This window comes from Taudactylus pleione, unplaced genomic scaffold (assembly GCF_031769625.1).
Source record: "Taudactylus pleione unplaced genomic scaffold, aTauple2 ptg002435l, whole genome shotgun sequence".
Lineage (NCBI taxonomy): Eukaryota > Metazoa > Chordata > Amphibia > Anura > Myobatrachidae > Taudactylus > Taudactylus pleione.
This window is the reverse complement of record NW_028286820.1, coordinates 72,518-133,465: the sequence shown is the minus strand read 5'-3', so window position 1 is coordinate 133,465 and position 60,948 is coordinate 72,518. Positions and strand designations below refer to the sequence as shown.

Here is a 60,948-nt window from a genome sequence, read left to right as displayed (position 1 = left end):
GTCCCAGGAAGGTTTGCACACGAGGTAAGGGATGTGCTAGACACTCCCCAAAGGTTAATGCTGCACACCATAACATCAGACAAGGGTTCAGCTCAGGTAGATGAAATGTTAGAACAAATACCTAGTTTCCTTTGGACTAAGGATGGACAGGACACTGGGTTAATGGCAAATGTAGCTCCCGTCATGGTAAACCTGAAAAACGGTAGACACGCTCCTAAAATTCCCCAATACCCATTAAAGCCAGACGTGGAGTTAGGGGTTCACCCCATAATTGAGCGTTTACTACAACAGGGAATTTTAGTCCGTACAGCCAGTGTAGCCAACAGTCCCATCTTCCCTGTGAAAAAGAGTGGTGGGAGGGGGTACAGGCTGGTACAGGACCTTAGAGGGGATAATAAGGTGGTAGAAAGTCAATTTCCCGTAGTGCCTAACCCAGCTGTCATCCTTATGCAAATCCCATCAACCGCAACCCATTTCACGGTAATAGATTTATGCTCCGCTTTCTTCTCCGTCCCCCTTCATCCTGATTGCCAATACCTATTTGCCTTCACATACAAAGACGTACAGTACACATGGACACGACTACCCCAGGGCTTCATTGACAGCCCCAGTATCTTCTCCCAGGCCTTACATGATTGTTTAGTCTTTTCAACCTGCCAATGGATCGGTACTAATCCAATATGTAGACGATTTGTTGTTATGCTCTGATTCGTTTATGTCATGTTTAAATGATACTAAACTTTTGTTGCTTCACCTCTCGCACACAGGGCATAATGTTGCTAAGGACAAGTTACAGCCGTGCCAGACCAGGGTTAAATACTTGGGACACTGTCTTACCCAAGGCCTCCGACATCTGACAGCGGACAGAATCCACGCCATACAGACCATGACACTACCGCAGAACCAGCACCAGATCCGTACCTTCTTGGGCATGTGTGGGTATTGCAGGTCATGGATACCCGGTTTTTCCATTCTGGCTTTACCACTGCAGGAGTTAGTATCTTCCACAAAACCAGACCGTGTCTTGCACTCTGAAGAGTCAGAGCAAGCCTTCCTTAATCTTAAGGACAGTCTGATAAGAGCACATGCATTGGGGATTCCAGACTATGGGAAACCCTTTGATTTATTTTGTACGGAGGCTGCTGGTTGTGCGGCAGGAGTTCTCACACAAAAACATGGTGATGCCAATAGACCAGTAGCATACTACAGTGCCCAGTTGGACGCTGTGGCAAGAGCACTCCCAACGTGTTTAAGGAGCGTAGCTGCAACTGCACTCTTAGTGGAAAAGAGTGAGGATGTAGTGTTAGGCCATGACATGACTGTACATACACCACATGCTGTTTCTGCCCTGTTAAATTCGGCCCAGACCAGACACGTTTCCTCCGCTAGGTTCACTAAATGGGAACTAGCATTAATTGCACCGACCAACATTACTATAAAGAGGTGTAATACTTTAAACCCTGCTACATATTTACCAAGTGTGCCTCATGATGCACAAAGGGTGGAAGGTAAAGGTGAATCGTTACCAGTGGTAGAAGGTGAGTTTGGTACAGGAATTAATAGGCATGACTGTATGGAGTATTTAAATCAAAATTTTACAGCTAGGCCTGACATTCATGACACACCGTTAGAAAATGCATACTTAACGTTTTACACGGATGGGAGTTGCCATAGACAGACTGATACAGGTGAGTTATGTACAGGTTATGCTGTGGTTGATGACAAGGATGTTATAGCGGCTGAACCACTCGGTCCACCCCATTCAGCGCAGGTGGCGGAACTCGTGGCACTAAGGAGAGCGTGTGAGTTGGCCGAAGGAAAAACGGCCAATATTTACACAGACTCCAGGTACGCTTTTGGGGTGGTGCACGATTTTGGGGCCCTATGGCGTCTAAGAAATTTTCTAACGGCAGCAGGCACACCAATCGCACATGCACATCACATAAAACGACTGTTGACGGCAATACAGCTACCCAAGACAGTAGCTGTCATTAAGTGTAAAGCCCACACCTGCGAAGATGATCCAGTATCATTGGGTAACAACAGGGCTGATGAAGCTGCCAAATGGGCAGCAGGTTTAAAACTTAATCAAATGGATAAAGTGTTGGTATTTGAAACGGTTGACATGCAGAAACTGGTTGAAATGCAAGGTGTGTCTACCCATCAGGAAAAGGCAAGCTGGAGATCCAAGGGATGTGAGCAAGAGTCCTCTGGGCTCTGGAGAAATGGACAAGGGAAGCCAGTAGCTCCTAAGGCATACTACCCAAGTTTAGCAGAAGCAGCACATGGTCTGACCCATCTGGGTAAGCAGGGTATGTGTAAGTTAGTGAAGGCATACTGGTATGCACCTGGCTTTTCTTCCCAAGCAGAGAAGAGGGCAATGTCCTGTTTGACCTGCTTAAGGAAGAATATAGGAAAAACTGTACCCACCGAACCATCTCACATCCCTCCAGCAGACGGCCCTTTCCAGGTCATACAAATTGACTTCATCCAGTTACCACCCTGCAGGAACTTGAAGTATGTTTTGGTTTGCATAGACGTATTCTCTAATTGAGTAGAGGCATACCCAGCTGTTACCAACACTGCTGCATTCACGGCAAAGAAAATAGTTCAGGAGTTTGTATGTAGGTATGGTATCCCTAGAGTAATTGAAAGTGATAGGGGTACCCATTTTACCGGAGATGTTTTTCAATGTATGTGTAAGTTGATGGGTATTAATAGTAAGCTTCACACCCCATATCGACCGCAGGCCAGTGCCAAGGTGGAGAGGGTAAATGGTACTATTAAAAACAAGCTGAGTAAAATCATGGCTGAAACTGGTTTGGGATGGCCAGAAGCTCTGCCTCTTGTGCTCCATAGTATCAGGACCACCCCTAGATCCCCTCTTAATCTTTCCCCATTCGAAATACTGTTCGGGAGGCAACCTCATTTAATTATGTCCTCAGGAAGATTTGAAAAGTAACAACGAGGTTACTGTGAGGTACCTTATAGGAATGAGTAAGAAGCTCCAACAGCAGCAGCAGAAACTAAAACTGTTATCACCTGATATGCCTGAAATGAACTGTCATGATGTTGAACCTGGAGAGTATGTTATGATCCGAAAATTTTTACGTTCAGGTTGTTTGACTGACCGTTGGGAAGGTCCATACCAAGTGCTACTGACAAGTACAACATCCGTGAAAGTAGCTGAGAGAGACACCTGGGTCCATTCCAGCCATTGTCGGAAGGTCAAAAATCCTGAGGAGAACCAGACCAGGGGAGAGACAGAGAACCTGGACCTGTCAATTGCAAGCCTGTTCCGTGAAAGCTACTAATTGTATCAGTAGCACTTGAACAAGGCTGGTAAGACCTGGTATGGTGATGGGGTTTCAGGTTGTAACTGCTTTTGTGTATCCTCCCAGAGTTCATATCATACTGTTGTGTCTCGGGATGTCCTGGTTCTGTGCTGGTGGTCGGAGGATGGAGAGAGAGATCGGTAGTGGTGTCGGTGGAGAGGAGCTGGGAGAGAAAGAGCTGCAAAAACAAGGCCAGTACCTGACCAATATTAGCACTGTAATGGTTAAAAGATCTGCTCTCTTGGAATCTCGGAGGCAGTGTGAAGGTTTATTGTCTGAAAAGTATTGTATATGCGCAAATTGTGGGCCTGTAGTCAATGATAAATGCATCCTACAATGTCAGACCCAGAGTAATTTATACTTGGGCGAGCATCCGTTAGAGGACTACCATTCCCTAGTAGGCAAGGTTTTGAACCAAACCGAATGTTGGGTATGCTCCCAGGTTCCTCAAGGACAGCATAATGTAGGGTTAGTCCCATTCCCCTTAAAGGTCTCTGAAGTCATTGACTTACAGGGAGGCAAACCAGTGGACAGAAAATTTAACATATCCGATTCCCCTAATTTGAAGCTCCACCAATATCAAGTAGATAAATCCCTGTTATGTTTCAACTTCACCAATCCCAACAAACCTGGGAATTGGGAAGTCACAGGAATTAATCAGACAATGACCTTCTCACTGAGAGCCGATAATGTATCTATAGACTCAGCACTTTTATACAACATTGTTACAAGTGGGAAATTCTATAGGTACAGGTATACGCGGAGTAATGTTAAAGTGATGGTTGGAAGAGAACCACCCGGGTACTGTGCGAAGATCATACAACCTGATACTTGTATTAGCCAAATGGAGGAGATAGGGATGGGATCATTCATAGAAAAGATGTGTACCGGTATCATGAAACATTCCATCCCATTCATCCTCCCAGATGATGTATATTATATTTGTGGTAGAAATGCGTATAAATGGCTCTCTCCAAGTTCCAGTGGACTATGCTATTTGGGAAAGGTACTCCCTGAAGTCATGACTCTTGCACATAATGAAATGATTGATGTCCATAGGAACATACCTTCTCCATACCTTCATACGCATTATGAACACAGAAATAAGAGAAACATGATTCCTGGTGATGTGCATAAAGCCACTCAAATGATAAGTGAGACGACTGGCTTCCAGATTTTAGTTGCACTTGATCCCACCAGGATTGCTCGGGGATCTCTAAATTTTAGGTATATTCAAGATCTCGCAAAATAGATAATATCACCGAGCTATATGATGACACCTTTAGGTACACTGGTAAGGAGTTGCAAGTGTACAAGAAAGAGCTGGTCCAACATCGTTTAGTGCTGAATTATTTAACTGCTGTCACTGGAGGGTATTGCGTAACCCTAGCCACCCAGTTTGGTGTTAAATGTTGTACTTATATCACCAATAGCACTAGTGACCCCAAGGAGGTGATAGACCTGAAAATGGATGAAATTCTGCAGTTGAAATGGGAATTTCGGAAGAACCATAATGCTTCAATCGCTGAAGTGGAGGAACAGGTCGAAGAGTGGTTCTCCTGGTTGAACCCTATGAAATGGTTCTCGGGTCTAGGAGAGTGGGTCCAAGGGCTGATTGCGAGTATAGGGAAACTCCTGATCCTAGTGTTGGTGGTCATCCTAATAATTGGCATATGTATCAGATGTGTTCCAGCGGCTATGAAGTGTGCAAAAGGTTGTTCCAATGGAAACCAGGAAAATGAAATAATGATGGTAGTTACCCATGATGCTGTGAATACTAATGTAACTAATACCCTACATTATAACCCTGAATTAGAGAGTACGATCTAATGTTTGCTTGCATATTGCCATGTATAATAAAGTATTGTCAATGTTTCTTTAGAACACCCTAGTTTAAATGTAGTCTCCATCTCCCCTTTCTTCCAAGGTTGTCCTCTCCATGGAGTGGTGCTTTCCCACACTAGCTCCCCATTGGTCCTCGACTTAGAGTCCACGTGGTATGCATACGAGGGGCTACTTTATGTCCCCAGGGGCGCATTATTCAACGATTCAAATGACCACACGGAGTCATATCGTTAAGAACATTGAACAATACTTTATAATACAGTGTCCACATGAAATAAGATCCGAATGATAGAAGTCCCATAAGAACACGTACCTTGTAATGATGTGATTTGGATTTGTTTAGCAGTGCATAAAAGTGTTATTAATGCTATTTCAAAACATCTTAAAATGAAGTCTCTAAACAATTCAAAAGTGTCCTTATGGGTTAGGTGCATTCCCACATCTAACATATGGTCACGACCTCTTCAGTCTGGCCTGCGGTGTGCACATAAGGCTAGTTTTATGTCCCTTCCCCCAAGAGCGCTTCATTGATGGGTAAATTAACAACTCATGCCATCCCATAACAATAACATTAACAAATGTCTTATAGTATGGCTAATCAGATAACCAATTATTAATTGTTGCTTGTGTATGGTGATGGCGTATAATTGCTATCAAAGGGTGGACTGTCGAAACCGTATAAATTGGTTGCAATCGCTTAATTGCGCACGAATCGCAACACGACATCCATTGGACGATTTGATCGTCCACGGCCATCTTATGCGAACACAGGCTCCCGCCGCATTTGCGCACGCGCAATTGCACATGCTCGCTATACATGCACACGCATCCCATGCCCCCGCAACTCGCCATATTGTGAATGGCGAGCCATGCTTCTGTGCTCACAACAGTTAAGCGCCATTTTTACATTACATAAACACATAAAGTTTGTACAGCAATACTGTTTAAATACTGTTTTGCGTTTCAATCGCATAGCCAGCTTTTAAGTATTATTGTCGGAAACCTTACCCCGACGGACAGCAGCCTTTCCTTACAATAAACTTATATCCCATTTTAACCCTAAACTGACTGAGATACGCACAATGCTATGTGTTTTAAAAGTATGCAGTGAATGTTACATGTTAAATAGCAGTTATATGATATCTGGGATTAGGAATAAGATAAATGGGTCATGAGTAGTATCTACCGATTTCCCTCTGTCTCAACAGGAATATGAAACCAACAGAATGAATATGGAAGGGATCACTATCGAGTTATGAAGACCTGCCAAGAATTATACTCTATACTGTATAAATCACTGTACACCTCCCCTGTAGATTTGCATGCCAAATGTTAGTACAAAGGGATTTTTTTAACAGTTCAACCTCCAGTGACGTCAACCATTTACTAACAAATGAATAGCAACAACCATTGTGACTCAGTAATAAAGGGCCAATAGGGAACCCCTCTGAGTATTCAGCTTATGTTCAAAGGTAATTGTACACCTATAAATTGCCATGCAGTCTGGATCCCTTCCCTTTGCTACCTTTCTCCCTGCCTGACCCTAAAGAAAGACACAGCAATCCTGATGGACAGCTGATTAGTCTAGGATCCAGACCACATGGCGAAGTGTTGGTAATTGTATCTTTGTCTTTATCCTGTATATAGCTGCATTGTATAGATTAAGGCTGATCATACCCTTATTACAATATAGTACCTTTGTGTGTGTTGGAACCGCAAACTGTTTCTGTGTGACAAAGTTATTTTATATTGAAATGGGAGGTGTGGGCAATCTGGTCTGTGCAATCAAATCTCTCTAATATCGATGCTGTTCAAACGGTATCAATAAGATGGTGTCGCTGCGATTCAATTTTAAACTGATCTTGTCTCAGCCAATAATCCAGCTTCGACACCTACTAAGCACAATTATCACTCCCCACCCCCTCTGCATGTGCCTACTGGGTACACTATCCACTCCCCAACCCACTCTGCATGTACCTACTGGGCATACACTGTACATATGGGGAATAAACCCCTTGCCCTACTGGGCATACACCACTCACCTACCAAGCACAATTATCACTCCCCACCCCTACTCTGCATGTGCCTACTGGGCATACACCTCTCCCCCCTACTGGGCATACGTGCCACTTCCTACCCCCACTCTTCATGTACCTACTGGGTACACTTACCTCTGGGTACGTACTGGGCACACTTACCATTCCCCATCTCCACTCTGCATGTACCTACTGGGCACTTACCACTCCCAACTCTGCATGTACCTACTGGGCATACACCACTCCCCACCTCACTCTGCGTGTACCTATTGGGCATACATCCCTCCTCCTCAGTACACTTACCACTCCCTACCCCCACTCTGCATGTACCTACTGACGCAGCGACGAGCGCCCCCCCCCCCCCATGCCCGCAAATAGAGTGTCTGCCGTCACTAGCACTTTAATAACACACGTAATCGGCAGCTGGACCACTGCAGGGAGATACTGTTACACATACAGAGCTCCATGTCCTCAGTGCAAGAAGGCGGCGGCCATGATCCCGTGGCTTAAGTCTCCTACACAGACAGGGCTGGGGATGCTGAAATACCAACTCTCACCCTCTACTCCTCAGTGCACTAGATCTCTCTACACCGGGGCAACATCACCAACCTCACTTGGCACCTTCAGATAGAGACATTACGAGTAATAGGAGGTACAGCAATTCGGCGGCCATTTTGTTGTGGTCTGGCAGAGCCTGTCTCCTAAATCCAGAATGTAACCCCACATCCTGAGGCATGACTACAATTCCCAGGAGCCCCTGCTAAAAGTACAGTGTGTGTGTACAGCTCCTATTACTCCTTTAATCTACTTCAGGTGAGCAGTATGGTCTGTTGTGTTCCTGAGCTGAGTGACCCCATGGCAGAGGTAATAAGTGTAATGTAATATTATTATTATAATCACTAATATACTGAGTGGCTCCTAGAGGAGGTAATAACTGGTGTATTATTCATATTATTATTCTTGTTACAGAGCTGTCTTCCTGTATAGGTAATAGCTCTGAATTATTATTACCACCTGAAGAAATTCCAACACTGATATAACTAAATATCTAGATCAGGCGCAAAAATGTGTCTATATTAATAATCAGTTGTTACCCGTATTGCAGCTCCCACAAAAAGATTCTGGAAACACTAAGGGCCTGATTCAGACCCGCTCGCAAGCGAGTCGATGGTGGCCCAGTGCGCACACACGCGAGCCCAGTAGCGAGTGAGACCGTCACTCGCTCCGGAGCTCGCAGCAAAACGGGGTGGCTGTCGATGTTGATCGACAGCTCGCCCCATTTTGTAGGCGGGTGGGGGGGTGGCTGAACAAACGGAGGCGTTCCCGAAGGAACACCTACCGTTTGTGGGCGTCCCTACTGACATCACTCGTGATGTCAGTAGTGGTCTTCCGGCTGTATTAGAGCTGGAAGTCCACTCGGCATTGCAAGTGCTGAGACCCTACCTTAGGGTCTCCTCGCAATGCCGATGGTCACGATAATCTCGACCATCTCCTGCCCGCTCACACTAGCTGTGGGTGGGCACCCACAGCTTAGCGAGCGGACAGGAAAAATATAAAAAAATACTCCCCGCCCTGATTCAGAGCGTGCACTTGCAAATAGCGAGCGCCTCTGAATCAGGCCCTAAATACACAGCAGAAAAAATACAACTATAATAAAAAGTTACAAATTAATTTAATAGAGCATAATTGTTAGAATGTATTTAACACTTTACATGTCATAAAACCACTTAATATGGGCAAAAATAATTGAAATAAATAAAAAACTAGTATAGAATAGGGAACTATTCTATACTAGTTTTTTATTTATTTCAATTATTTTTGCCCATATTAAGTCGTTTTATTACATGTAAGGTATAAAATATAGTCAAAACAATTATGCCATATTAAATGATTTTGTAACTTTTTATTATAGCGCTCCCAAGTATACCACCTGGCCTAGAATTGGGACAGCAGTCCTCATCAATAGAAAAGTCCTCTCAGTGGTATAACTGAGCGTCGTGTTACCTGGGGGAGGCAATGGCTCTGATTTTTTTTACGGTAATTGTTATTATTATACTGAGTGTGTCATGGAAGAAGTAACTCTGATGTATAATTATTACCAGGCGTATGTGATGGGGGAGCAGGTTGGTGTGTGTGTGATGGGGGAGCAGACTGGTGTGTGTGATGGGGGAGCAGACTGGTGTATGTGTGTGTGTGATGGGGGAGCAGGCTGGTGTGTGCATGTATGTGTGATGGGGATTGAAAATGCTGAATGACTGATTTGGTCCTCGACAGAGCACCCTGTTACTGTTTAATCCATATCTCTATCTACCTAGGTCACCTCACTCTTATTATTTTTCACTAAAACTAAACTCCATAATTAGAAGCGTCATGATGGACAAGGACAGGGGTCACTTTACCGAGCGGATATTAAGTCTCACCCTGGAGATCATCCACCTGCTGACTGGGGAGGTGAGGGGCACTGGGAGTGTCACAGTGACATCACTATTATCTCTATTACTAACACAGGGACCTGACTGGGGAGGTGAAGGAGTCTGGGAGTGTCACAGTGACATCACTCTTATCTCTATTACTAACACAGGGACCTGACTGGGGAGGTGAAGGAGTCTGGGAGTGTCATGGTGACATCACTATTATCTCTATTACTAACACAGGGACCTGACTGGGGAGGTGAGGGAGTTTGGGAGTGTCACAGTGACATCACTATTATCTCTATTACTAACACGGGGACCTGACTGGGGAGGTGAGGGACTCTGGGAGTGTCACAGTGACATCACTATTATCTCTATTACTAACACAGGGACCTGATTGGGGAGGTGAGGGAGTCTGGGAGTGTCACAGTGACATCACTCTTATCTCTATTACTAACACAGGGACCTGACTGGGGAGGTGAAGGAGTCTGGGAGTGTCATGGTGACATCACTATTATCTCTATTACTAACACAGGGACCTCACTGGGGAGGTGAGGGAGTTTGGGAGTGTCACAGTGACATCACTATTATCTCTATTACTAACACAGGGACCTGACTGGGGAGGTGAGGGAGTCTGGGAGTGTCACAGTGACATCACTCTTATCTCTATTACTAATACAGGGACCTGACTGGGGAGGTGAGGGAGTCTGGGAGTGTCACAGTGATCTGAGTGCCCAATAGCTTTACCTGGAAATAGTGAAATATATGAATACTATTTCTATAGACATATGGATGCTGACAATAGATGAAATTGTGACCACTGGACTGTCATATTGTTTAATTGTGTATACAGAATTACACAGTGGTGAAGAAGACATCTGGGGAGTGTGTGACACCCAGCAGCCGTCCCCATGTGTCTGGAGGACTGAGCAGGACCCAGAGCCTCATCACGGTGCCTCCACCTCACTCACTGATACATGAGAGACACAATGACCAGAAGATCCTGGAACTCACCAACAAGATCATTCAGCTGCTGACTGGAGAGGTGACTGCTGGGAATGGGACATTATACAGTAACACCAGGGGATGTGTCTGGGTGGTGACTGGAGAGGTGACTGCTGGGAATGGGACATTATACAGTAACACCAGGGGATGTGTCTGGCTGATGACTGGAGAGGTGACTGCTGGGAATGGGACATTATACAGTAACACCAGGGGATGTGTCTGGGTGATGACTGGAGAGGTGACTGCTGGGAATGGGACATTATACAGTAACACCAGGGGATGTGTCTGGGTGATGACTGTATCATTGTGTGTGTCAGATTCGTCACTGTCTATTTCTCTGTGCAGGAGGGGGAGTATATAGAAGGACACAAGGATCTCTACACTAATGTGATGATAGAGAGTCACCGGCCCCTCACATCAATGGGTAAGAGGAGACTTTCATGTATTGTAATGGGGAGAGCAGCTATGGGGGCCACCTAGATACACATCATCGATAACACATATTTCTTCTTCAGGGTCCATAGGGCTCCACAGGGAGACCTTTGGGTGTAGGTGGTGGATGAGGACACCGGGCACCACGCAGTTAAAGCTTTAGCTGCCAGGATGCATCGGTCCACCCCCCTATACCCCGCCCCCGAGCCGGCTCAGTTTAGTCGGCGCCCGGCCGGAGTCTGGTCACAATTATGCAGCCCAGATAGCTTTTTACTTTTATGATTTTTTAGTATTTACTTGTGGGCGCGCAGCAGCAGACTGTCCACAGGACATCTGCGCTGCTGCTCAGTCACCAGTTTTGGCTGGTGCCCTTGGCGGGCATCCATGGGTCTTAGCTAGCCGGCCCCGCGGACAGACCCAGACTGCAACCTGGACATAGAGGGGACAGGTAAGGCGGGTCATCGCTAGCGGTGTCCCACGCATAAGCAGTCATACCTCCGGTCTCAGGGGACAGACCGGAGGCGCTGAGTGTGGACCACCGTGATCCACTACACCACCAGGGTACATATGGTGCGGGAACCAGCGTCCCGGTGGGTAAACAATCAGCATGGGGAGGTCAGGTTCCCAATTAAAGCGGCCCCTCCCCTCAGCTCAGGGCGCTATTCCACTGAGGTCTCGCTTCCCTGAGCTGTTCTCCTTCTCCGACCACTCCCCCTCTGAGGTCTCCGGCCATTTTCTCTCAAGTGCACAGCTACAACGCTCTCAGGGATACGCAGGGTCCGGTCCCCCTACATACCTCTCCCTGGAGTCAGCGCATGTAGCACTATAGCCTACCAGACACTGTATAGTTGATTGTAGTGCCAGTTTGCAGTTTATTTGTTATTTCTGCATTGTATGTGACTTATGCTAGCGCTGTCTGTCTGTTTCTCTCATCTACTGTCATAATATATCTTTCCTTTTATTCTCCGACTATTGCCCTAACATACAGGTGTATTCAGGGGTTTTCCTGTGCCTCACATCTATAGAACTAGGGTCCTGATTTAGAGGCGCTCGCTATTTGCGAGTGCTCGCTCTGAATCAGGGCGGATTTAAAAAAAAAAAAAAAAATCCGCCTCCAGGCCGTTCGCATAGCTGTGGGTGACCACCCACAGCTTGTGCGGGCGGCCTGGCGATGGTCGCGATTATCGCGACCATCGGGCTTGCGACGAGACCCTTGTGGTAGGGTCTCATCCACCGCAAGCCCCAGTGAACTTCCTGCTCTAATAGAGCAGGAAGTTCGCTACTGACAACACGTGTGATGTCAGTAGGGCTGCCCACAAACGGCAGGCGTTCCTAAGGGAACGCCTCTGTTTGTGCAGCCTCCTCCCCCGACCCGCCTAAAAAACGGGGCGAGCTGTCGAACAACATCGACAACCGCCCCGTTTTGCTGCAAGCCCCGAGCGAATTAAGTTCTCACTCGCTCCGGGGCTTGCGCGTGCGCACTGCCCGACCATCGACGCACTCGCGAGCGGGTCTGAATCAGGCCCTAAGTATTTGTGAGGTTTGTCACATACAGCTGTTCATTGCACTGTGCTATATTTGGGCTGTGTGCTCCTGCATCTCCCCATCATAAGACAGGTCCAGTATATTGCATTCCTACTAGTATCAGACATACACAGTGGTTGCATTATACCCAGTGCCATATTGTGTGCCATGTTACTCTGCAGCTATGTCTAGCAAAGGCAAGAGTAACAATAGGCATCTGCTCCCATTCTGCTATCATGCAAGTTATGTGCTGCAGGCTTAAGTGAGGAGGATTTGATACAAGATGGGTTATGTAGTAAGTGTTATACTCCACCAGGCCCATCAGACAAGAGCCCCCCCATGGCTTCATTTTCTCAGGTACTGGCCACTATTGCGGACTGCCCAGCGGTTCCATCTGTATTTCCCCCTATGGGATTATCGCAGCAGGCCGTAATGCCCCCTTTTGGTTGCCACAACAGGGTCAGGCGATACAGGTACCTCCTGTACCCCCACCATGGGTAGACATACTCTCTAACTCGGTGCAGAGTCTGCATGTTGCAAGGTGGGAAGCCCCTACTCAGTAAGCCCTTTAAGCGTCCTGTGTTATCGTCACAGTCCACACAATTCTCAGATTCTGAGGTATCATCCGAGGAGGCAGAAGATCCCGATCTCTCTAACCCTGACTTCCCTCTGGAGGAGTATGAGAGTCGGTCAAAAATTAATATTCCTGCCTTAGTGCGAGCTGTCAGATCCATCTTATTAATAGAAGATGACGAGCCAGCCCCTAAATCCAAGCACCCTCTGTTCAAACGACAGAAAGTGGCTTTAGCAGAATTTCCTCTGTCGGATCAACTAGCGGAACACATCGCTGCAGCCTAACAATCGCCTGGTAAGAGGTTTCAACCATCTGAACTCATGTTACCGTTGTTCTCTGGCTCATTGTGCAAAATGGGAGACACCCCCTGCGGTGGATTCCCATGCTACGTTGCCTATTCCTACAGTTACTTCCTTGAAGGATCCTACAGATAGGAAGGTGGAAGCTTGCCTGAAATCGATATACTCTCTTTCAGGGCTGTTGCCTGTCCAACCATGGCTATTGCATGGGTGGCTAAAGCTATAGAGAGCTGGGCTGAGGCACTTGAAGACTCTTTTCCCTCCTTCTGGGGATCAGATGTCTTTTGTGGCTCACATTCGATATGCAGTTTCCTATATTGGAGAAGCAACATTGGATACCAGTCTCCTAACCACCAGAGTTTCAGCAGTGGCTGTATCTGCCCGCCGTACCCTGTGGCTGCTCTCATGGAAGGCAGATGCGGATTCCAAGAAAGACCTTGAAGGATTACCCTATAATGGGGAGATCTTGTTTGGCCCAGACCTTGACAAGATTGTAACCACGTTAGCGGCATCAAAAAAACAGCATTTCTGCCTTCAGCTACTTCTACTACAAGCCTCGGACTACATCTTTCAAGTCCTTTTGTCATCAAGGAAAGCCGAAAGGTCAGTCCTTTTCCTAGTCAGTCGGCCTCCATGAGGGCCACCAAACCAAGGACCAAGCAGACCTGGAACACGAGACGCCCTGCTTCCAAACCCGAGGATATCCCTCAGCGTGACGGGACGGGCCTCCCTCTGGGGGATCCCAGAGTGGGAGGCAGACTTCTTCAGTTCGCCCAGTGCTGGTGTCAGACGGCCTTCCCATCAGTTTTTCTACACAGGCTCTCCTTCAGACCCGAACAACGCCTTACAAAGTCCTTGCTGCAAGCAGGGGTAATTGTGCCAGTCCCACTATCTCAGTGAGGGACTGGTTATTATTCTACTCTTTCTGGTTCAGAAGCTGAAAGGGTCTAATCAGCCTATCCTCAAATCCCTGAATAAATTCCTGAGGGAGCCAAGGTTCAGGATAGAAACCCTACTCTCCATCATACTAGCTATGGAGACTGGGGACTTTATGGTATCTCTGGATATTCAGGACGCGTACCTACATGTACCTATAGCGCCCTCTAAACAGCGATATCTCTGTGTGCTATACTACAACAACACTTCCAATTTCAGGCTATGCCCTTTGGACTGTCCACAGCTCCATGGGTGTTTACCAAAATTATGGATATCATGGAGGCCCACCTGCGTGGTCAGGGTATCCGACTGCTACCATATCTGGGCAACCTCCTGCTCTTAGCAGGATCCCCAGAGGTGCTTCAAAGCCTTCTACAGCTAACTATGTGTTCCTTCACAAGCATGGATGGTTAATCAACTGGAAAAAGTCCTCCCTGAATCCCTCACAGAGAGTGATTCATCTGGGAGCCCTGCTGGATTCTTGGGATCAGAGAATCTTTCTGACATCAGGCAAGATCTCCACAGTTCTAATACAAGCGCGCAGATGTTTCCACAGTCGCCGAGTTTCGATCCACTCTGTAATGCAGGTTCTGGGATCCATGGTGTCCACCTTCGACATGGTGGAATATGCTCTGTTCCATTCCAGGCCTTTGCAAAAGCTAATCCTCTTCAGATGGAATGGGTTAACCCAACGGATCAAAGCTCAGATGATGGTGCTGTCTCCGGAGGTGCGCCTGTCTCTATCTTGTTAGCTACAGACATCTCATCTAACCAAGGGTCGCCCCTTTTGGACCCCGGACTGGGTAATCCTAACAACAGACACCAGTCTCCGGGGCTGGGGAGCAGTGACCGGTTCGCATTCCTTTCAAGGCCGTTGGACATTGCTCGAATCAACCCTGCCAATCAACATATTGGAACTTCGAGCTGTGTACAGTGCCCTCACACTGGGCCAGCACATACTTCACGGAAAACCTGTGCAGGTTCAGTCCAACAATGCCACAACAGTGGCTTACATGAATCTTGAAGGATGCACTCGCAGTCGGGCAGCAATGACAGAAATGTCACTCATTCTGACATGGGCCGAGGGTCACCTCCCAGCCATCTCCGCAGTGTTCATTCGGGAGTTCTCAATTGGGAAGTAGACTTCCTCAGCAGTCATGACGTGCATCCCAGGGAATGGTCTCTTCACCAAGGGGTTCAACTCCTAGTGAACAGATGGGGCCTCCCAGAGGGGGAACACATGGCCTTCCAACACAATCACAGACTACCAGTGTACGGGTCCAGAACAAGAGATGCCGAGGCAACCTTTGTGGACGCATTATCAGTTAAGTGGACCTTCCAGTTTGCGTACCTATTCCCTCCAGTCTCACTTCTTCCTCGAGTTCTTCGGAAGTTCAAACAAGAAGGAGGCACTTTCCAGCTGGTGGCTCCAGCTTGGCCCAGACGTCATTGGTACTCAGATCTTCGGAGTCTCTCCATCGACACTCCGTTCCTGCTGCCTCAACGACCGGACCTGTTGTCTCAGGGTCCTTGCCTTTACCCGGACCTGGGTCGTCTGTCTTTGACAACGTGGCTCTCCAGACATCCCTCCTGAGGTCCAAAGGGTTCTCTAGCTCTGTAGTCAAAACTATGCTTAGAGCGCATAAGCCAGCCTCTGCTCGGATCTACCACATAGTGTGGCATACATATTTCCAATGGTGTCGTACCAGAAGCTACGACCCCCAGGTGTTTAGAATTTCTAGAGTCCTGGCCTTCCTTCAAGCCGGATTGGACCTTGGACTCCGCGTGGCCTCACTGAAAGTGCATGTCTCTGCTCTATCCATTTGGTTCCAGCGTTGACTTGCTCCACTATCGGATAGCCACACCTTCCTCCAGGGTGTCCTCTGGATTCAACTTCCCTTTGACCCTCTAGTGGCTCCTTGAGATTTGTCAGTCGTTCTTCGTGCCCTCCAGGGTCCTCCATTCGAACCCCTGGCTTCTGTGGAACTCAAGTGGCTAACAGCAAAGACTCTTTTTCTTCTGGCTATAGCGTCCGCCAGAAGAGTGTCAGATTTAGGGGCGCACTCCTGTCGCTCCCCTTTTCTAATATTCCACCAGGACAGGGCTGTGCTTCGGATTCGCCCTGGTTTCCTTCCTAAAGTTGTTACTAGTTTCCACATTAATGAGGAAATTGTAGTCCCAACCTTTCAATCACCAGACCTCCCGACAAGTGAGGCCTCCTTGCATGTGGTCCGTGCCCTAAGGATATATGTGGACTGTACCAGTTCCCTTCGGAAATCAGGCTCCTTATTTGTGCTATATGGATTTCACAAGAAGGGATGGCTAGCCAACAAACAAACATTGGCTAGATAGCTTTGCAGACTATCTCACAGGCTTACACGCAGGCAGGCCTTCCTGTACCGGCTACTGTTACTGCTCATTCTACTCGCTCTGTGGGTCCTTCGTGGGCAGCTCGCCTTGGCGCCCAAGCTAAATAGCTTTGAAAGGCAGCCTCGTGGTTCTCTGTCCATACCTTTCTGAGGTTCTATGTCTTTGATACCTTCGCCTCTCAGGATGCTTCCTTTGGGTGCCGGATTCTCCTCTCAGCGCAGGAGCATTCTCATCCTTAAACGACTGCTTTGGGACATCCCCAAGGTTTCCCTGTAGAGCCCTATGGACCCTGAAGAAGAAAATTAGTTATGTTAAACCTTACCTTTTGTTAACTCTTTCTTCGAAGTCCATAGAGTCCACAGGGCACCCACCCTGACCCACCTGGCTTCATATGGGCTATGTTTCTGGTCACTGGTTTCTTGTCTCCTCTGTGAGAGTGTGATTCTCGTGTGTACCAGTCTTCCTTCTCTCTTCTTCTCCTCCTTCTGCCTTTGGCTAGTCACAAACTAAGTTGTCTCTGGCTCAGGGGCGGGGTATAGGGGGATGGACCGATGCATCCCGGGAGCTAAAGCTTTAACTGCATGGTGCCCGGTGTCCTCATCCACCACCTACACCCCAAGGTCTCCCTGTGGACCCTATGGATTTCGAAGAGAATTAACAAAGGTAAGTTTTACCATAACTCTCATTATATCTATATCTGACACATATATACAATGTAATCGGTCACTGTGTGTCTCCTACAGATGGAGCCAGTAACAGGAATACCCCAGAGAGGGGTCCCTGTATGCTTTACTCCTACGACTGTACATCGGAAAATCAGAATATCCAACAGGATTATCAGGTAGATAGAACTAAAGGTCTCACAAAATAAGCTATATAGGCCCTCATTCAGAGCCGTACGCTCTGAGCAGAGCGCACGCTCTGAATGAGGGCCGGGCTCCATTTTCATGGAGCGTCCTCCTGGACGCTCATATAGCTGTGGGTCACCACCCACAGGCTATACGAGCGTGCATTGTGATGGTCGCGATGGTCGAGACCATCGAATTTGCGAGCCGGAGCCTGCGGTTGAGGTTTTCTGTCAGAGCCAAAATCACTCCCACTGACATCACTAGTGATGTCAGTGGGCCGGCTTCTGACGGGAGGCGTTCCCGTGGGAACGCCCCCGTCAGGGAGGCACGCCCCCGGCACGCCCACCAAAGGGGGCGTGCTGTCAATCAACATTGACAGCACGCCCCCTTTGATCGGACACAACGAGCGAAGGACTTTCCTTCGCTCGTCGCGTCTGGCGCATGCGCACGACGGAGCTCCCTCCGTCGTGCGCATGCTCAGTCCATAACATCGACCCACTTGCGAGCGGACAGCCGCTCGCGAGAGGGTCTGAATCAGGCCCATAATCTCTAGTTTTGTGGATCTTGTAAACTTTTTTAATCTAATTTATTTTATTTAAACACAATCAAAAGTTGTTTTTTATTATTTTGTGAGCTTTTTAGGAGGAAGATTTAATTGATATTAAAGTTGAAGTTATAGATGAAGAGGAAGAGACGTATGAGATGGGTGATCAGACGTGCAAGGAGGAGGAACTTCCTACAGATATCCGCACAGGTGAGTAATAATCACTAAGTACAGATCATATTCTCCTTGTTCAGTCACTGCAGACAAATGAGGGAAACTATCTGCGCAGTGTTATACTTCTGCTCTCCCCCTCACATCATGTCACTGTGTGTTACCAGCCCAGATATCTGACCAGTCTCCTCTCCACACTCTCTGGTGTATCTCATACATCAGGAGCCATCAGCCCCTATTATACTCCTGCTCTCCCCATCACATCATGTCACTGTGTGTTACCAGCCCAGAGATCTGACCAGTCTCCTCCCCACACTCTCTGGTGTATCTCATACATCAGGAGCCATCAGACCCTATTATACTCCTGCTCTCCTCCTCACATCATGTCATTGTGTGTTACCAGCCCAGAGATCTGACCAGTCTCCTACCCACACTCTCTGGTGTATCTCATACATCAGGAGCCATCACCCCCTATTATACTCCTGCTCTCCTCCTCACATCATGTCATTGTGTGTTACCAGCCCAGAGATCTGACCAGTCTCCTCCCCACACTCTCTGGTGTATCTTATACATCAGGAGCCATTAGCCCTTATTATACTCCTGCTCTCCCCCTCACATCATGTCACTGTGTGTTACCAGCCCAGAGATCTGACCAGTCTCCTCCCCACACGCTCTGGTGGGTGTATCTCATACATCAGAAGTCATCAACCCCTATTATACTCCTGTTCTCCTCCTCACATCCTGTCATTGATCTACAAGTCAAATGACCAGACAAGTCTCTGATGTGTTTCATTCATCGGCACTGAACTCATTATTGAGAGTCATTCACTGACCAATGGGAAGGGACTCTGTGTGACATTCCCTATCCTCCATTATTTATTACCAATTATTATATTGCGCACAAATATTCTGCAGCACTTTTACAGATATTTGGCCTTTCACATCAGTCCCTGCACCAGCGGAGCTTACAGTGTATTTTCACTGCAACGTGTACACACCATGCTACTTCCCTGTGTGTGTCTTCTACAGATGGATTCAGTAATGGAAATACACCAGAGAGACCTCAGTGCCCTTCTTATGCGCAGGATTGTACAGAGGAGAATATGTCCCAAGATAATCAGGTAAATGGAATTGAGGATTTCGCCAAATGCTGTGTTACCAAAGAGACTCCATATTACATGATCTGTAGAGGAGCTCTGTGCATCCTGTACACTAATATTCTTCTGTTTATCTCACTTAATTAACTGAGATATTATGAATTGTGTAATTTCTTCTTCAGGGTCCATAGGGCTCCACAGGGAGACCATGGGGTGTAGGTGGTGGATGAGGAATGCTCCCAGGATGCACTGGTTCACTCTCCCTATACCCCGCCCCCAAGCCAGAGGCACCTCAGTTTCGTTAGTGCCCATCCGGACACGGGTCACCATTACGCGGGGGCTCTATAAGCTTTTTATTTTATGATTTTGTTTTTATGTTTTTCTATTAAGAGCGCGCAGCAGACTGTCCATAGGACGTCTGTGCTGCCGCTCCGTCACCCCACCAGCGCCGCTACGGCAGTTCAGGCTGGGGATTTCGGCGGGCATCTCGGGTTCCTTGCTAGCTGGCCCCGTGGACGGACCCAGATTGCAAGCCGTTTGTGGTGATCCGGCGCTTTAGCAGTCATACCTCCGGTCTCTGGGGACAGATTAGAGGCGCTGAGTGTGGACACAGGCTCTAGCCACCGTGATCCACTAGACCACCAGGGTACATACGGAGCGGGAACCAGCGACCCGGGGGTTAAACAGTCAGCAAGGCAAGGTCAGCTTCCCTGTTATAGTGGCCCCTCAGCTCAGGGCGCCGTTCCACTGAGGTCTTGCTTCCCTAAGTTGTTCTTCCCCGACCACGCCCCCTCTGAGGTCTTCGGCGGCCATTTTCTCTCAAGGGCACAGCCGCAGCTCTCTCAGGGATATGCAGGGTCCGGTCCCTCTACATACATCTCCCTGGAGTCAGCATATGTAGCCTACCAGACACTGAGTCTGTGTAGTTGACTGTAGTGCCATTTTGCAGCTTGTTACTTCTACTTCAGGATCCATAGAAGGGCCACAGGGTGAACTTAGGGTGACCTTGGGGTATAGGTGATGCAGAGTCATCTGGGCACCTTACGTAGTAAATTCTTCTCCCAGGATGCAACGGGTCTCCCTCTATATCCTGCTCCCGGGCCGGAGGCTCCTCCGTTTCATTGGGTGCCCGGCCATTCACTGTATTGAAGATTCTTCTAAGTGTGGTCAGCATGGACAGTTCAGTGGAAGTTCGCACTGCCGCGTCATCACCCTGCTGGTGCTGAAATTCCGGTACTGATTCGGAGATCTCGGCGAGCCTCTGGGGTCTTGGCTAGCAGAGATTCTGCTACATACATAAATGAGGCAGCATTGGATATTGGCTTACTAAATGCCAGGATTTCTTCGGCGGCCATTGCGGCTCGCCACTCTCTTTGGCTCCGGTCTTGGAGGGCTGATGCAGAATCCAAGAAGAGGTTGGAATGTTTGCCTTATGACAGTAAGGTCTTGTTTGTCCCTGATTTGGACAAGATTGTGAATACCTTAGCAGCAGCTAAGTCGGCTTGTCTGCCTTCGGCTCCAGCCTTTTCGGGGGCTCGGACTCCGTCCTTTCGGACCTATCGGGCCCCAGGTAAGGCTAGAACTCAGTCCTTTCCCAGTCCATCAACCGCCAAGAAATCTGCCAGGCCTAAAAAGCAGCCTTGGAGTACCAGACGTCCGGGTGCCAAGCCTGATGGCAAGCCATCCGTTTGATGGGACGGGCCTCTTCCTGGGGGACCCCAGGGTGGGAGGCCGACTTCTTTCGTTCGCCCAGTACTGTTGTCAGACAACCACGGATTCCTGGGTGAGGGAAGTGGTCTCTCTGGGGTACGCCCTCCTTCCGCAGAAGGCCTCCCCTTCGATTCTTTTGCACAGGACTTCTGAAAAACGCGGACAAGGCTATAGCTATTCAACAGGTGGTACAATCCATGCTGCAGGCAGGAGTCATTGTACCGGTCCCGATGGGGAACGGGTTATTATTCCAGCCTTTTTCTAGTCCAGAAACCAAACGGTTCTTACCGTCCTATTCTCAATCTCAGGTCCCTGAACAAATTCCTCGGGGTACCCAGGTTCAGGATGGAAACCCTATGCTCAGTTATACTGGCTATGGAACCTGGGGATTTTATGGTGTCTCTGGATATCCAGGATGCGTACCTGCATATTCTGATTACTTCAACTCGCCAACGTTTTCTCAGATTTGCTGTGTCACATTTCCAGTTTCAGGCTCTGCCGTTTGGCCTTGCAACTGCACCTCGGGTATTTACAAAGGTAATGGCAGCCCATCTGTGGCTGCAGGGGATCCGCCTGTTACCATAGCTAGATGACCTCTTACTGTTAGCAGGGTCCCCAGAGGTCCTTCACCACCACCTGCAGCTAACGATATTTGTTCTCCAGGTACACGGGTGGTTGGTCAATTGGAAGAAGTCCTCACTGATTCCGTCTCAAAGGATGCTCCATCTGGGAGCTCTGTTCGATTCACAACAGCAAAGGATTTTTCTGACAGCAGAAAAGATCTTCCTTTGCAGACGTGGGTACGCAGATGCGTTCACAGTCGCCGAGTATCAGTCCACTCAGCGATGCAGTTACTGGGATCTATAGTGTCCGGTGTTCGACATGGTGGAGTATGCCCAGTTTCATTCCCAGCCTCTGCAGGCATCGATCCTCTCCAAGTGGGACAGATTACCCCATCATATACGGACTCAAATGATGGTGCTCTCTCTGGAGGTGCGCCTGTCTCTAACTTGGTGGCTACAGACTGTCCACCTCACCAAGGGGCGTTCCTATTGGATTTCCTGGACTGGGTTCTTCTGACAACGGATGCCAGTTTTCGGGGTCGGGACGCAGTGACAGGTCCACACTCCTTTCAGGGAAGGTGGACCGCAGAGGAATCTGCGCTACCAATCAATATATTGGAACTGCGGGCAGTTTTCAGGGCCCTGCAGCAAGCTGGGCTGCTGCTTCACGGAAAACCTGTGCAGGTGCAGTCAGACAATGCCATGACGGTGGCTTAACTAAACAGTCAAGGGAGAACTCGAAGTCAGGCGGTTATGACAGAGGTGTCACGCATCTTGACATGGAAGGCCATCTACCAGCAATATCGGCGGTATTCATTCCAGGAGTGCTAAATTGGGAAGCGGACTTCCTCAGCCGTCACGATCTACATCCCGGGGAATGGTCTCTTCACCAAGAAGTGTTTCAGCTCCTAGTGGACAAGTGGGGCCTTCCAGACGTGGATCTCATGCCCTCTCGACAAAATCACCAACTGCCACTGTACGGGTCCCAGACAAGGGACGCCAAGGCTTTCCTGGTGGACGCTCTGTCAGTCAAGTGGTCCTTCCGGTTTGTGTACCTGTTTCACCCGTTATCCCTTCTTCCTCGCGTTCTTCGAAAGGTCAAACAAGAGGGAGGTATGGTCCTGCTGGTGGCTCCAACAGGGCCCTGGCGCTCAGATCTTCAGAGTCTCTTCATCGACACTCCGTTGTTGTTGCCTCAACGTCCGGACCTGTTGTATCAAGGTCCTTGCCTCCACCCGGATCTAGGTAGTCTGTCTTTGATCCCTCCTATGGTCCAAGGGGTTTTCCAGCTCTGTGGTTAATACCATGCTCAGAGCAAGAAAACCTGCCTCTGCCAGGATTTGCCACAGGGTGTGGCATACCTACTTTGAATGGTGTCATCATAGAAGTTATGACCCCCAGGTGTTTAGGATAGCCAGAGTGTTGGCTTTCTTGCAGGCGGGTTTGGACCTTGGTCTCCGCCTGGCTACACTGAAGGTCCATATCTCAGCCTTTTCAGTGTGGTTCCAGCGAAGGATTGCTCCTCTTCCTGACATCCGTACCTTTCTGCAAGGGGTCCTTCGTATACAGCCTCCCTTTTTCCCTCCTGTAGCGCCTTGGGATTTGGCTGTTCTCCTTAGGGCCCTCCAGGGCTCTCCCTTTCTACCACTGGGCTAAGTGGACCTCAAATGGCTTACTGCCAATACTGTTTTTCTTCTGGCCATTGCTTCTGCCAGAAGAGTTTCCGATTTGGGATCTCTCTCGTCGTTCCCCATTTCTAGTTTTTCACAGGGACAGGGTAGCGCTTCGAACTCGCCCTGGGTTCCTTCCTAAGATGGTCTCTAGTTTCCACATTAATGAGGAGATTATTGTGCCGGCCTTTAACTCTCCAGACCTCTCAGCCGGTGAGGCCTCATTGGATGTTGTACGTGCCCTCAGGATTTATGTGGACCGTACCAGTTCCCTTCGGAAGTCGGACTCCTTGTTTGTACTCCTATGGTTTCCACAAGAGGTGATGGCCAGCCAATAAACAAACTTTGGCCAGATGGCTTTGCATGGCGATTTCTGAGGCTTACATTCACGAGTGCCTTCCAGTGCCGCCCCCTGTTGCTGCTCATTCTGCTCGCTCTGTGGGTCCTTCGTGGGCAGCTCGCCGTGGCGCCTCAGCTGTTCAGCTTTGTAAGGCGGCCACGTGGTCTTCTGTCCAGACCTTTTTGAAGTATTATGCTTTTGATACATTTGCCACTCAAGATGCTTTCTTCGGGCGGCTCCTTTCTGCACAGGAGCGTCCCCACCCTTGAAGGTACTGCTTTGGGACATCCCCAAGGTCACCTTGTGGACCTTCTATGGATCCTGAAGTAGAAAAGTAGAGTTATGGTAAGAACTTACCCTTGTTATCTCTTTTTCTACAAGGTCCATAGGGTCCACAGGGCACTCGCCCTGAAGCACCTGTGCTTCAGTTGGATTTTCCGTCTCCTTCTGTGTAAGAATGTGATTCTAGTGTGTTCCAGATTTTCTTCTCTCTCTTATCCTCCTCCGGCCTTTGGCTTGCTATGTAAGTGAGGAGCCTCCGGCCCGCTGGCGGGGTATAGAGGGAGACCCGTTGCATCCTGGGAGCAGAATTTACTGCGTAAGGTGCCTGGATGACTATGCATTACCTATAACCCAAGGTCACCATGTGGACCCTATGGACCTCGTATAAAAAGAGATAACAAGGGTAAGTTATTACCATATCTCTATTTTTCTGCATTGTATGTGACTTACAGTGCCTCAGGAAAGTATTCACAGCGCTTCACTTTTTCCACATTTTGTTATGTTACAGCCTTATTCCAAAATGGAATAAATACATTTTTGTCCTCAAAATTCTACACACAATACCCCATAATGACGTGTAATAAGTTTTTTTGAGATTTTTGCAAATTATTAAAAAAAACAAAAAAACCCTAAGAATTCACATGTACTTAACGCCTGGCATTCACACCAAAGAGTTCAATCTTTGTCTCCTCGGACCAGAGACTTGTTTCTCATGGTCTGAGAGTCCTTCAGGTGCATTTTGGCAAACTCCAGGCGGGCTGCCATGTGCTTTTTACTAAGGAGTGGCTTCCATCTGGCCACTCTACCATAAAAGCGTGATTGGTGGATTGCTGCAGAGATGGTTGTCCTTCTGGAAGGTTCTCCTCTCTCCACAGAGGAATTCTGTAGCTCTGACAGTGTGACCATCGGGTTCTTGATCACCTCCCTGACTAGGACCCTTCTTCCCCGATAGCTCAGTTTAGACGGCCGGGCCAACTCTAGAAAGAGTCCTGGTGGTTCCGAACTTCTTCCATTTACGGATGATGGAGACCACTGTGCTCATTGGGACCTTCAAAGGAGCAGATATTTTTCTGTACCCTTCCTCAGATTTGTGACTCGAGACAATCCTGTCTCGAAGGTCTACAGACAATTCCTTGGACTTCATGCTTGGTTTGTGCTCTGACATGCACTGTCAAGTGTGGGACCTTTATATAGACAGGTATATGCCTTTCAAAATCATGTCCAATCAACTGAATTTACCACAGGTGGACTCCAATTAAGCTGTAGGAACATCTCAAGGATGATCAGTGGTAACAGGATGCACATGAGCTCAATTTTGAGCTTCTTGACAAAGGCTGTGAATACTTATGTACATGTGATTTCTTTTTTTTTTTTTTTTATTAAATTTGCAAAAATCTCAAACCTTTTACACGTTATTATGGGGTATTGTGTGTAGAATTTTGAAGACAAAAATGAATTTATTCCATTTTGGAATAAGGCTGTAACATAACAAAATGTGGAAAAAGTGAAGCGCTGTGAATACTTTCTGGATGCACTCTATGCTAGCGCTGCCTGTCTGTATCTCATCTACTGTCAGCATATATCTTTCCCTTTATTCTCTGACTATTGCCCTAACATACAGGTGTATTCAGGGGTTTTCCTGTGCCTCACATCTATAGAACTAAGTATTTGAGAGGTTAGTCACATACAGTTGATCGTTGCACTGTGCCATATTTGAGCTGTGTGCTCCTGCAGCTCCCAAGCATAAGACAGGACCAGTATATTGAATTCCTACTAGTATCATACAAGTGGTTGCATTATACCCAGTGCCATATTGTGTGCCATATTACTCTGCAGCTATGTCCAGCAAAGGCAAGAGTAACAAGCAGGCATCTGCTCCCATACTGCAATCATGCAAGTTATGTACTGCAGGCTTAAGTGTGGAAGAATTGATACAAGATGGGTTATGTAGTAAGTATTATACTCCACAGGCCCATCAGACAAGAGCCCCCCATGGCTTCATTTTCTCAGATACTGGCCACTATTGCGGACTGCCCAGCGGTTCCGGTTGTAATTCCTCCTATGGGGTTATCGCAGCAGGCCATAATGCCACCTTTTGGTTGCCACAACAGGGTCAGGCGATACAGGTACCTCCTGTACCCCCACCATGGGTAGAAGTACTCTCTAACTCGGTGCAGAGTCTGCATGTTGCAAGGTGAGAAGCCCCTACTCAGTAAGCCCTTTAAGAGTCCTGTTTTATCGTCACAGTCCACGCAATTCTCAGATTCTGAGGTATCTTCCGACAGAAGATGCTGATCTCTCTAACCCTGACTCCCCTCTGGAGGAGCATGAGAGTTGGTAAAAAATTAATATTCCTGCCTTAGTGCGAGCTGTCAGATCCATCTTATTAATAGATGACGAGCCAGCCCCTAAATCCAAGCACCCTCTGTTCAAACGACAGAAAGTGGCTTCAGCAGAATTTCCTCTATCGGATCAACTAGCTGAACACATGGCTGCAGCCTAGCAGTCGCCTGGTAAGAGGTTTCAACCACAAAAAAATCTGACCTCATGTTACCCTTTTCCTGTGGCTCTTTGTGCAAAATGGGAAACATCCCCTGCGGTGGATTACCATGTTATGCATTTAATTAAAAGCGCTACGTTGCCTATTCCTACAGTTACTTCCTTTAAGGATCCTACGGATAGGAAGGTAGAAGTTTGCCTGAAATCGATATACTCTCTTTCAGGGGCTGTTGCCCATCTGACCATGGCTATTGCATGGGTGGCTAAAGCTATAGAGAGCTGGGCTGAGGCACTTGAAGACTCTTTTCCCTCCTTCTAGGGATCAGATGTCTTTTGTTGCTCATATTCGATATGCAGCTTCTTATATTGGAGAAGCAACATTGGATGCCAGTCTCCTAACCTCCAGAGTTTCGGCTGTGTCTGCCCGCCGTACTCTGTGGCTGCGGTCATGTAAGGCAGATGCGCATTCCAAGAAAGGCCTTGAAGGATTACCGTATAAAGGGGAGATCTTGTTTGGCCCAGGCCTTGACAAGATTGTAACCATGTTGGCAGCATCAAAAACGGCATTTCTGCCTTCAGCTACTTCTACTACAAGGCCTCGGACTACGTAATTTAAGTCCTTTTATCCTCAAGGAAAGCCTAAAGGCCAGTACTTTCCTAGGCAGTCAGCCTCCATGTGGGCAGCCGAACCCAGGACCAAGCAGACCTAGAACACACCCTGCTTCAAAACCCAAGGATATCCCTCAGCCTGATGGGATGGGCCTCCCTCTTAGGGATCCCAGAGTGGGATGGCGACTTCTTCAGTTTGCCCAGGGCTGGTGTCAAACCACAACGGATGCTTGGGTAAGAGAAGTGGTCTCTCACGAGTACGCCCTCTCATTTCTCAGACTGCCGCCCCACCAGTTTTTTTCTACACAGGCCCTCTTTCAGACCCGAACAAGACCTTACATATCCAGAATGCCATACAGTCCTTGCTGCAAGCAGGGGTAATCGTACCAGTCCCACCATCTCAGTGATGGACTGGTTATTATTCTACTCTTTCTAGTTCAGAAGCTGAATGGGTCTCATCGGCCTATCCTCAACCTGAAATCCCTGAACAAATTCCTAACGGTGCCAAGGTTCAGGATGGAAACTTTACGCTCCATCATCCTAGCTATAGAGCCTGGGAACTTTATTGTATCGCTGGATATTCAGGACGCGTACCTACCCTATAGTGCCCTCTCATCAGCGATATCTCCGTTTGCTATACTCAGCAACACTTCCAATTTCGGGCTATGCCCTTTTGGACTGTCCACAGCTCCACGGGTGTTTACCAAAATTATGGCTATCACGGCGGCCCACCTGCGTGGTCAGGGTATCCGACTGCTACCATATCTGGATGACCTCCTGCTCTTAGCAGGATCCCCAGAGGTGCTTCAAAGCCATCTACAGCTAACCACTGGTATATAGGTAAATGTTACCACATTAAGTGCTAATTGAACGTATTAGTGTATGACACAGGGTGGATGTATTTGCATAAATAAAAAAACAAACAAACAGACACCAATATAATAAAACAATAAATCGCTAAAAAGATGTATGAAGAAATAGAGGGAGATGGGTAAGGGATAGGGAAGTGAAGTGAGGTGGGGTTTGGGTAAGCAAAAATAAAAAAAAACAAAGTAACAAAAAAAACACAGACAAACCACAATATAAAAAACAGTAAATCGCTAAAAGATGTATGAAGAAATAGAGGAGGGGAAATGGGGAAGGGAAGTGAAGTGAGATGGGGTTTGGGTAAGGAAAGCAGTAAAAAACACAAATAGCCAATGTATAGCTCTTTTGGGCAAAGTTGGAGTGTGGGAAAACTTGTCCGGTGCCTAGCGCATAAGGTATTGGCCGTTCTTATTGGTGACTCACTGTCCCTATTATTACCCTACCTTCGCGGCTCTTGCCGAACTGTGTCTGCCACACTGTGCCTTCTCCTTATTCACGGGGACTGTAGCGTTAGTGACTCGCTGCGGCTCCTGATAACGGCAGAGGTCGGCGGTTTCTTCTGGTCCCGTCTGTAGTGGAGATGTGGACTTTTGTTGCTCCATGTAAACACCAACGTTTCGCGCCACTGCGGACGCTTTTTCAAAGTGGTTTCATGGATAGAACTGTGTCTTTAAATAGCAAAACTTTATTCAGGAAGTCATGGCCGGAAAACAGGAAGTTCCTTAAAAATGGAGGCAACCATGTGTTCTCTTTGTGCCATATATAAAATACAGTATAATTTAAAAATATAAAAACAGCTATACTTACCAAGAAATTAAAAAAGGGGGATGGGGGAGGGGATGTAAAGAAGGGAATATTGTGAATAAGTAAAACATTTAAAATAAATATACATAATAAAAATAAAAATAAAATTTTAAATAAAAATAGACACTAAATAAGTAAAAATATGAGAATAAGTAATAGAGAATAAAAATAACACTATTAAACAAACAGGACTTAAATTTATTGGAATCCAGAACATTTCACCACATTGGAAGGGAGAAGACTTAATAACAACCCTAAAAAAGAACGAAACAAGATAGATATATCAATTAAGAACACTTGAACCTAAAGGCTTCAATATAGATATAGAACTCAAGAACTTCCTATAAACACAATTTTTAAGGAATATTTTACTTATACATTGACACATTCACCATCCATTTTTGTTTGTGTTATTTATATTATCTATTACTTATTCTCATATTTTTACTTATTTAGTATTGTCTATTTTTATTTTCAATTTTATTTTTATTTCTATTTTTATATGTATATTTATTTACTTATTCAACATCTGCTTCCTCATTTCTGAACTATGTATTTTTTTGATTTTAAATAATTTTTTTATTCTATTTTATTATTATTATTATTATTATTATTATTATTATTATTATAATAGTAAATTTTTCCACATATCTACTCACAATGAAATTTATTTTTATTATCATCTGGTGTAATTAGATAACACCATTATAGACTTATAAATTATTTGATTACTGGATTTTTGTAAGCAAATTCCTTTGGATTTGAATATCAACACAAAGCTCAACAAACTCTATATTAATCCGATGGTTTTAAAATATAAATGTCCAAGGCTTCCATCACACCCTATTCAAGATGAGTATACTACTTAACCCTGTAGGACCTTGTATTGGATTTACTGATTTGCACTAATGGAAGCTTGTCATATGTGTTTTCCCCCATCTATGGAGTGACCCAAAGGTATCCAGATCTACGTTGCATTTTGCAACCACCGCAGGACCACGGTTTAAAATTGTGCCTATCAAAACCTTTTTTTTGTAATGTTTTGCTTATTTAGTGTGAAGGCCTGATGTGTATTAAACCAGAAGATATAGATGGAGAAGAGGAAAGGTATGTGAGGGATGATCAGCAGTGTAAGGAGGAGACAATCCCTACAGGTATCAGCACAGGTGAGTAATAATCACTAAGTACAGAACAGTCACATATTCTCCTTGTTCTGTCACTACAGCAGTCTCTTATCCTACACCTTCCTCTGTCACTACAGCACTCTCTTATCCTACACCCTCCTCTGTCACTACAGCAATCTCTTATCCTACACCCTCCTCTGCCACTACAGCAATCTCTTATCCTACACCCTCCTCTGTCACTACAGCAATCTCTTATCCTACACCCTCCTCTGTCACTACAGCAATCTCTTATCCTACACCCTCCTCTGTCACTACAGCACTCTCTTATCCTACACCCTCCTCTGTCACTACAGCCATCTCTTATCCTACACCTTCCTCTGTCACTACAGCACTCTCTTATCCTACACCCTCCTCTGTCACTACAGCACTCTCTTATCCTACACCCTCCTCTGTCACTACAGCAATCTCTTATCCTACACCCTCCTCTGCCACTACAGCAATCTCTTATCCTACACCCTCCTCTGTCACTACAGCAATCTCTTATCCTACACCCTCCTCTGTCACTACAGTAATCTCTTATCCTACACCCTCCTCTGTCACTACAGCACTCTCTTATCCTACACCCTCCTCTGTCACTACAGCACTCTCTTATCCTACACCTTCCTCTGTCACTACAGCACTCTCTTATCCTACACCCTCCTCTGTCACTACAGCCATCTCTTATCCTACACCCTCCTCTGTCACTACAGCACTCTCTTATCCTACACCCTCCTCTGTCACTACAGCACTCTCTTATCCTACACCCTCCTCTGTCACTACTACAGCCATCTCTTATCCTACACCCTCCTCTGTCACTACAGCAATCTCTTATCCTACACCCTCCTCTGTCACTACAGCACTCTCTTATCCTACACCCTCCTCTGTCACTACAGCCATCTCTTATCCTACACCTTCCTCTGTCACTACAGCACTCTCTTATCCTACACCCTCCTCTGTCACTACAGCCATCTCTTATCCTACACCTTCCTCTGTCACTACAGCACTCTCTTATCCTACACCCTCCTCTGTCACTACAGCACTCTCTTATCCTACACCCTCCTCTGTCACTACAGCCATCTCTTATCCTACACCTTCCTCTGTCACTACAGCACTCTCTTATCCTACACCCTCCTCTGTCAATACAGACATCTCTTATCCTACACCTTCCTCTGTCACTACAGCACTCTCTTATCCTACACCCTCCTCTGTCACTACAGCACTCTCTTATCCTACACCCTCCTCTGTCACTACAGTAATCTCTTATCCTACACCCTCCTCTGTCACTACAGCACTCTCTTATCCTACACCCTCCTCTGTCACTACAGCACTCTCTTATCCTACACCTTCCTCTGTCACTACAGCACTCTCTTATCCTACACCCTCCTCTGTCACTACAGCCATCTCTTATCCTACACCCTCCTCTGTCACTACAGCACTCTCTTATCCTACACCCTCCTCTGTCACTACAGCACTCTCTTATCCTACACCCTCCTCTGTCACTACAGCACTCTCTTATCCTACACCCTCCTCTGTCACTACAGCAATCTCTTATCCTACACCCTCCTCTGTCACTACAGCAATCTCTTATCCTACACCCTCCTCTGTCACTACAGCACTCTCTTATCCTACACCTTCCTCTGTCACTACAGCACTCTCTTATCCTACACCCTCCTCTGTCACTACAGCCATCTCTTATCCTACACCCTCCTCTGTCACTACAGCACTCTCTTATCCTACACCCTCCTCTGTCACTACAGCACTCTCTTATCCTACACCCTCCTCTGTCACTACTACAGCCATCTCTTATCCTACACCCTCCTCTGTCACTACAGCCATCTCTTATCCTACACCTTCCTCTGTCACTACAGCACTCTCTTATCCTACACCCTCCTCTGTCACTACAGCCATCTCTTATCCTACACCTTCCTCTGTCACTACAGCACTCTCTTATCCTACACCCTCCTCTGTCACTACAGCAATCTCTTATCCTACACCCTCCTCTGTCACTACAGCATTCTCTTATCCTACACCCTCCTCTGTCACTACAGCACTCTCTTATCCTACACCCTCCTCTGTCACTACTACAGCCATCTCTTATCCTACACCCTCCTCTGTCACTACAGCCATCTCTTATCCTACACCTTCCTCTGTCACTACAGCACTCTCTTATCCTACACCCTCCTCTGTCACTACAGCACTCTCTTATCCTACACCCTCCTCTGTCACTACAGCAATCTCTTATCCTACACCCTCCTCTGTCACTACAGCACTCTCTTATCCTACACCCTCCTCTGTCACTACAGCACTCTCTTATCCTACACCCTCCTCTGTCACTACAGCCATCTCTTATCCTACACCCTCCTCTGTCACTACAGCACTCTCTTATCCTACACCCTCCTCTGTCACTACAGCACTCTCTTATCCTACACCCTCCTCTGTCACTACAGCACTCTCTTATCCTACACCTTCCTCTGTCACTACAGCACTCTCTTATCCTACACCCTCCTCTGCCACTACAGCACTCTCTTATCCTACACCCTCCTCTGTCACTACAGCAATCTCTTATCCTACACCCTCCTCTGTCACTACAGCACTCTCTTTTCCTACACCCTCCTCTGTCACTACAGCACTCTCTTATCCTACACCTTCCTCTGTCACTACAGCACTCTCTTATCCTACACCCTCCTCTGTCACTACAGCCATCTCTTATCCTACACCCTCCTCTGTCACTACAGCACTCTCTTATCCTACACCCTCCTCTGTCACTACAGCACTCTCTTATCCTACACCCTCCTCTGTCACTACAGCACTCTCTTATCCTACACCCTCCTCTGTCACTACAGCACTCTCTTATCCTACACCCTCCTCTGTCACTACAGCACTCTCTTATCCTACACCCTCCTCTGCCACTACAGCAATCTCTTATCCTACACCCTCCTCTGCCACTACAGCAATCTCTTATCCTACACCCTCCTCTGTCACTACAGCACTCTCTTATCCTACACCCTCCTCTGTCACTACAGCACTCTCTTATCCTACACCTTCCTCTGTCACTACAGCACTCTCTTATCCTACACCCTCCTCTGTCACTACAGCCATCTCTTATCCTACACCCTCCTCTGTCACTACAGCACTCTCTTATCCTACACCCTCCTCTGTCACTACAGCACTCTCTTATCCTACACCCTCCTCTGTCACTACAGCCATCTCTTATCCTACACCCTCCTCTGTCACTACAGCACTCTCTTATCCTACACCCTCCTCTGTCACTACAGCACTCTCTTATCCTACACCCTCCTCTGTCACTACAGCCATCTCTTATCCTACACCCTCCTCTGTCACTACTACAGCCATCTCTTATCCTACACCCTCCTCTGTCACTACTACAGCCATCTCTTATCCTACACCCTCCTCTGTCACTACAGCACTCTGTTATCCTACACCCTCCTCTGTCACTACAGCACTCTCTTATCCTACACCCTCCTCTGTCACTACAGCCATCTCTTATCCTACACCCTCCTCTGTCACTACTACAGCCATCTCTTATCCTACACCCTCCTCTGTCACTACAGCACTCTCTTATCCTACACCCTCTTCTGTCACTACAGCCATCTCTTATCCTACACCCTCCTCTGTCACTACTACAGCCATCTCTTATCCTACACCCTCCTCTGTCACTACAGCACTCTCTTATCCTACACCCTCCTCTGTCACTACAGCACTCTCTTATCCTACACCCTCCTCTGTCACTACAGCCATCTCTTATCCTACACCCTCCTCTGTCACTACTACAGCCATCTCTTATCCTACACCTTCCTCTGTCACTACAGCCATCTCTTATCCTACACCTTCCTCTGTCACTACAGCAATCTCTTATCCTACACCCTCCTCTATCACTACAGCAATCTCTTATCCTACACCCTCCTCTGTCACTACAGCCATCTCTTATCCTACACCTTCCTCTGTCACTACAGCAATCTCTTATCCTACACCCTCCTCTGTCACTACAGCCATCTCTTATCCTACACCCTCCTCTGTCACTACAGCACTCTCTTATCCTACACCCTCCTCTGTCACTACAGCACTCTCTTATCCTACACCCTCCTCTGTCACTACAGCCATCTCTTATCCTATACCTTCCTCTGTCACTACAGCCATCTCTTATCCTACACCTTCCTCTGTCACTACAGCAATCTCTTATCCTACACCCTCCTCTGTCACTACAGCCATCTCTTATCCTATACCTTCCTCTGTCACTACAGCCATCTCTTATCCTACACCCTCCTCTGTCACTACAGTCATCTCTTATCCTATACCTTCCTCTGTCACTACAGCCATCTCTTATCCTACACCTTCCTCTATCACTACAGCAATCTCTTATCCTACACCTTCCTCTGTCACTACAGCCATCTCTTATCCTACACCCTCCTCTGTCACTACAGCCATCTCTTATCCCACACCCTCCTCTGTCACTACAGCACTCTCTTATCCTACACCCTCCTCTGTCACTACAGCACTCTCTTATCCTACACCCTCCTCTGTCACTACAGCCATCTCTTATCCTACACCTTCCTCTGTCACTACAGCACTCTCTTATCCTACACCCTCCTCTGTCACTACAGCACTCTGTTATCCTACACCCTCCTCTGTCACTACAGCACTCTCTTATCCTACACCCTCCTCTGTCACTACAGCCATCTCTTATCCTACACCCTCCTCTGTCACTACAGCACTCTCTTATCCTACACCCTCCTCTGTCACTACAGCACTCTCTTATCCTACACCCTCCTCTGTCACTACAGCACTCTCTTATCCTACACCCTCCTCTGTCACTACAGCCATCTCTTATCCTATACCTTCCTCTGTCACTACAGCCATCTCTTATCCTACACCTTCCTCTGTCACTACAGTCATCTCTTATCCTACACCCTCCTCTGTCACTACAGCCATCTCTTATCCTACACCCTCCTCTGTCACTACTACAGCACTCTCTTATCCTACACCCTCCTCTGTCACTACAGCACTCTGTTATCCTACACCCTCCTCTGTCACTACAGCACTCTCTTATCCTACACCCTCCTCTGTCACTACAGCCATCTCTTATCCTACACCCTCCTCTGTCACTACTACAGCCATCTCTTATCCTACACCCTCCTCTGTCACTACAGCACTCTCTTATCCTACACCCTCCTCTGTCACTACAGCACTCTCTTATCCTACACCCTCCTCTGTCACTACTACAGCCATCTCTTATCCTACACCCTCCTCTGTCATTACAGCACTCTCTTATCCTACACCCTCCTCTGTCACTACAGCACTCTCTTATCCTACACCCTCCTCTGTCACTACAGCCATCTCTTATCCTATACCTTCCTCTGTCACTACAGCCATCTCTTATCCTACACCTTCCTCTGTCACTACAGCACTCTCTTATCCTACACCCTCCTCTGTCACTACAGCCATCTCTTATCCTACACCCTCCTCTGTCACTACAGCACTCTCTTATCCTACACCCTCCTCTGTCACTACAGCAATCTCTTATCCTACACCCTCCTCTGTCACTACAGCAATCTCTTATCCTACACCCTCCTCTGTCACTACAGCACTCTCTTATCCTACACCCTCCTCTGTCACTACAGCACTCTCTTATCCTACACCCTCCTCTGTCACTACAGCACTCTCTTATCCTACACCCTCCTCTGTCACTACAGCAATCTCTTATCCTACACCCTCCTCTGTCACTACAGCACTCTCTTATCCTACACCCTCCTCTGTCACTACAGCAATCTCTTATCCTACACCCTCCTCTGTCACTACAGCAATCTCTTATCCTACACCCTCCTCTGTCACTACAGCCATCTCTTATCCTACACCTTCCTCTGTCACTACAGCACTCTCTTATCCTACACCCTCCTCTGTCACTACAGCAATCTCTTATCCTACACCCTCCTCTGTCACTACAGCACTCTCTTATCCTACACCCTCCTCTGTCACTACAGCCATCTCTTATCCTACACCTTCCTCTGTCACTACAGCACTCTCTTATCCTACACCCTCCTCTGTCACTACAGCACTCTGTTATCCTACACCCTCCTCTGTCACTACAGCACTCTCTTATCCTACACCCTCCTCTGTCACTACAGCCATCTCTTATCCTACACCCTCCTCTGTCACTACTACAGCCATCTCTTATCCTACACCCTCCTCTGTCACTACAGCACTCTCTTATCCTACACCCTCCTCTGTCACTACAGCACTCTCTTATCCTACACCCTCCTCTGTCACTACAGCCATCTCTTATCCTATACCTTCCTCTGTCACTACAGCCATCTCTTATCCTACACCTTCCTCTGTCACTACAGCCATCTCTTATCCTACACCCTCCTCTGTCACTACAGCACTCTCTTATCCTACACCCTCCTCTGTCACTACAGCCATCTCTTATCCTACACCCTCCTCTGTCACTACTACAGCCATCTCTTATCCTACACCCTCCTCTGTCACTACTACAGCCATCTCTTATCCTACACCCTCCTCTGTCACTACAGCACTCTGTTATCCTACACCCTCCTCTGTCACTACAGCACTCTCTTATCCTACACCCTCCTCTGTCACTACAGCCATCTCTTATCCTACACCCTCCTCTGTCACTACTACAGCCATCTCTTATCCTACACCCTCCTCTGTCACTACAGCACTCTCTTATCCTACACCCTCCTCTGTCACTACAGCCATCTCTTATCCTACACCCTCCTCTGTCACTACAGCCATCTCTTATCCTACACCCTCCTCTGTCACTACAGCACTCTCTTATCCTACACCCTCCTCTGTCACTACAGCACTCTCTTATCCTACACCCTCCTCTGTCACTACAGCCATCTCTTATCCTATACCTTCCTCTGTCACTACAGCCATCTCTTATCCTACACCTTCCTCTGTCACTACAGCCATCTCTTATCCTACACCTTCCTCTGTCACTACAGCACTCTCTTATCCTACACCCTCCTCTGTCACTACAGCCATCTCTTATCCTACACCCTCCTCTGTCACTACAGCACTCTCTTATCCTACACCCTCCTCTGTCACTACAGCACTCTCTTATCCTACACCCTCCTCTGTCACTACAGCCATCTCTTATCCTACACCCTCCTCTGTCACTACAGCCATCTCTTATCCTACACCCTCCTCTGTCACTACTACAGCCATCTCTTATCCTACACCCTCCTCTGTCACTACAGCACTCTCTTATCCTACACCCTCCTCTGTCACTACAGCACTCTCTTATCCTACACCCTCCTCTGTCACTACAGCCATCTCTTATCCTACACCCTCCTCTGTCACTACAGCACTCTCTTATCCTACACCCTCCTCTGTCACTACAGCACTCTCTTATCCTACACCCTCCTCTGTCACTACAGCACTCTCTTATCCTACACCCTCCTCTGTCACTACAGCCATCTCTTATCCTACACCCTCCTCTGTCACTACTACAGCCATCTCTTATCCTACACCCTCCTCTGTCACTACAGCACTCTCTTATCCTACACCCTCCTCTGTCACTACAGCACTCTCTTATCCTACACCCTCCTCTGTCACTACAGCCATCTCTTATCCTATATCTTCCTCTGTCACTACAGCAATCTCTTATCCTACACCCTCCTCTGTCACTACAGCCATCTCTTATCCTACACCTTCCTCTGTCACTACAGCAATCTCTTATCCTACACCCTCCTCTGTCACTACAGCCATCTCTTATCCTATACCTTCCTCTGTCACTACAGCCATCTCTTATCCTACACCTTCCTCTATCACTACAGCAATCTCTTATCCTACACCTTCCTCTGTCACTACAGCCATCTCTTATCCTACACCCTCCTCTGTCACTACAGCCATCTCTTATCCCACACCCTCCTCTGTCACTACAGCCATCTCTTATCCTACACCCTCCTCTGTCACTACAGCAATCTCTTATCCTACACCCTCCTCTGTCACTACAGCACTCTCTTATCCTACACCCTCCTCTGTCACTACAGCCATCTCTTATCCTACACCTTCCTCTGTCACTACAGCACTCTCTTATCCTACACCCTCCTCTGTCACTACAGCACTCTCTTATCCTACACCCTCCTCTGTCACTACAGCCATCTCTTATCCTACACCTTCCTCTGTCACTACAGCAATCTCTTATCCTACACCCTCCTCTGTCACTACAGCCATCTCTTATCCTACACCCTCCTCTGTCACTACAGCCATCTCTTATCCTACACCCTCCTCTGTCACTACTACAGCCATCTCTTATCCTACACCCTCCTCTGTCACTACAGCACTCTGTTATCCTACACCCTCCTCTGTCACTACAGCACTCTCTTATCCTACACCCTCCTCTGTCACTACAGCCATCTCTTATCCTACACCCTCCTCTGTCACTACTACAGCCATCTCTTATCCTACACCCTCCTCTGTCACTACAGCACTCTCTTATCCTACACCCTCCTCTGTCACTACAGCCATCTCTTATCCTACACCCTCCTCTGTCACTACAGCACTCTCTTATCCTACACCCTCCTCTGTCACTACAGCACTCTCTTATCCTACACCCTCCTCTGTCACTACAGCCATCTCTTATCCTATACCTTCCTCTGTCACTACAGCCATCTCTTATCCTACACCTTCCTCTGTCACTACAGCAATCTCTTATCCTACACCCTCCTCTATCACTACAGCAATCTCTTATCCTACACCCTCCTCTGTCACTACAGCCATCTCTTATCCTACACCCTCCTCTGTCACTACAGCACTCTCTTATCCTACACCCTCCTCTGTCACTACAGCACTCTCTTATCCTACACCCTCCTCTGTCACTACAGACATCTCTTATCCTACACCTTCCTCTGTCACTACAGCCATCTCTTATCCTATACCTTCCTCTGTCACTACAGCCATCTCTTATCCTACACCTTCCTCTATCACTACAGCAATCTCTTATCCTACACCTTCCTCTGTCACTACAGCACTCTGTTATCCTACACCCTCCTCTGTCACTACAGCACTCTCTTATCCCACACCCTCCTCTGTCACTACAGCCATCTCTTATCCTACACCCTCCTCTGTCACTACAGCAATCTCTTATCCTACACCCTCCTCTGTCACTACAGCACTCTCTTATCCTACACCCTCCTCTGTCACTACAGCCATCTCTTATCCTACACCTTCCTCTGTCACTACAGCACTCTCTTATCCTACACCCTCCTCTGTCACTACAGCACTCTGTTATCCTACACCCTCCTCTGTCACTACAGCACTCTCTTATCCTACACCCTCCTCTGTCACTACAGCCATCTCTTATCCTACACCCTCCTCTGTCACTACTACAGCCATCTCTTATCCTACACCCTCCTCTGTCACTACTACAGCCATCTCTTATCCTACACCCTCCTCTGTCACTACAGCACTCTCTTATCCTGCACGCTCCTCTGTCACTACAGCACTCTCTTATCCTACACCCTCCTCTGTTACTACAGCACTCTCTTATCCTACACCCTCCTCTGTCACTACAGCACTCTCTTATCCTACACCCTCCTCTGTCACTACAGCAGTCTCTTATCCTACACCTTCCTCTGTCACTACAGCAATCTCTTATCCTACACCCTCCTCTGTCACTACAGCCATCTCTTATCCTATACCTTCCTCTGTCACTACAGCCATCTCTTATCCTACACCTTCCTCTGTCACTACAGCAATCTCTTATCCTACACCCTCCTCTGTCACTACAGCCATCTCTTATCCTACACCCTCCTCTGTCACTACAGCCATCTCTTATCCCACACCCTCCTCTGTCACTACAGCCATCTCTTATCCTACACCCTCCTCTGTCACTACAGCAATCTCTTATCCTACACCCTCCTCTGTCACTACAGCACTCTCTTATCCTACACCCTCCTCTGTCACTACAGCCATCTCTTATCCTACACCTTCCTCTGTCACTACAGCACTCTCTTATCCTACACCCTCCTCTGTCACTACAGCACTCTGTTATCCTACACCCTCCTCTGTCACTACAGCACTCTCTTATCCTACACCCTCCTCTGTCACTACAGCCATCTCTTATCCTACACCCTCCTCTGTCACTACTACAGCCATCTCTTATCCTACACCCTCCTCTGTCACTACAGCACTCTCTTATCCTACACCCTCCTCTGTCACTACAGCACTCTCTTATCCTACACCCTCCTCTGTCACTACAGCACTCTCTTATCCTACACCCTCCTCTGTCACTACAGCCATCTCTTATCCTATACCTTCCTCTGTCACTACAGCCATCTCTTATCCTACACCTTCCTCTGTCACTACAGTCATCTCTTATCCTACACCCTCCTCTGTCACTACAGCATCTCTTATCCTACACCCTCCTCTGTCACTACTACAGCACTCTCTTATCCTACACCCTCCTCTGTCACTACTACAGCCATCTCTTATCCTACACCCTCCTCTGTCACTACTACAGCCATCTCTTATCCTACACCCTCCTCTGTCACTACAGCACTCTGTTATCCTACACCCTCCTCTGTCACTACAGCACTCTCTTATCCTACACCCTCCTCTGTCACTACAGCCATCTCTTATCCTACACCCTCCTCTGTCACTACTACAGCCATCTCTTATCCTACACCCTCCTCTGTCACTACAGCACTCTCTTATCCTACACCCTCCTCTGTCACTACAGCCATCTCTTATCCTATACCTTCCTCTGTCACTACAGCCATCTCTTATCCTACACCTTCCTCTGTCACTACAGCAATCTCTTATCCTACACCCTCCTCTATCACTACAGCAATCTCTTATCCTACACCCTCCTCTGTCACTACAGCCATCTCTTATCCTACACCTTCCTCTGTCACTACAGCAATCTCTTATCCTACACCCTCCTCTGTCACTACAGCACTCTCTTATCCTACACCCTCCTCTGTCACTACAGCCATCTCTTATCCTACACCCTCCTCTGTCACTACAGCCATCTCTTATCCTATACCTTCCTCTGTCACTACAGCCATCTCTTATCCTACACCCTCCTCTGTCACTACAGCCATCTCTTATCCTACACCCTCCTCTGTCACTACAGCCATCTCTTATCCTATACCTTCCTCTGTCACTACAGACATCTCTTATCCTATACCTTCCTCTGTCACTACAGCCATCTCTTATCCTACACCTTCCTCTGTCACTACAGCAATCTCTTATCCTACACCCTCCTCTGTCACTACAGCCATCTCTTATCCTACACCCTCCTCTGTCACTACTACAGCCATCTCTTATCCTACACCCTCCTCTGTCACTACAGCACTCTCTTATCCTACACCCTCCTCTGTCACTACAGCACTCTCTTATCCTACACCCTCCTCTGTCACTACAGCCATCTCTTATCCTATACCTTCCTCTGTCACTACAGCCATCTCTTATCCTACACCTTCCTCTGTCACTACAGCAATCTCTTATCCTACACCCTCCTCTATCACTACAGCAATCTCTTATCCTACACCCTCCTCTGTCACTACAGCCATCTCTTATCCTACACCTTCCTCTGTCACTACAGACATCTCTTATCCTATACCTTCCTCTGTCACTACAGCCATCTCTTATCCTACACCCTCCTCTGTCACTACAGCCATCTCTTATCCTACACCCTCCTCTGTCACTACAGCCATCTCTTATCCTATACCTTCCTCTGTCACTACAGACATCTCTTATCCTATACCTTCCTCTGTCACTACAGCCATCTCTTATCCTATACCTTCCTCTGTCACTACAGCCATCTCTTATCCTACACCTTCCTCTATCACTACAGCAATCTCTTATCCTACACCCTCCTCTGTCACTACAGTAATATCTTATCCTACACCCTCCCCTGTCACTACAGCAATCTCTTATCCTACACCCTCCTCTGTCACTACAGCCATCTCTTATCCTACACCCTCCTCTGTCACTACAGCACTCTCTTATCCTACACCCTCCTCTGTCACTACAGCACTCTCTTATCCTACACCTTCCTCTGCCACTACAGCAATCTCTTATCCTACACCCTCCTCTGTCACTACAGCAATCTCTTATCCTACACCCTCCTCTGTCACTACAGCACTCTCTTATCCTACACCTTCCTCTGCCACTACAGCCATCTCTTATCCTACACCTTCCTCTGTCACTACAGCCATCTCTTATCCTACACCTTCCTCTGTCACTACAGCAATCTCTTATCCTACACCCTCCTCTGTCACTACAGCAATCTCTTATCCTACACCCTCCTCTGTCACTACAGCACTCTCTTATCCTACACCCTCCTCTGTCACTACAGCACTCTCTTATCCTACACCTTCCTCTGCCACTACAGCAATCTCTTATCCTACACCTTCCTCTGTCACTACAGCCATCTCTTATCCTACACCTTCCTCTGTCACTACAGCCATCTCTTATCCTACACCTTCCTCTGTCACTACAGCCATCTCTTATCCTACACTCTCCTCTATCACTACAGCAATCTCTTATCCTACACCCTCCTCTGTCACTACAGCAATCTTACGCTAAGTACCAGGACTCTGTGCGTTGGCCATCAGCTTTAAATCGACCAAAGCTCCAAACCCTAATACGGCTCTGAAGGGTTCTTTGTGGCGAATGATGTGGGGATGCCCCTTTATCATGCCATCTATGAAAGACACTGTCTTTCACATGGACAGTCGCCGAGTGCGCCTAGTCTTAAACACCAGCCAATGGCAGCCTGTTAAAATGGAACGGCTGCTTTGAACACCTATGAATAAAACTACTTTATGCGGTTTAACACTCAACCGTGATTACGATACTGCGTGAAGAATTGGGCATACCCATTGTTTATGCAGTAAATCCCTGCATGTGCTATGACGTTAGAGTAACCGGCATGTTTAAAGAAATATCAACCAATACAATTAAAACGCTGTTGAGTAGCATCACATTCGTGTTGGGATCCCAGTGCCGGCAGTGTCATGTCGATATATTCGCTTTGGACATACTGAGTGTCTGTCTGGTCATTCCTCCTCATTGATGAATCGTCCTATTTTTCATGCATTTTTTTTTTTATTCTCAGCAGATGGACACAGCGGCAGGAATACCTTGGGGCAACATCTTGTCTTGTCTCCAGCCTGTGAGATAGAAGATAATGAGATCACACAGGATTCTCCAGGAGAAAGACCAAATATACATCAGTTTCTTCATGGCGAAGATATATCATCTGTCCCACATAATCAGGAGGAGTGTTCTACTTATAAAGCAGATTCTATTACCCCTAGCACTGCCCATAGCAGTGTTGGCGAAGTATATCCATGTTCAGAATGCAAGAAGTGTTTTTCCCAAGCGACTGATCTTATTATACACCGGCGAAGTCACACCGGCGAGAAGCTCTTTCCATGCCCGGATTGCGGGAAATGGTTTATACAGAAATCCGATTTTGTCAGACACCACAGGATCCATACCGGCGAGAAGCCGTTCCCCTGCTCCGAGTGCGGGAAATGCTTCACCCGGAAACCGGATCTTGTCAGACACGAGAGAATCCACACTGGCGAGAGGCCGTTCCCGTGCGCTGAGTGCGGGAAGTGTTTTATACAGAAATCCTACCTGGTGACGCATCAGAAGTTTCACACTGGCGAGAAGCCCTTTCCCTGCGCCGATTGCGGGAAATGCTTCATCAATAAGTCTCTCCTCGTCCAGCACCAGAGAATGCACACCGGGGAGAAGCCGTTTCCGTGCCCCGATTGCGGGAAGTGTTTCGCTCATAAGTCTCTCCTTGTTAAACATCAGCGAATTCACAAGGGCGAGAGGCCCTTTCAGTGCACGGAGTGTGGGAAGTGCTTCACCCAGAAGTCAGATCTCGTTAAGCATCAAAGGATTCACACAGGAGAGAAACCCTTTCCGTGCGCGGAGTGTGGGAAATGTTTTGCGCATAAATCCAGTCTTATCAAACATCAGAGAATTCACAAAGGTGAATAGCCAACGTACCACGTCTTTGTGGGAGATCAGGGGACACCTGTTGATCATCCGATACTTTGCATGTATTCGGTGGTCTGTGTGCAGGAAAAAAACAAGTTTGGGGGAAAAAAAAGGTTTGTTTTTTCTTTTTGTTTTTTTTAATACCCCCCCAAATAATTTTATAATTTTTTTTTTTATTAATGTTTTAATTTAAAAAATGTAATCTTATAATAATAATACTGGGAAACATTGCTATGTATTAGAAACCTTGAACAACTATGTTTTAATGCTTTTTTTTTTAACATTGACAATCCAAAGTTGTTAGGATTTTTTATCTCATTATGGACGGGATGTACCAAGGTCAAAAATGCCGTAAAACTGCATTTTCAGGGTTTTACCAAATTTTTTCATATGTACCAAACTCTGGAATGCCGTACATCCGGAGCTTGGACCCGGTGGGTACAGCCATCTTTAGATGGCGTTACCCGATAGTAGCTTATGGTCTTTTTTTCACAACGCCCCCTGTGAGGGATCCGGCTGATTCCTTCCAGTTCCCCCTGCAGCGTGCGCGTCATTCTGTGCATGTGCAGATGACGCCAGAGTGACTTTTGGGTCATTAATCCGGAAGTCCCTCAATTGCAAAGAATAGCTCTTACCGGGAGAGCTGCCGTTGCGATTTTCTAGGTACATACCGGCGACATTATTGGCGGTGAGTACCTGATAATTTGGTTATATGTACGACATCGCGGATGCCATGCTTAATACATCCCGCCCCAAAAGAGAGCCAGACCAAGTCTTTCTCCCTTCCACTCATCTCAGTAGGACTGAAGGTTTAGAATTGAAATAAACATGAAGGAGATTAAACCACGAGGTGTCTCTCTGTGTATTGTCTCTTTAATGTGTTGGAGTTGTTTACCTTTTAAGATTGTGAATGTAAGTTGTGTTTTTTTTTCCTGCCCTATAGGGTTGTTAGGGGAGGAGTGTGAGGTTCTGAATTTGTTGTGGACCCGGGGTGGTGATAGGAGCAGACACAGAAGCAGACTTAAATGAAAATGTGGAGTTTTTAATAAGTGACTTAGAAGACATGGGAATGGCAAATAAAAAGTCCAGGTATAGCACTAAAGTCCACTTGATAACTGTAGTGAGGGTTAATGGGAAATGTCCAGATAGTGACAGGCAGGAACAGTCCAGTAAACAAGTATGGTGAGCTGTAACAGAATGCAGATATGATGAGCTGTAACTGAATGCAGGAATGATGAGCTGTAACGAATGCAGGCTGAGGTAATGAAGTCCAGCTGGGAGTGAAGGGAGGCAAGGTGCAGGGAACAGCAGGTTCAGGTACTCAGGCAGGTGAAAGGTATGTGAAGGGTGCAGGGTAAATCCAGCAGGTTGGAGCAGGCAAGGTTCAGGCTAGAAGCGTATAACAGACAGGCAGGCAGGTAAGGCACAGGTACTATCTCTCAGCCGCAGCTGAAAAACACGTTACACTGGCCAAGGAAGGAAGGCTCTGGACCTTCCTAAATACTCAGCGCCGCGCTGTGACTGGCTGGAATGACCACATGACCTACCAGGATTGGACAGCCAGAATCACATGGCCGCAGGCAAGATAGCGGCGCCCATGCCAACGGAACGGAAACACCGCCAGACCTCACCAGGCCTAGTGACAATGTGCCCGCACAGAACCACGCGCAGCCAATGCCCCTCGCCAAACACCAGCACCGCTGCCAGAGACCCCCCGCCATAACGACCTTACAGGTAATACCCGGTGACTACCATGCCGAGAAACCATGGCCGTGACAGTATCCTTCCCCCCCCCTTATGGGTGGACTCAGGACACTCACCAGACTTCTCAGGAGGGGCAGCATGGAACCTGTTGATGAGTGCAGGAGCATGGACATCTCGGGCATCGGTCCAACAACGTTCCTCTGGGCCGTAGCCACTCCAGTCCAGTAGGTACTGCAAATGTCCTCTGCGGAGACGGGAATGCAAGACCTGGGAGACCTCAAACTCTATGCCCCTTTCAGTCTGGACACGGGGAGAAGCAGCCAGGACTCTGTGAAATTTGTTTAGCACCAGGGGTTTCAACAGGGAGACATGAAAGGAATTGGGAATTTTCAGATAAGGGGGTAGTTGAAGGCGATAAGCCACGGGGTTAATGACTTCTATGATGGAGAAGGGCCCGATGAAGCGTGGAGCAAATTAATGGATGGCACTCGAAGTCGTAGGTTCCGGGTGGACAACCAGACCTGGTCTCCAACTTGCATACGTGGTATTTTCCTACGCTTCTTATCCGCTTGAAATTTGTAACGGGAGGACGCCTTCTCCAGGTCAGTACGAACTTGAGACCAGATTGAAGCAAATTTCCGTACAGTGTCTTCTACAGCTGGGACATCAAAGACGGGCAGGCTTTGAAATTCAGGGACCCGAGGATGAAGGCCGTAGACCACTTGGAATGGTGTTTGGTTCGTGGAAGAGTGGTAGGAGGTGTTATGAGCAAATTCAGCCCATGGCAGCAATGCAGACCAATTATCTTGGGAAGATGTCATAAAAATCCTCAGGAAGGTCTCAAGGTCTTGATTAACCCTCTCAGTGGAACCGTTGCTTTGTGGGTGATAAGCCGTAGAAAAATTTAGCTTTACTTGCAATACAGAACATAAGGCTCTCCAAAATTTTGCTGTGAACTGAACACCACGGTCAGAGACCATCTCAGCTGGAAGACCATGGAGACGGAAAATATGTTGAACGAACAAGTGAGCCAGGTCAGGGGCAGAAGGCAATTTCTTTAGTGGTATGTAATGGACCATTTTAGAGAATCGGTCTACTATGACCCAGTTGCTAGTGAACCCTTGAGAATTCGGCAGATCCGTGACGAAGTCCATGGAGAGATGCGTCCATGGACGTGATGGAATAGGTAGTGGCAATAACTCACCAGCGGTGCCTGATGTGGAGATTTATGCTGGGCACACGAAGAACATGAGGAAATAAATTCCGACACGTCTGCTTTCATGGATGGCCACCAATAGCCTCTCTTTAAAAATTCCAATGTCTTCCGGGTACCTGAGTGACCTGCAAAGTGAGAGGAATGAGCCCAGGTGAGGAGCTGCTTCCTTAACTCCAGGGCCACAAAGCACTTCCCTGTAGAAGGCTGTAGCTGTAAGGTGGCGAAGACTCTTGACTCCAAAACAGGGGTATTTTCTTGATTCTCTGATTTGTCATCACAGCGGAAAGATCTGGACAGGGCATCTGCCTTTTGATTAAGGGCTCCAGACCGGAAGGTCAGGGTGAACTGTAACCGAGCAAAAAATATCACCCATCGGGCCAAACTTGGACTCACGCACTGAAGATTCTTGAGCAAGAAAAGGGAAACTTGGCCCCTTCCAGCAGGTATCTCCATTCTTTTAATGCTAACTTTACTGCTAAAAGTTCTTGCTCACCAATGGCATAATTTATTTCGGCAGGAGAAAACTTCTTGGAGAAGAACCCACAGGGATTAACTCAATTATCCTCATAACGCTGGGAAAGAACTGCACCCACGGCCTCTGAAGACTCATCCACTTCCACTAAAAACGGCCTATCCAAATCTGGTTGTCCGTAAGACTGGAGCTGAAATAAAAGCCTGTTTTAAAAGTTGGAAGGCAGTCTCTGCCTTAGGTGGCCATAGAGCAGGGTTAGCGTCTTTTCGGGTCAACGCGGTAATGGAAGCCAATTATGATGAAAATCCTTTAATAAAACATCTATAGTAGTTGGCGAACCAAAGCCATCTCTGGATGGCTTTCAAAGTTTGAGGACGGGACCAATCCAAAATCGCCTGCACCTTCTTGGGGTCCATTTCTAGACTGGAGCCAGAGATGACGTAACCAAAGAATGGCACACTGGGAACTCCAAAGACACATTTCTCCAGTTTGCAGTAAAGGTGGTTCTTTCCCAGACGGGACAATACTTCCTTCACATGTTCATGATGTTTTGTTACAGAAGACAAAAAAAAATCAATATATCGTCCATGTAAACTACAACCGAGACGTACAACAGGTCCCGGAAAATCTCATTAACAATGCCCTGAAACACGGCAGGGGCATTGCACAACCCAAAGGGCATCACAAGGTATTCAAAGTGTCCATCTCTAGTATTAAAGGCGGTCTTCCATTCATCGCCAGCACGAATGCGGATGAGATTATAAGCCCCTCTCAGATCCAGCTTTGAGAATATGATGGACCCTTTAACTCTGTCAAACAATTCTGTGATCATGGGAAGAGGATATCGATTCTTAATCATTATATCATTGAGGCCCCTGTAAACTATACAAGGTCTTAGGCCTCCTTCTTTCTTGCCAACGAAAAAGAAGCCAGCTCCAGCGGGAGAGGTGGATGGATGAATAAACCCCTTTGCTAGGTTGTCCTGGATGTACTCTGACATGGCTTGTCTCAGGCACGGATAGAGGATTGGTGCGACCACGAGGTGGCATCTTGTCAGGCAGCAGCTCGATAGGACAGTCCCATTCTCTGTTGGGAGGTAAGACGTTCACCTGTTGCTCGGAAAAAACATCAGAGAACATCTGGTGCTCCTTGGGAATATCTGGAGATGTTAACAAAGCTGTTTTTCTTACAGGTCGTATTTTGGGAAGACAGGATTTCTGACAGTCAATTCCCCATGAAAGAATCTGCATTGAACACCAGTCTATCCTGGGATTATGTTGGCATAACCAGGGTAGTCCTAAAATGATTTCTTGAGAAGCCTCTGGTATCACTAAGAACTTTAAAGACGGAGTGGAGTGCCCCAACACGAACTAATACTGGTTGAGTTTCCTTGGTGACCAGTCCTTTAGCTAGAGGACGTCCATCTACAGAAGTCAGTGCTTGCTTGAGAGATGGACAAGGAATCTGTAGTTTATCAACTAGGCTGGAAGTCATGAAGTTTCTGGCTGCTCCAGAGTCTAATAGAGCAGAGACGAAGACAGGGTTGGGCTTGAGATCCAAAGCTAAGGAAATCTTGAAATCTTTAGTGTTTGGGAACGGGCAAATAACTCCTAACTTGATGTCCCCAAGGTCAGTTAGGAACGGGCGTTTCCAGACTTGCGGGAGCAGGCCACCAGGTGACCCGAATCTCTGCAGTACAGACAGAGGTTTTTTAGCATCCTTCTCTGACGTTCCTCTTTGGAGAGATGGGTTTGGTTCACCTGCATGGGCTCTTCATCTATAGGAGGATGGGGTGGACGGGTAGGCAAGGGAGACGTAAATGACCTTTGACAGTCAGTTCTGTGCTTTTCAGCCTGACGTTCTCTGAAGCGTAGGTCAATTTTGTTGCAGAGTGAGATCATATCATTTAAATTGGTAGGAAGCTCACGGGTAATCAGATAATCTTTTAATCGGTCGGACAGACCATGCCAAAAGGCTGTGAGGGCTTCCTCATTCCACTTAAGCTCCGATGTCAAGATTTGAAACTGTAAGGCATATTGGCTGACAGGACGGGTTCCTTGTCTCAGGGTGATGATGCTGGACGATGCTGACACTGTGCGTCCAGGTTCATCGAAAATCCTCCTGAATGAAGATACAAAGTCTGTATAGTTATCCAGCAGCAAATCTGAACGCTCCGAGAGTGGGGAGACCCAATCCAGATCCGAGCTGGTCAGGAAGGACACGATGTATGCCACTTTGGTTTTAGCGGTGGGGAAATTATCAGGTTGTAACGTAAAGTGTATATCACACTGATTTATAAAACGACAGAGCTTAGGATTGCCGTCAAATTTGCTTGGCATGGGTAGATGTAGACGAGGGGATACCCTGGTCCCTGTATTACCAGGCACAGGAGGAGGTGAAGTTGCTGATACCCCAGGGGGGGATTAACTAGGTTTGCAGATTATCTTGGCGTTTAGACATCTCCTGTAGGAACTGGGCCATTTGATGTTGCATAGCTTCCAGGTTTTTAAAACGACCAGCAATGCAGGGAAATAAATCCACTCCAGACTCCTGTTCCGTGGCCGGATCCATGGGGCCAGTGCAAACTGTGAGGTTCTGAATTTGTTGTGGACCCGGGGTGGTGATAGGAGCAGACACAGAAGCAGATTTAAATGAAAAAGTGGAGTTTTTAATAAGTGACTTAGAAGACATGGGAATGGCAAATAAAAAGTCCAGGTATAGCACTAAAGTGCACTTAATAACTGTAGTGAGGGTTAATGGGAAATGTCCAGATAGTGACAGGCAGGAACAGTCCAGTAAACAAGTATGGTGAGCTGTAACTGAATGCAGGTATGATGAGCTGTAACTGAATGCAGGAGTGATGAGCTGTAACAAATGCAGGCTGAGGTAATGAAGTCCAGCTGGGAGTGAAGGGAGGCAAGGTGCAGGACCCGGCTTTTGCGGAGTGAAAGTGGACGCTTGGAGATGACGTCATCTCCAAGCGCCACTGAAGCCGGACCTATCGGCCGGCTAGCAGCGCACTCCAGGTCATCGTGACCCGGAGTGCGCTGTTCTCATAGGGTTTCACGGGCTACGCCCGTTTTAAACCCTGCTAGTTACCTGGGTTGGATTGCCAGGTCACTCGACCCGGTGATCCAACCCTCTGCCCTTTTACACCAGGGAGCGGCCCGGGTTATCCCTTCAAAAACCCGGGTTTTAGCTCCGGTGTAAAAGGGGTATAACTAAAGAAAAAGTTTATTTTGGGGTAATTAGAGGTTATTTTTTTCACAGCAATAATGACATGTAATTATTGGACTAATTAAGCTAATTGGAAACGTCCAATTTCCTAATTTAAAAGTAACTGTGCACCTGGACAAACCATGTATCAATACAAGCAGTGCAAATACATCCCTTTTTTTTGCATGTGGGGGAAATACTGGCTGCTTCTGCATGTAGCCCACAAATGCAGTACAGATTTATTATTACACTGCAATTTAGATCTCCGTTTGGACACACCACTCCCAAATCTAATTCTCTCTGCACATTTTACACCTGCCCCACCTGCAGTGCAGCATGGTGTTACCAAGATACACAGTAATACTCCTTTTACATTAAAGTCCTGGGTTTGACCCATGATTTGGACCATGGTTCCAAACTGGGAAAGCCCCTTACACACTGTGGCATCATTCCAGGTTATTCTGGACTCGGGTCGGATGACCAAGGATACCAGTTTCCACTGAGCCTTACCTGGGTCCTTCTAGGGTAAAACCCTGCTAGCTACCAGGGTTGGATTCCTGGGACACTGGACCTGGGTTGGCACTCTTCCTCCAGCGATAATATAGGCTGGGTGCCCTCTGCAAATAGGATAAACAGCAATCAAACCGCGGCGGCACTCACGAAGAATAGTCACAAAAGCCGGGTCACCAGACCTCTAATATTTTATTTCAACGTTTCAGTCCTTTCGTACCTTCGTCAGGAATAATATGAATACATACAATGCACTTACCTAAATACACACATAGACGCACATCAAGTGCTCCCCGCATCGGGAGACTGGGCCCAACGTCATCACTGAGCACCGCACACCAAAGTCATACATACCAATGTTACTCACAAAGTGTAGCCCTTGCTGTTTACTCATCATCTATCTCATTACTACAGACAGAAGGGAGGACACCCCTCAACCTCAAATACTACCCTCCTTACATCATCAACCAGTAATGGCCACATTGATTATGGCCATGGACCGAGCAGGAGTGGGTCTGTTTGTGTGCCCAAATGAGATGAAAGAAAGTTAAATCATTCTGATGTAGTCGAGAGAGATAATGAGGTCCGATTTTTGCTAAGCGGTGGCTTTTGCATGCTGTCGCATCTCTGCGCGCTTGAGCCCAAAATTTAAAACGGCAATGACTTTAAAAGCAAAAAGACCCAGCACATTTTGCTACTAAAATCATTGGCGATTTAGGGCCGTGGCCTGGAAGCCGAGGAGGAAAGCTGCATGGCGTTGGGGCTCCGTTACGACTGAGCCTGCTGATCCAGTCTCTCCGGCCGTGCGCGGTGCTTCTTGGCTCTCCTACCGCCACAAGCCATCTCTGCCCCCAAGGCGGGTGTTCCCATTGCCTAGCGGGATCCTGGTTCCCGGACTCGGGCTGCCGGACCTTGTGGCCTACTGAAGACGCGGTGCGTGGTGCTGGGTTCCGGCCCTCGCCTCCCGGCTCCTGCATCGCGCCTGGTCCACTGCCAAACCCCGCGACGCTGGCTCACAAACAGTCAGCTGGTGGGCGCGAGCAGCGAGGGGAACACATGGGGACGCCGCTGGACGGGTCCCCGCGACCGCATATCATAATTGCAGAAGGCAGACGCTGGCTCCCTTCAAGGTCCTTTTACAGACGGCGCCATTTTGCAGACACTGCATATACAGGAGACAAGGTACTGTGTGTTACCAGTTAAAGCCCTATACTGGAGAACGTACAGCTGCTTATAAACAGAAGTCTTGCAACTCTATACTTCTTTTGAATCCCCAGCTATAGCTGATGATAAATTTGGCAATATTTATGTACATATCCTTTACTCTGGGGAATAGTTACAGTGCCAGCTTCTACCACCAGATGGTGCTCCAGCCCTATTTTTCAAGTTACTTCACAATTATTTGAAATGTAAAGGATCTTCTGTCTGTGATCACAGCCATTTCTAAGCAACACACTCCTCAGTATTATCATAACCTGGTGAAAATTAGGACCAATCTCTACATGGATAAGTTCATGGCTCCACAGCCCACCCCCAAGGCAAATCGAGCCAGGGGTAGTAGCAAACGTACAGATCAACCTACAGACTCTGTGGAAAACATGCCACATACACATAGTTCCGAACCCGCTACTACCCATAACACAATGGGCCCGGTTCCTGCTCCTCTCTCATATGCAGAGATAGTTAGAGCCATTAAAGAAACAGTGGAACCACTACTGCAAAACCAAGCGGATAAATTCATGGGGGCACTGGCGGATATTAAGACGCAAATGTCTTCTGTCTCACAACAAGTGCGTGAAAATGAAAACAGGATCGGAGTCAACTTTCATGAACTTTCGGAACTAAAACAACAAGTTGCTACCATGTCGACCACTCAACAACAATTACTATCCAAGGTAGACGATCTGGAAAATAGGTCCAGACGCAACAACCTGCGACTTCTGGGTCTTAAGGAAACGATTAAAGGCAACGATCTCACTAAATTTCTTCAAACCGATCTCCCTGAGCTACTCGGCATCTCGGCTGAACTGAATAATTTTGAGATAGAACGAGCACATAGATTAGGTCCTTTTCGCGATTCTAACATCTCACGCCCTAGAGCTGTTATCTTCAAGTGCTTAAATTTTTGTCACAAGGATCTGATATGGTCAACTGCTCGACAGAAGAGCCCTCTTCAGTGGGATGGCCAACGTATCCTCTTGTTCCAGGACTACTCCGCGGAGGTTGCCAGAGCACGCAGAAATATGTCCCCTGTCTGTTCTCAGCTCATCCAATCAGGGACTCGCTTCGCGCTCTTATTCCCAGCTAGACTTCGCATTTTTTCATCTCAAGGCCCTAAAGATTTCACAGAAGTTGCTGACGCCCAAGCTTTCCTTAATGAAGTAAAAGAGTCCTCGGACCCCTCCACGATGGATCATAATGATTGATTACGGGAAGGTGTCCCATACCTATTTTGATGCCTTTACCAGGTTTTACCCTTTTCTTCAAAAATATGTTTATAATCTGATTTAGGATTATAATTACATATATACTTGTGACGTTGCTTTATAGTTATTATTAATACTATTGTCTTTTTTTTCTTTTCAATAGGCTGAGATCAATGACCATAGTTTTGGTTATATGTTTGCATTTGATTCGCAATCTCTGCATATAAGCGTCTATCTTTATTTTCTTTTTATGTCTATGTCCATTTGTCTATTTGTTTCTTTATACTGTATGAATCACGAAGCTCATGACCTTCATAGCTTATTTATGACTTATACTAGAGCCGACATTCATATTATTATGAACCTACCTAGCACCGACCGGTATTATGGGGAGTATATTAACATTTATACTACACTTTTTTACTATTTGCATTACCTAATTTCCACACCTTGTGATGCCTTCCCACCTTAGGTTTTGCACCTGGAATGTCAGGGGGATTCACTCACCAGTGAAAAGAAAGCGCATATTGACATATCTTAATAAGCTTAAATCCGATATCACTTATTTACAGGAGACTCATTTAACTCCCACAGAACACGCCAAGCTAAACACACTGCACCACCAGGTACTGGCGTCATCATCATTTGGTTCTAAGTCACGTGGAGTGGTAATCCTAATACGCAAGGGTATTCAATTCGATATTCACTCCTCTGATGTAGACCAAGAGGGCCGATACATTCTTATGGATGTCACGCTAGACGGCACTAGATATTGTTTGTGTAATGTCTATGGTCCCAATATATATGATAAATCTTTTTTCTTAGGATTGATTAACAAATTATATTCTTTTGCAGATTCTAAGATTATATTAGGGGGTGATTTCAATCTGGTCGCTTCCCCAACCTTAGATAGGAAAACTTTCTCTCATTCCTCCCCCAAACAACCAAAAATAGGTTTAAATTATATAGCCAAAGAATTGAATTTATTAGATGTGTGGAGAATGAGACACCCCACTGATCTGGAATACACGTACTACTCAGCCACTCATAACGCCTTTTCTAGGCTTGATTATTTTTACTTATCTAACTCAATATCCCCAATGATTATCGATACATCGATTGAAACTATAGCTATTTCGGATCATGCGCCGGTGTGGGTGGATGTACAGGGGAAATTCCTTTTGGGTTCATACTCCCAGTGGCGATTTCCGGCAAAATTAGCCTCATCCCTTAAATTTAAGTCAATGCTAGAGTCTGCTTGGGCCAGTTACGAAATGAACAACCAAATACATAAAGATAACCCAGGTTTATATTGGCAAACTGCTAAGGCGGTGATTAGGGGGGAAATTATCTCCTTTATGACAAAATATAAGGCTGAACAGGACGCCACTTATAGATCTGCACAGACGGCCTTAACATCCGCATTTCAAGCTCTAAGAGCTTCATCCTCACCGGTGATTAGAGCCGCATATGGTGAGTGCAGGTTACACTTTGATCAAATCCTCACTCAAATGGATGATAAATATGTATACTCAGGTAAATTACATTTCTTTCGATACGGCAACAAACCTAGCCGACTCTTATCAAACATGCTGAGAGGTACCAAGCCACATAATAATATTGCAGCTCTCAAAGATGAAAGCTCTGCCATACAATACAATGGCAAAGATATCGCGAATATCTTTTTCCGTTACTACCAAAACCTCTATTCCCAAGACCCAATAGATATCACTAAAAAGGAGGCTTTTGGGGAATCACACACCCTGCCACAGATTTCATCTGCACAGGCTGATATATTGATTGGCAAAATTACACATGAAGAGGTAGATCAGGCTGTTAAATCTCTCAAGACGTTCAAGGCCCCAGGCCCAGATGGTCTGAGTGGGGAGTTTTTCAAAATATTACGTCCCCAAATCACAGAGACTTTAACCAATGTATTTAACTCCATAATGGATAGTAAAATAATCCCTCACTATTTTAATTCGGCCATTATAAAAGTTCTGCCGAAGTCAGGCAGGGACCCCCTTTTGCCTTCATCATACAGACCCATTTCTCTACTTAACGTAGACTATAAATTATTGACAAAAATTTTAGCAGAGCGGTTGAAGTTGATTCTCCCGTCTATCATACACCCGGACCAAACCGGGTTTATTTGTGGCAGAAATTCTGTCACAAACATTAGGAAAGTCCTTACGGTGCTGCAGTCTCTGCATATGGGCGAGACGGGTGATCCCAGGTTCTTGTTGTCTTTAGACGCAGAAAAAGCGTTTGATCTGGTAACCTGGGATCACCTGTTTGAATCTCTGCGTCGGTTTGGTATGCCCGCCCTTTTTGTTGAGATCATACGATCCTTATATACTTCTCCCCTTACTCAGATTCTCACTAATAGATATTTGTCACCTGTATTCTGTACACAGAGAGGGACGAGACAGGGTTGCCCGCTTTCTCCACTTTTGTTTGCAATTGCGCTAGAGCCATTGGCGATAGCAATAAGACAGGAAACGGAGGTAAAGGGTATTACTATCAGAAACCAAACATGTAAATTGTCTTTATTTGCAGACGATATGATGCTTTTTATATCTGATCCCCTACGATACATCCCTACACTTCTGGATCTAATTACCACATTTGGATCATTTGCAGGTTATAGCATCAATGTGAGTAAATCTGAGTTGCTCCCTATTGATGCAGCTACTTTTTTAGCTACACATCCCCACATAGCCTCTCTTTTCACAATTGCAACACATAAATTAAAATACTTAGGTATACTTATACCAGCTCAATTATCCTCTCTATATGCTTTTAATTTCTCTCCATTGCTAAATAGATTAAACTCCCAACTCCAGAATTGGAAAGATCTTAAACTCTCTCTACTCGGACGAGTAACTGTAATAAAGAGTGTGGTGTTCCCGAAACTAGCCTATCTTTTACAAACTTTACCCATTACTTTAACAAGAGCGGATGTACTGAAGTTTACGCAGATCTTTTTTAAATTCATTTGGCAGTATAAGAAACCCAGAATGCCGCGTTCCCGAGCTTACCTACTGAAAAAAAAATGGAGGGCTGAGCATCCCAAGCATCTCTGCATTTGCAAAAGCTGCCATATTCCGATATATAACTGATTGGTTATTACATACCGATCACTATACTAATCCTGACTTGGAGGAAGCATTATTTCACCCATATGCCCCAGCAGCCTTGTTACACACCCCTAAAATACACATTCCTAAGATATTTTGTTCTAATATTTTATTCTGGGACACTTACACTACGTGGTTGAAGGTTAATACACATTTGGGGAAAAATCCTTTTTCATCCCCGTACATCCCCTTATGGGGTAACCCCTGTTTTCCCCCTTCACTTGACATTCCTCTTTTTAAAATGTGGAATCAAAAGGGAATCATGTCCATCAAAGATGTATTTGATCCGGGTGGCAATTTGCTCTCCTTTGTACAATTACAGGATAAATATGACATCCCTCGTACACAATTTTTTATGTTTCTACAAGTACGTCATTTCATTCAATCCTTAGATAATCCTTTATGGATCTCAGTTAACACAGATACAATGGGTCGCATTCTACTCTTATGTCGCTCAACCAAATTCAGAATAGCTCATTTATATAAATACCTGATTGAAATTCCTATACATGCTTGGGCACCAGTTGCGGAAGCTTGGCACACAGAGATACCCGAATTATGTGACTTGGAGCCATTTGTTGCGAATCTGGATCGTGTTTTACCCTGCCTTAAGTCAGCGAGACTTCAAGAAATTCATCTTAGAATTTTAAATCGTACATATATGTCCCCGGCCCAACTGAGACATTTTGTGCCACTGGAGGAGGGAAATTGTGTGAAATGTGACTGCTCTAATGCCTCTCTCTCGCATAACCTCTGGTACTGCAGAAAGATCCATAGATTTTGGAATAAAATTTTGTGTTATCTAAATAATACAATACATCTTAAATTGTCCAAAAATGCGGCAGCTCTTATTTTCGCAGAATTTTCAATATGGGAGTCTGAGTCCTCCTTGGGCCCATGGAAACCTGCTCTGAGAGTCATGGTTACAGTAGCTAAACAACTTATCCTTAATTACTGGATCTCAAAATCAGCACCTACACTAATGGAATGGAAAACTGCGCTGCTGGAGGTAATTTATGCGGAGAGACGTATGGCTATCTTTAACATCGAAAGAGGGGTACGGATTTTTTCCAAAAAATGGGAACCATACATACAATGTTTACCGGTCCAGATTCGGAATAACATATGGAAAGTCTTTGATCACACGGAATGGTTTATGCTAAGAAATATCACTTAAAATGCCCCTATTGTTGCTATTTATATGTAGCTCTCTGTGAATCCCCCCAGACAAGGTATCTCTCACCTTCTGTCAGTGGTTCCCCCTCTATTTCACCTTCTTTCTTCTTCTGTTTCTTTTATCATTTTATTCTAACTCTCCCCCTTTTTCTAATATAATTCTGCATTGATGTAGATTATATTGACGCAACGATTGACTGATATACCGAAGTTGATGTGATAATTGGTTAACTCAAAATTCAATCGCTGCTTACACTGGCTCTATAAGTTGCATAGTTTGAGTGACATTGATTGTATATTTACTTGCATTTCTATACGGTGTACTATATCGATTTTTTTATACAGTATTTGTAATTTTGTAATTTTCTACATTATATTATATTCAAGTACTTTGTTTCTTTGTACTTTGACATAATTTCAATCTATATTTGTACTATTTTCCAAAAAAGTTTGAAAAGATTAACAGTAATTTGTCTATTGTTTGTTCCAAGAAACAGACTAGTCGTTTATCAGATAATTTTATTTTCTTTAATTCTTGGATTGTGCAATGTATAATTGTTTTATTGCTGTTCAATAAAAAGATATTTAAAAAAAAATAAAAAAATAAATCATTGGCGATTTAAGGTTTGGAAATAAACACATTGCGTAGCTTGGGATACTTAATATTTGCAGATCAATTAAATATTTCTCTACAATGGGAGGTTTTTGTGGAGTTTCCATTGAATTTCCAGTTGATGCCACAACCAGATCCAATTATTATGCTTCCTTTAGTATCGTGTTTTCAGTCTTGTTTTATAAGTTACATTGCTTTATCTCCCCCTGCTGGTCATCACCATAATTTCCGATGGCAGCCCTGAACACAGCCACCGATTCCTGACCCAGGTGTTATCAGCACACCTCCAGTACCCTGGTCACTGAGTTCAGTTGCCAGCGCAGGGTACATACACAGATCTCCCCACCACTGATAGTTGCTGCATATACCCTACAAGCAGCGCTGTTTCTATACTGTCAGTCAGTGACCTACACTGCCGGCTCCAGGCTTGTGCACGGCTGGTCTGATGGACAAATCCAGCTGCAGCATCACCAGCGCTCTCCTACATCTACAGCTGGTGCGTTATACTGTATAATTACTGTGTATCATCACTGCAGCCACTGGATTCACACCTGGATACCAGTGGTACTACAGTATTGGTACCCCTTCATCATTGTACGGGACAAATCAGATTTGTCATTGCCCTTCCCTGTGAGGCCACGCCTCTTTTTGTGGCACACACCTTATGTTTCTATTTTAAAAAATGAAGGGGGGCACCAATGTTCCTTATGGCCCAGGGCACCAATAAGTCTAGTTACGGATCTGGGGTTAGGCTGCAGCAGTGGAGGGATAAGGTTAGGCTGCGGCAGCAGAGGAATAGGGTTAGGCTGCGGCAGAGGAGGTTTAGGGTTAGGTTGCAGCAGGCGAGAGTTAGGCTGCGGAAGGGGAGGGTTAGGCTGCAGCAGCAGAGATTATGGGTAGACTGTGATGGCAGATGCTAGGCTGTGTGAGGGGAGGGTTAGGATTAGGTTGTAGGAAGGGTTAGGCTGCGACAGCAGAGGGATAAGGTTAGGCTGCAGAAGCGGAAGGTTATGGCTAGGCTGCAGGATGGGAGAGTTAGGCTGCAGGAGGATTACAGCAAGGCTGCAGGAAGGGAGGGTTAGGCTGTGGGACGGGAGAGTTAGGCTGCCAGAGGGGGGGGGTTAGACCACAGGAAGGGAGGGTTAGGCTGTGGCAGCGGGGGTTATAGCTAGGCTGTGGGATGGGAGAGTTAGGCAGCGGGAGGGGGGTTAGGCTGTTGGATGGGAGAGTTAGGCTGCAGGAGCAAGGTCTAGCTGTGAGATGGGAGAGTTAGGCTCCGGGAGGGGAGGGTTAGGCTGTGGGATGGGAGAGTTAGGCTGCGGGAGGGGGGTTAGGCTGTGGGATGGGAGAGTTAGGCTGCAGGAGGGGGGTTAGGCTGCAGGAGGGGGGTTTGGCTGTGAGATGGGAGAGTTAGGCTGTGGGATGGGAGTTAGGCTGCGGGAGGGGGGTTAGGCTGTGAGATGGGAGAGTTAGGCAGCGGGAGGGGGGTTAGGCTGTGGGATGGGAGAGTTAGGCTGCGGGAGTTGGGTTAGGCTGTGGGATGGGAGAGTTAGGCTGTGGGATGGGAGAGTTAGGCTGTGGGAGGGGGGTTAGGCTGTAGGATGGGAGAGTTAGGCTGTGGGATGGGAGAGTTAGGCTGCAGGAGCAAGGTCTAGCTGTGAGATGGGAGAGTTAGGCTCCGGGAGGGGAGGGTTAGGCTGTGGGATGGGAGAGTTAGGCTGCAGGAGGGGGGTTAGGCTGTGGGATGGGAGAGTTAGGCTGCAGGAGGGGGGTTAGGCTGCAGGAGGGGGGTTTGGCTGTGAGATGGGAGAGTTAGGCTGTGGGATGGGAGTTAGGCTGCGGGAGGGGGGTTAGGCTGTGAGATGGGAGAGTTAGGCAGCGGGAGGGGGGTTAGGCTGTGGGATGGGAGAGTTAGGCTGCGGGAGGGGGGTTAGGCTGTGGGATGGGAGAGTTAGGCTGTGGGATGGGAGAGTTAGGCTGTGGGAGGGGGGTTAGGCTGTAGGATGGGAGAGTTAGGCTGTGGGATGGGAGAGTTAGGCTGTGGGATGGGAGAGTTAGGCTGCGGGAGGGGGGTTAGGCTGTAGGATGGGAGAGTTAGGCTGTGGGATGGGAGAGTTAGGCTGCGGGAGGGGGGTTAGGCTGTAGGATGGTAGAGTTAGGCTGCGGGAGGGGGGTTAGGCTGTGGGATGGGAGAGTTAGGCTGCAGGAGGGGGGTTAGGCTGCAGGAGGGGGGTTTGGCTGTGAGATGGGAGAGTTAGGCTGTGGGATGGGAGTTAGGCTGCGGGAGGGGGGTTAGGCTGTGAGATGGGAGAGTTAGGCAGCGGGAGGGGGGTTAGGCTGTGGGATGGGAGAGTTAGGCTGCGGGAGTTGGGTTAGGCTGTGGGATGGGAGAGTTAGGCTGTGGGATGGGAGAGTTAGGCTGTGGGAGGGGGGTTAGGCTGTAGGATGGGAGAGTTAGGCTGTGGGATGGGAGAGTTAGGCTGCAGGAGCAAGGTCTAGCTGTGAGATGGGAGAGTTAGGCTCCGGGAGGGGAG

At 46.9% G+C, this 60,948-nt stretch overlaps 1 protein-coding gene across 6 annotated transcripts; it reads left to right on the top strand.

Moving 5' to 3' along the window:
- Positions 1–7,773: 7,773 nt before the first annotated feature.
- On the top strand, positions 7,774–44,788 carry LOC148431338 (uncharacterized). Of its 6 annotated transcripts, none has more exons than XM_088466089.1 (9): positions 7,774–8,029; positions 9,532–9,667; positions 10,481–10,672; positions 10,978–11,056; positions 17,511–17,608; positions 18,258–18,369; positions 19,360–19,451; positions 29,826–29,937; positions 43,043–44,788. In XM_088466089.1, exons 2-9 carry the CDS (start codon positions 9,587–9,589, stop codon positions 43,939–43,941), a joined length of 1,665 nt encoding a protein of 554 aa, XP_088322215.1. In that variant the 5' UTR covers positions 7,774–8,029; positions 9,532–9,586; the 3' UTR covers positions 43,942–44,788. The 6 variants fall into 6 exon arrangements, with proteins under 6 accessions (XP_088322215.1, XP_088322216.1, XP_088322217.1 ...); XM_088466090.1 differs by having other exon boundaries at positions 7,774–8,080; positions 9,580–9,667; XM_088466091.1 differs by having other exon boundaries at positions 7,774–8,080; positions 43,046–44,788.
- Positions 44,789–60,948: the final 16,160 nt, after the last annotated feature.

Coding starts and splice junctions, on each gene's coding strand:
- LOC148431338 (XM_088466089.1), top strand. CDS start 9,587: ATGATGGACAAGGACAGGGGTCACTTTACCGAGCGGATATTAAGTCTC. Junction 11,057..17,510: donor CCGGCCCCTCACATCAATGG/GTAAGAGGAGAC, acceptor TGTCTCCTACAG/ATGGAGCCAGTAACAGGAAT. Junction 19,452..29,825: donor ATATGTCCCAAGATAATCAG/GTAAATGGAATT, acceptor TTGCTTATTTAG/TGTGAAGGCCTGATGTGTAT.